Consider the following 62,367-nt stretch of genomic DNA (forward strand, 5'->3'; position numbering starts at 1 on the left):
TTCCTACCCTCTTCTTCTTGGGTCAGCTAGTGCCTGGCCCTGGAGGGCTGCATATAGGCAGGGTTGGGGGAGGGTGGGGGCGGGAGGAGGTGCCTGAGCGCTGTCCTCGGTGCTGGAGGCCTGGTGAGGCATCCACAGTTGAGGAAAAAACAAGCATGTTAGGAGGATGTAAACTTTGAAATCCAGGTGTAGGGGGGCACCCAGGCCCACCAGAATATCTACACATTCTTTCAGAAGAATGTGCAACTGGGCTTCCTCCTTTCAATCCCAGAGAATGAAACAGAAGTTGTCCAATCCCTCAGCCAGCATTGTGGCCATTTGTGGCTGTGGGTGGCTGTGTGGTCATTCACTTAGCTATGAGGGGCTTCTTGAGACCTGACGTGCCACATATGGTTTTGTATGAAGACCATGATTGCCTGTGGCCTCATGGGACACCTCTGATTCCATGTGGCTTCCTGTGACCTCATGTGACCCCACGTGGCAGCCTGTGATCACATGGAGCCTCCTGTGACCTTGGGTGGCCTCAGATCCAATTTTCTCAGAAGGGGAGAGCTGAAGTCTGGGGTACTGGGAGCCTTTGCCAGAGCCTAAATAGATCCTCACCGCCGTCTCTCCTCACTGGCTTGTGGACTTGGCACCCAGATGCTCCCGGTGTCTGCAAACTCGGGTCCTAGTGGGCGTCAGCGTCAGCAGGAACGGGCCCACAGTCATGTGTGTCTCCTAGGACAGGTGACCGCGACCCCTCTGCCACCCAAGCCTGCCCAGCCATAAATGCCAGGGTCGCGCGGGGTAAGGGTCGCGCAGTGGTGGGGTTGGCCTGGCGTCAGGCTCCCGTTCAGGTCGCCCGTGCTCCCCTCTCACGCCGGTTTCCCCAGAACGCCGCCTGGTCCTGACGTTGGGAGGCGGGGGCGGAGAGGGCTGCTCAGCTCTGCGGCCTGGCCCCTCCCCCGCCGGGGGCCTCCGCGGTTCCCACACGGCTGTGAGCGCGGGGGGGCGCTCCAGGCCTGAGCAGGCTGCGGGCTGGTAAGGGGCTCCTGAGCGAAGCGCGCGCCGCGCCCTCCGCTTCTGCCAAGGCTCCGCAGCGGTTCGGGGAGGCGGGGCGCTGCGGAGCCGGGGGGCGGGGGCTAAAAATACCCGGCGGCGGCGGCGGCGGCGCGGCGGCGCGGCTGCTGCTGGGGCTGAGGGGCTGCGGGGCTGCGGCCGGGGAGGCCGTGCCGGGCCAGGCCGGGCCCCGCTGACCGACATGCTGACCTTCTTCCTCGTCTCGGGGGGCTCCCTCTGGCTGTTCGTGGGTAAGTCCCCGTCCTGTCCTCGTCCCTGATCCCAGTCCCTGGCACACTGTGGGGTCTTGGCCCTGGGTGGGGTTGAGCCCCCAGCCCCGGCTGCCCAGCTGTCCATTCAAGGACTCCCCTGGCCGCCCAGGTCACCCCTCCTCAAATTCTGGCGGGCGCCGGACTGGGTTTGAGAAGGTGCTGGACCTGCGGAAATAAGGTGCTTTGCTCTCTGCGACCCCACAACAACCTCCCTCCAGTTCTCGCGCCCCTCACGCCTTATGGCGAAGACCATCCGCTGATCAGACTAGGCCCTGAGCCCACGGTCCCCCAAGGCCAAGTCCAGGAAGAGACCTAGTGCAGCCTTGTCCATCTCCAAGGGCCAGAAACCGACGGTGTTGACCGCCGAGGTCCCGCAGTGTGTCTGCGATGTAGCTAGGACTGACCTGGGGCTTTCTCATCCTGGTCAAGGGGTCTCCTCACGACCCCTCCTTGCCTAACCTTCAGCCAGAGTGCAGGATTTCTGTAAAGCCAGGTTCATCTAGCTCCTCAGCTCCACCCAGGTCTTGTGTCCCCACTGCTGCCAGCCCCCTCCCTCCCCCTCACAGGAGTCAACCCCTCCCCCTGCATCCTCTCAGGAGGCTTTGAGGACCCTTTCTGCATCCCTGCTCAGCACTCTTCCCCCTCCCCACATACACACCTGAGGTCTCACTACAGGCCCATTCATCCGCCAGTTTTGATGCCTGCACCAACCGCTCCCTTGTGAGCCTGGGGTTTCTCCCGGGTGTAATACCACTCCACCGCCCCACCCCCACCCCCATGTGCAGATTCAGCCTGATAATGTGTGTGAAGTGTTGCAACCTTAAACTGGCTTTAAACCAGACCTAGCCCAGAGCTCTATGAATGTTAGTGTTTATTATTATTTCACGTTCAAACAGTAGCATCAGAGGAGGTAATAAGGTTGTTTCTGAGCCGAAGAAAGGAAGGAAGTCAACCCTTTTGACATCCTTATCTGAAACTTTTCCTGTGTTATTTAATATTCACAGCAAATCCTAAGAGGTTGGTGGTGCTATCCCCTTTTTACTGAGGTTCAGAGGTTAATTAACTTGCCCAATGTCACAGGATAATATCTGGCAGACTGAGGTTCTAGCTGAGATTTAACTGATCAATCATTGCTAAGTGCTTGGTGGTATTAGGCCTTAATCTAGAGGGTTGGTGGGCTAGGTAATCACTACGCCTCACCCATTGCCCTGAGTCTGGCCACAGGGACACCTCCCCTGAGCCAGGGAGCAGGTGAGGCCTCTCTAATCCCCTCAGCTCCCTAAGCTCCTTCTGTCTGCTGGTGTTAGAGGACAGGCTGTACAGGGCCACCCTGGGCCTGATGTACTCATCCAGCAGGCAAGGTTAGGGCTAGAGCTGGGGTCAGGTGTAAGGGGCAGGGGCTATGAAAATAGTGATGATGGTGATCATAGTAACTGCCACCATTTATTGTCTGGGTTATGGTCTCAGAGCATTTCCCCAGTGCCAGGACCCTTTGCCGTGCTCTGAGGAGGCCCCCACCCAGCCATAGGTCCACAGGCTCTCTGGAGGCTTGGTCTTCTGTGGTTGCAGGGAGATGTCTGGGGGTTACAGGGCTACATGTAGCAGGAGTCATCAGCAGCCTGTGGGAAAAAGGCCCTCAGTGCAGGGTCCTTGTCTGAAAGTGGGGTTTAGCAGGCACTGACTCAAACTGGCCTTCTGTTCTGCTTTATTGTGGAGCATTTCCCAAAGTGGTCAGGTGCCACCCCAAATAGGGAAACTGCCTCACTGAGGCACTGTACAGAGGCCTCAGAGTGGTCAAGCAGGTGACTCTTGGTGTAGGTAGCAGCTGCTTCCATAGAGGCAAAGCTTCTCGATGCAAACAGGAAATTCCTCAAAGATGCTACACACAGTGTAAGAGTGAGACTGAGACTGGTGTGTGGTGCTCACTGGATGCAACACCCTAGACACACATTGGGGCATTCCCAGATCATGTGTGCACCTTGCTTGGGACTTTGCCTGGATCCTAGCCTTTCTCTGGGGGCAGAGGGGACACCTAGGCTAAGACTGAGAACACATTCTGCCTTGTAATATCCAGGGCCCCATGGTAGGTGCCAGATCCCTTTGGCTCAGCCAGAAACAGGAGAGGACCCCCAAGATGATATCACTCTTTGTAGAGTTCTGTGCTTTTTGCCACCCAGTCTGGTCCTAGGGAGACAAGGGGTGCCCTCAAGGGGCTGCAGGGAGAGAATGATGTGAAGGGTAGGGAGGAGCCCCCTGGAAGAGGAACTGACTCTCTGGGGAGTCAGCCATGTGCTCTGAGCCCTAGGAGAGCAAGGGCTGCATCTGTCCTGTTCCTCGCTGGGCAGGCCAGCACTGATTCCTGGGCCAGCCGAGATCCCACTGTGTGTTGAGTAGTAAACAAGGAAGCAAATTAAAATAGACCTAGCATGAGTCAGATGCTGTGCCTGGCTCAGGAAAACATGGTCTCAGTGCTGTGAGTACTAAGAGGACTATGGGAGCAATGGATTGGTACTTCTGCCTGCCTATATGGTACCCTTGTGCAAAGTAGCAAGGGGAACCCCTCTTAATGGATGAATTTCTAAGAGAGCAGCCCTTCTTCTAGGCTGATGCAGTCCCATACCCTGGTATAGTCTCCAGTCTGCTCAACCATGTACCTGACCATTGGTGACATCTTAGTAGGCTTCTGCAGCATACAGGGGCATTTGTCAGAGAAAGTTAGGTCAAACTCCAGGTGAAGAAATTTCAGGCCAGCAAAGGTGTGCTGGAAGAACTGTGGTGGGCGGTGGGTCTTCAGGGTCTTGTGCCTGGGGAGCCTAGGTTGTGGGAAGGTGAGGGAGTCTGGATAGGAAGGGATTCTGGAGGAAAGAGTTTTATCTAGGGGGCAGAGGAGCCCTCAATTTAGCTACAGTGGCCAGGCTGAGCCTGGAGGAGGAGAGAGGAGGCTGGGAGAGCATTGGGAGGCTGTTGTGATGTTATGGATGAGAATAGGTGTGGCCCAAGGATGGCCCAGTCGAGGCTGGGTTCCAGGAAGGGGAAGGTAGGAGGCCCCAGCTGTGACCCTGGGGGAATGGGGACTGGCCCTGGTGGCAGAGATTGGTGTGGCTGCCATCTGGCTATAGGTGTCCAGGGCAGGCACAGAATTGCGTAGCCTGACTCAGCTCAGCCCCATCAGATCCTCCCCCCATTCTGGGCTCCCATTAGGGTGGAGGACTGGTGTGAGGTCTGGGGCTATCTCAGGGTGCCCAAAAAGGTAGCTAGGACCCCAACAGACAGTGAAGCTCAAGGCAGAACAGCTGGGGGCATGCCTCACAAAATAAAACCTGGACTCGCACATGGTGCACCACCTTGTGGCTTGTGGGAGAATTCTGACTTCAGGGCCTTCTCACCCTCCCCAGCCTGTGGTAGAATATAGGGGTGCTCCCAGTGAGAGTACACCAACACCAGGGGGCAGCAGAACCTGGCCAGTCTGCTTTCCAGCTGGCTTTCCGTCCCTCGTGATTATAAGGGCTCTCTGGTTGACCTTCAGAAGGCCAAATTTGGCTCAGCTACAGCCCCAGATGGGACCTGGGGCTGTCTCATACACACAGCAAGCAGGGTGAGTGAGCATGAGGCTGTGACTTGTTTGCAAAAAAAGGCACAAGTTACAGGCTTTTGTATAACAGAAGCCACATTGTGTATCTATGCAGTGCCTGGCACATAGTAGGCACTCACATATTTATTAAATGAAGTACTGTGTGTGTGTTGGGGGGGCTGTATTTATGGGAGGAAGTATTGTTGCAAGCATGCTGACTTGACTGCTGTTTCCCTGAGCACCTATCACATGTCGAGCATGTTCCACAAGTCCCTAAGCTTCCCTTTCATCTTCCCCACAACCCTGTGGTGCTTGTTTCCCCATGTCATCAACGAGGCACTGACACACTGGGAGGTTCCACAGTGAAGCGACTCCTAAGAGCTGTGAGCCAGCCCACATGCTCAGACTTCCAATCCAGGGAGGGACTGCCAGGCACCATCAGCTGAGGCCTGAGCCCTCCAGCAGGCTCATCAATGGGCACAGGCAAGGGAGCAGTCCTTGGATGGAGGGGGGTTTAAAGAGAGGACACGTGTCCAGTGCCAAAAGCAGAAGCTGGCACACAGGAAAGGGCTCATTAAATGTTAGCTAAAGTTACAACAGCTTGAGCTAGGCCTTCCTTAAAGGAGGTACAGGATCCTGACATGCAGAAAGGGAATAGGGAAAGAAAAGGCAACCCAGGCAGAGGGACCTGTGTGAGGAAATATTGGCAAAGGAATGAACAAGATCTGGGGACAAACCCTGCTTGGCCAGTGAGGTCATCAGGGCTGGGCTCTGCAGGCCCTAGAATGCCAGGCCAGGCAGCATAGACTTTATTCTGTGTGGTGGCTGCATCAAGGACTTATAGCCAAAACTGGGCATGTGGATGGCCAAGGTGACACTATCCCTGTGCTCCACAAGCCACATGCACCCCCTGAAGGCACACGTTCCATTGAACTACAGTCTTTGGCCTCCTCTACTAGGCCTATGATCTCCTTGAGGCAAGGCCAGGGTGTCTCCTCTCTGTGCCCCCAACCCAGGATCGTGCACATGATGTGCATCAGTGTTCATTGCGTAAATGAATGATATGAAGAATTTCCTGAGAATAATTTATTTTAATAATGATGTGTTTTATAAGCTGTTTTCTCACAAGTTGATTAGCAAACAACAGACCTTGAGTCTGCTCCTACTAGGTGCCAGACTCTGTGCCGAGCTGGGGGATGATGCCAATATGGTAGAAGCAGCAGGCGAAAGTAGGTGTGAACTCCTGGCAGGCAGGACCAGGTCAGCCCTCACTGGAGAACACTTAGTGCTGAGAACCTGGAACAGAAGGAGGTGCTCCAGAAGTGTTTGCTGAATGAATGAATGAAGGACCTAACCCACAGCTGCAGGTGACTGGTTTTGTGGAAGATATTTTTCTCTGAGGGTGAGATTCTGTTGTTTCATTAGGGTTCCAAGTTTCCAGTCTCCCAGTAGGGTGGAATCTCTGGCCAAGCAGAACAGAGAGGAGGCCCCAGTCAAGGTCCTCAGCTCACTGAATGGTCTGGTATGATGGCCCCATTCCCTGCCTTGGCCTGGCTAGAGTCCCCACTAACCACCCATTGGGCCCCAGGATTGGCTGGGGGAGGGGAGCGCTGTGGGTGAGACACTCCTTTGGGCCCTTAGGGTTGTCCTTCAGGATGCCCAGGGGCGGTCCCCCATCATGGCTTGGCTGTCCTGGGAGCTCATGTGGGTGTGGTCATTCCCGGGCCTAGCTCCTTGGTGTGGCTTGGGGTCTGTGACAGGCAGAAGTAGAAAGATGGGAAGTAGGTTGTGACAAATTCTAAGCCAAGCTGAGCTATCTATTCTGAGGCCCAACGTATAATCTCAAAGCCTGAAGGATTTCAAATCCCAAGAAGTCCCCCTGTGCCTATTCACCTGGTCTTCCCAGAGACACCTTTCCTCTCCCAACAGCTAGTCTAGGCATTTGTCTGGGGGGCGTCTGTGGAGAGTAGAGAGTAGCTAGCTTCTGATTTGCCATCTGGCCATTCAGCCCTGCATTTTGAGATAGCTGTCTCCTGGGGCTTGAGAGCAGAAAGGCAGGCCAGGGTGGTGCCAGGGAAGGAGCAATCATAATCTCAGTTTTCAGTACCAGGGATAAGCAAATCTGGGTTGGCACCTGTTGGGGCCAGAAACAGACCTAGTGATTGATGGCTATTGGAGGAATGAGAGACAGGACAGGCAGGCCCAGGTTGAGTGGGAAGCTCTGGGACAGAGCCCACTAACCAGCACTGGGAACCTTGCCCCACTCCCAGCACACTGCACGCAACCTGGCCCACCAGTGCAGGAGGTAGATCCCGAGGGACCGAGCAGAACTCTGTCCTGCTACAAAGCCCTGTTTTTCCCTCCTGTGTGTCGATTGTTGTTGGGGCTAAGATTCTCCAGCTGGGCTCCTCCTGACCACTATCCCCTGCACCAGCCTTGGCTATAGACCATTCTGGGCACTGACTGCAGATCCTGCTAAATAGGCAGAAGGGCCACTGGGAGGGACAATGAGATTGGACAGCAAGGCCACACAACAAGGGCAGTCAGAGATGGGGGGAAGGTAGTCAGAGCTGGGACGGAGAGAGCAGCAAAATGGGATATGGGCCAGCAAGTGAGATTGGACAGGGAGGTTGGCCAGAGCCTGGAAGGCGAGGCCCTAGAGGCCAATGAGAGGAAGGCAGTTATCAGCATGGAGAAGGTGACTTGGCTAGGACCCATCCAGGCCTGCAGTGACCCCTTGACTTTGGAAAGGGCAGTACTTCTGTCCCCTCTGCTATGCCCTCTAGAGCTGGGGCTGCATGAAGCTACCTAGACTCCAGGACCCTGCTTAGTGGCTGGAGAACTTCCATGTTAATGGTGACAGTACCTTCCAGCAGATGGGTTAGATGTGGTTCTCTGGGGGACACGCCAACTCACCCATACTCATCTCCCCACCTTGCCTGCAGGCTGCCTCCCCTCAAGCCTGGGGTGGTGGAGAGAAAGGGAGGGCGGGCCTTCCGCTGGCCAGTAGGCTGGTGGGAGATTTGGGTACATGTGTCCTTGACCTCCTTGCCACAGGTCAGACATCAGGGAAGGCTGTGACCTGTGGAGTCCTCTTTTCCATCTGGACTGTGGTGTCCTTTCTCCTCCTCCTCCTCCTCTGCCTCCTGCTTCTCCTCCCCGGGGCAGCTCCGTGAACTCTCACAGAGGCATGCCTGGCCTCTTCGCTTCATGGGCCTACTGTGCGGCCCCAACGAATAGTAGGAAGACCCAAGGAGGGAGGCAGCAGTGGACCGTCATCACAGATGGGCGTTTTCTTTGGGCTGAGTGGCTGTCAAGGCCTGTTTCCCTTGGATTGCAGGAGATCTGCAGAGTATCCACCAACCCTCCTATTGGTTCAGAATCAGTTCCTAAGTGGTTTTGTCCTAGATTTCCTCTCGGGCTAAATGATCATATGTGTGTTTGAGATCGTGCTGTGTCATTGTCTCTTGTGAATGGGAGTCTGTAGCATCCATGCTCTATAGGGTACAAGATTTGTGCTGTGGTTAGTGGACAGCTCCTGGTGACCCTTGGGTGTCAGAAAAGCAGCATTTCTGGCCTCTGAGAGTCTGAACCAAATTGAAATGTGACTTTGTAGTGGTGCCTCTGTGAGGATGGAGTGCAAGCCCTGGAGGGTCCCAGAAGGGAGCGATCGTGCTCACTGGGCTCTGGGTTCCCACAAACACCACCCGCAGCTCGAGGGCACTGGCCAGCAGCACTGTGGGCAGCAGGAGGAGGATTCACTGGCCTCCATTCTTAAAAGTCCTCTCAGTGCACTGCAAGGTCTTCTGTTTACCATCATGTTTTTCTTCCCCTGTCTTTCTCTATGTTTACCATCAACACCATGAGAATTACCAAAGTTCCCTTATACAAAAAAGGTTGCTATCTCAGACCCAGCCATTACTATTTTTGTAAAGGACAATATCAACAGAGCCTCAGAATGGCCAGTCCCACTTCTTGGTCCCCGCCAACCCTAACCTGGCGCAGTGCTTTCCTCAGCGGCCACAGAGGCCTCCGACTTCCTTTGGAAAGATGGTGAGTTCAGTGAGAATCCAAATGATGGGTGCTCTCGGTGGGTCGGCGCGAACAACGTCCAGCAACCTTCTCAGGCCAGCCAGGGCCTCGTTTTGCTTGGTCTGAAAGAGATTTTTGTTTTGCAGTGAGAACAGCCCCAGCCTAGCCAGCAGCAGGAATACAAACCCTTTCATGTGACTGGGCCCAGAGTAGAGAGATACCGGCCTGCCAGCAGCAGGCCCTCCCCTGCTCCTCAGGAGGCAGTCATTTGCATGTCCCCCATTCATCCTGGCCTTGAAAAGGAGGCCCAAGTTCTCAGTGCTCCCCGCCCAGCTGAAGGCTGGGCTGCTTGAGCCTGGCATTAACCCTGTGGACGCCATGGGCTCTCACTGGTGCCTGGAAGGCAGTGAGAGGCTACAGCTGCTGTGTGGCCCTGGCCTCCAGTGGGATGATTCAGGAGGTGGCAGTGTCCTGTTGACAGGTGCAGCCTTCTGCTGAACTGAGTGAAATTAGGATTTGTTTCTTCTTGTGGCATTCAGAAGAGGAACTTTGTCAGAGTGTGGGGAAGCCAGAAAATTAAGCTGTTTATCAAATCTTCCATAAAATTGACCTTTAGCCAAAGGCAAACTCTCTTTTCTCTGTTGATCGTCTGTTTTGTGAAAAAACAATGACACCTGGAATGGTGGGGAAAGGAGCCATGTTGGCTCCTGGCTGCAGCATCAGTAGGGACTGAGGGGTACAGCTTGCCTGGGGCACTTCTGTATCCTAAAACCCCAGGGTACTGGTCACATGAGCTGGTGGGCACCATTAGCTTGTGGCTGTGACTACGAAGGTGTGAAAGGCATGTATATAGTACCAAACACAATCTTTTCCCTTCTCCAGTTAAATGCTCTCCTCCCAGCCTCAGCTTCCTGCCCCAGTCCTCAGTGCCACCAGGCCCCTGCCTCCTTCCAAGAGCCCGACGTCTTACAGGCTCTTCCTGTGACTTATAGACCCACTTCTGTCACTCTGTCCCCTTCTTGAAACACTCCTTGCCATCCTGCTCTGATCCTCTCCTTGCTCCCCCTCCCTGACTGAGGACATGTCTCAGCTTCTGTCTTTTGTGCATTTCTCCCTGAGCAGGGTGCCCCAGGGGATCCTGAGTGAACAAGTGGATGAGTGAATCCCTCTTTTGCACCCCTTGCCCCGATGACTCCAACCATATCTTAACAGGACCCTCCCTACTTCAAAGAGCTTCCCCCTAGCTGGAGCAGGTCACATTCTGTCCCATCTGTACCCTGGTCACCTGCAGTTGAGCTCTGAGAACGTGGCACTGCCAGGAGCAGCCCATGTTCCCTTTACTGAGCTTGAACCTGTAGGGTTTGCAGTATTGGGCCAGTGATGGAAATGGATCACTGCTCCTGAGCTAGGACACTGGCTGTCCTAACGTGGCTGGCTGGGAGGGGAAAGGATCATGTTGCAGCCACAGGATTTGGCTTCCTACACAGTGGGGCTTGGCCAGAAGTTGTCCCTCTGCTCATGTGGTGCTCCTGGCCCTCGCCAGTATCCCTAGGGTTCCGCCCACTGTGCCAGGGCTTGGTGGGGAAGGAAGGACGATGAGGCTGAGGCTCATCCACAGCGTCAGTCCTGGTCATCGTACTCTGTAAATATGTCCAAAGGGACTGCTGCCAGTTTTAGCCTCTGCTGCCCCTCCTTGCTCTGAGAACTTTGTCGGGCCTGATTCATGGTAAGGACAATATTTATCTCAGAGCTTGTGAAAGAGACTGTGTTTCAGTTTGCTCCTGTTCTCAAACCTATTTGTATTTTTAAGTTCCTGAAAGTGTTGTTTGAGCCTGGCTTCCCGGTGCTATCGTCGGGAATGTGGGCCCATGTTCCATAACCAGGACTTAGGGTGAGTGAGATTCTTGAGAGGTGCTGGTGTGAGGATGGCGGGCAGAGGGCAGGGGAGGCTGCTTCCCACACTGAGTGAATTGCTAAAGGGAGGCATGTTCACAGTGAGTTTGGACTAGTTGGGACAGGTGGCCCTGCGCAGTGGTCAGGCACACCCAACCTTAGTTGGGCCTTTCCACATTCAAGAAGCTTAAATGAACCTTCAGAGCTATAATCGGGCTCCTCGGGGAGGCTCGGCGGGTGAGCCTTGTGTAACCGGGTAACCTAGCAACTCACATCACAGCCTGTCTCCCGTGGGGGATGTGCAGTGGGTCTCACCTGGCAATTCCTCAGACAGGGAGGCCCTGGGACCCATCTCTGCCCCAATTGTCTGTGGTTCTGTGACTCTAATTAAAACCCAAGAGGAAGATGGAGAGAAAGCCCCTCTCTCACAGCAGAGACAAGCCTGAATCCCTGTGTGGACAGGTGGATACCGGGCCAAATGTAGGCTGCTGTGTTTGCATCTCTGGAGGTCAGGGTCACACAGGTATGATGGTGAGATTTATGCTTTTCTTAATGTAGTGACTGAGCCACACACTTCCTGGGGCAGAACTGCTGCCATGGCTCCAGGCCCCTGGCACCCTGTGTGGTTTTCCATCAACCAGGACCTTGGTTGTGGCTTCTGGATTTCCTGCTCCAGAAGCTGCCCTGAGAAGCATTAAAGGAGGCTTTTCATCTTATTTAAAGACATCTCTGAAGATATCTAGAGAAAAGTAGAATCTTGCCAAGGAGGAATAAGAAGGGGCTTTGTGGGCCGTAGGTGGGTCCTCAGGTATTTGTGCATTTTCAGGCTTCCTCCAGATGGATTAGGGGAGGTGGGGGCCTGGGGGCCAAGATAGGCTCCTGCCAAGTTCCAGGTGAGGGCTACTGAGGCAGGAAACTCTCCTCATGTCCCCCCGCCCCCGCCCCAGGTGATGGGGTGAGCAGTGGAGGCCATATCAGCCCCAGGGAAAGTGTTGCAAGGCCTGTGGGCTCTGGAGTCACCAGGCAGGTTGTGCAAACAGCGCTCAAGAGTAAGCTCAGAGCACTAGGCCGTGGCCTGGAACAGTCTTGCTGCTGAGGAGGTGGGATGGATTTGGATGGACAGCGGCCCCATCCTGGCAGAGTCGGAAGCCCCAGTTGTGGGTAGGGCCTGGGAGGTGGTGAGCTGGGTCCTGTGGCCTGGACTTGCCTTTTACTCTCTAGCAGTGGCCACCATGTGCCTACTGTGTACCCAGCTGCATGCTGGTCACGGAAGTAGGAATGAAAAAAGGCCAAACCTGATCCCCACCCCCACCCCTCACCCTGTGGAGACAGACCTTGCAGGGGTGAGGCCCTGGGAAGCCCTGGGACCTCAGTGTCCCAGTCTGTCTGCCAGAAGTGCTGAGGGAGTTCAGAGATCAACTTTGATTTCAACAGGCCGGGGTGTGGATTCTGGCTCCAGGATGGCCATGCCCTGGCAAGCCAGGAAAATATCTCCCAGGGCAGGCATGAAGGAGAGGCTGGTGTGCTACCTTGGGATTTTGAGGAGGAGATAAGCCAGTATCTTCTATCTGCTGACCCTGATCCTAGTCCGGAGTGTCCCCACTACCCAGAGCACGTCTCAGCAGATCTTTCATCTGGGACTGTACCCAGTTTCCTTCCTCCTCCCAAGTAGACTGGTTGTGACCTTGTGGGGGTGGGGCATGGAGGCGGAATCTCCGGACATGGGTGTAGGCCTTTCTCAGCACCAGAGATCTGGCATCTCCACTACCCTCCCCAATACTTCCCACCACCCCCACCACTCACGCTGGCTGCAGGTCTCCAGCCAAAGGCTGAGGCCCTGGCCCCTAATCAGTGTCACAGATGGATGTGGCAAGAGGCTTTGTTCTTAGGGAATCCATTTGGCAAACTCCTCTCCAGGGCTAAAGACAGGGTAGGGGTTGGGGGAGAAGCAGAGGGGTGTGAACTGAGGCTCTGGCAACCTGGCAGAATGAGGGTTAAGCCTGGGTTGCTTGACTCTGAGCTGATCTGAGCCAGCCCCGCCCAGTGTGCAGATTGGGGGAGGGGCAGCGGGGGCCCTGAGGGGCCAGCAGCTCCTCATAGAGCTGTTCTGCACTGGGGTCCTGCTAGACCTGCTCCCACAGCCGCCAGGGAGCCTCTGCCACCACTGCTACTGCCTCCACCACCACCCGCTTCTCAGAGCAGGCTGCCGTTGCCATCGGCTATCCCCGGGAGGGCAGCCTTTGGGCAGGGCCTTCACCACTTTTGTGCTTTGATCACGATGTGGTAAGCTCTCTCCCTGAGCCCCACATGCTTTATAAAAGGAGGCTGGTACTAGTGGGACCAGCTCAGCTGCCTTCCCAGTGCCAAGAGCCCACTGGAAAGGTAGGGTGTGAATGCATGTACTTTTACAAGTTGTCTCTGAGCCCTTTGGTTGGCAAAGAGATAGAACAATTGCTTCAGCTAACTACTGTCTTCTGAGCGTTTCTCTTACTACCTGCGTGGCACCGCACACTCTCTCCACAAGCTTGTTTGAGATGAAGCCCAGAGGGGTGAAGTGACTTGTCCAAGGTCATACAGCTTTCAAGAGTCTGAGTCAGGATTTGGACACAGGTCAGTCCAGCACCAGAACTCCCCTTCCAGCTTTTTCCCTAGCTTGTTTGTTGGGGACCTTGAGCGCTGGCAGAAGTTGTGATTTTCTTTTTGAAGCTCTTTACTGGGAGTTGAGGACATTTTCTAATGATCTGGTGGCTTGTTTGTACTTCCCCATCATTTCTGAAGGCCTCAGGTTTGCAGAGACTCAGAACCCCATCACAAGAACCCCACCCCACTCCAGGCTGATACAGAGGGAAGCTGGGGTGATTCTAAGGGGAGGGAAGAATCTGAAGATCATGGAGGGCCTCAGTGCCAGCATGATGGGTTTGGACTTTTGTCCTAAGGTGGTAGGGAGCCAGATAAGGTTTTTGAGCAGTGGCATAATATGGTCACATCTGTATATCATGAAAATAACTTGGGTATCAGTGTAAGCAGGGGTTAGAGCAAGGAGACCTGTGAGGAAGCTGGCGTTGGAGTCTGACTACACTTGGTGGTGGCTGGACCAGGCCAGGGGCTGTGGTTGGGGAGACGAGTGGTGAGGTTTGAGAGATGTTTAGGAGGTAGTCCTGCAGAGCTATCTAGCTGGATTGTGAAGGTCTAGGGTACAAGGTTAGGAGGCTTGGAGGGTTCTTGGAGCCGAGCAATGGGCCCCAAGGCCATCTCCACAGGGACTGTGGCCTGGGGCTCTGCCTCTGCCACCCTGCCACCTTGGAGCCAATATTTTCCCACCAGGGCCCCCCTCCTCCCATTCTCTCCCTTCCTGGGTTTTGAGAGCTATGCTTCTCACCACCCACCTTCCAGCAGAGGAAGTGCCCTGAATCAGCAGAGGACATGGTGAGGTGAGGGACCAGTTCCCCTAGCCTGTGCCACCACTTGGTATTCTGAACTGATCTGTGCTGGAGGAGAAGAAGGCATAGGATATGCCAGAGGAGAAGAGGCTAGTTCATGCTGAGGGCTGGGTCTTCCTGCCAGGTGAATATTTACAAACACTCACAGCCATTCGCTTGGCAACATCAGCACCACTGATCCCCTTGTGTGCTGCTCCCCCACCTCGCCCTCCATGCCCCGTGCTGCTGCAACCAGAAGAGCCTCCTGGGGCGTGGAAGGAGGCAGCCATGGCTGGGACCCCAGGGACCACTGAGCCCCACCCTAGGTTGACAGAGAAGTAGTGGAGGTCAGAGGAGACCAAGGCCCTGTGAAATAACGAGATGAGACCAAGCTCCAGGCCTAGGCTCTGCCCTGCCCCATGCCAAGGATTTGGTGGTGCAGGCTGACTCTGAGGCCCATGTCTTCAGAGGACCTGGATTTGCAGCTCTGCCCTGCAGTGGCTCCCAGGTCTGAAGGGAATCTCAGGGTAAAGGCGAGCAGTCCTGATTCTGTCTAAGAAGATGGGTGAGCCTGGAAGAATGACACCCTCTAGTCACTGCCCAACCAGGGTGGGGTGTAGTCCCAGCCTCAGGGCCAGAGGAGCTGTAGTCACTTCAGATGCCTCCTTAGGGGTGGGCACCTAAGTAGGAGCCTGAGGAGGAGGGGGCAGCCAAGCCCTTTTCCGCCACCCTCCATTGTCCTAGGCAAGTGGGCTTCCTGGAGGAGAAGGACCCAGCCAGGAGAAGATGGAGAGTCCTGGGTGTAAGGCCAGGAGGGAGCCCACCCATAGTGTGTGCATGGCGAAGGAAAAGTGACTGGCCTGCCTGACTGATCACCACGTACAGGCCCTGTACTGTATTGCCCTCTGCCCATTGGAACCTGGGCCTGGGCTCCTCTGAGCAGGTCTGGAGCTGGTTTTCTGTGGGTTCAGCACTACTAGGAAGGAGAGCATGGGTTGTGGGTGTGGATGGTCCAGTGTTGGCAGGGGGTGGGTGATGATACAACACAAGGAATGTCATCTGGGACTTGAGTCCTGGCTTCCCCACTAGCTCACTGTGTACCTGTACATGGCAGGTAACTTCTTCAGTGGAGTCTCTGTGTTCCCACCTTATAACAAGTACATAGAGCTGTTTGAGGATCAAACAGTGCAGTGTGTAGGTAAGGGCTTCCCAGGCACCAGGAATTCAGGAAGTTTAGACAAGTTCTGTTCTTCTCTCTCCTGGGGACTGTGATACTTTGGTGACTACTGATAGCTTGGCACATCTAGGGGGCCAGCCTCACAAACTGGTGGCATTGACCCTTAGACAAGATTTCATGGTCTCAAAACTTTATTTCCTAAATAAAATATTCAGTTCACTAAGCGTTCCATGGTCTCTCTCAACTCCAGCCTTTGCGTGTTTGCTTCCCTCTGCTTGGGTACCCTTTCCTCTTTATCCTTCAGTCTTAGCGTCAATGCCACTTCCTGCCAGAAGCCTGCTCTGACTCTCCCTACCTGAGTTGGTCATCTCCTCTGGCTCCCCATGCCTAATCACAGACCAAACCACACTGCACAACACTACCCACTCCCTCATGTGTCTCTCCCATGGGACTGAGGGCAGGCCCACATCTGGCTTGTGTCAGTGCCCAACACTGAGCTAGGTGAGGGCAGAGTGTGAGGGTCTGCTAGGTGAATGGGTGGGAGGGTGGGTGGACGAATGTGTGGGTGGATAGATGAGTGGATAGATGTCTTGGCTATTCTGGGCTGTGCTCTGTGAAAACCCCAGAATTGCAGCAAATGCCTACTTTCTGCCTCAGCCTAGGACCCATGAGCAACTACCAAGGACCAGTCATTGGTGGTAGTGAGGTATTCTTCCAGGGTTCTTTCTAAATCTTTTGGGACCATATGGCTGAACTCTTAGGGGCTGGGCAGGAGATTCTTAGGCCTTGGCTTCTCAGCCCGTTGAGTCAGTTCAGCCCATTAGAGGAAACGTCAGTCAGCTCAGGGCCTACCCCAAGAGGTGGCTGTATCGGGATTTTCCACTATGTAGTGAGTCATTTATCTGTCTGTGACTTGGTGTCCCCATCTGCAGCTTAGGGAAGTAAATGTCTCAAGGAAGCCATCTGGCCGCTTCCTTGTGGTTTTCCTTTGGTGAATTCACTGGGGTCCATAGCTGGGCCTCTGCTTTGCTGATGCAGACCTTAATTTGATCAATGTGCCAGGAGCAGTTGGTTCCTGTGGGATGACCTCAAAACAGATCCAGCTCAAGGAGGCTGCCGGCAAAACTGGGATTCCGGCTCAGGAACTCAGTGAGAATGATCTGGCTGGCTGGGGGCTCACTTTCTCTGCTCCCCAGGGAGCACCCATAGCCTGTGGGTGGTTGATGAGTGTTCTCAGGACTCAGACAGCCTGTCATGCCATCTGTAGAGCATAAACTCCTGTCGGGCCACAGTGACTGGGCCCAGCCACCTCTGCCCAGTGTTTGGACCTGCCTGGGCTGAGCAGCCTCCTTGGTCTGACAAGCAGACCCCTTAGCCATCTCTTTAGTCCTGGCATGCCTCTAACTATGCTAGACACAGTGCAAGTACATGCCTGAGTGACACTGTCCCCATTTTAAAGATGGGAAAGTGGAGGTCCAGAGGGGTGGGTTATACTCAACCTTGTGTAACTTATAAGTGAAGGAGAAAGGATTTCAACCAAGGAGCGTCACTTGCTTTCTCTCCAATGACTTTGCACATCACTGACCTCATCTCTAGTGTGGTGATGTTATAATTTAGCACAAATACCACTTATTGGGATTTCAGCAGATCTCTCCTCTCTCAAGGGTCAAGCAATTGCTGTCTGGCTCATATCCAGTGGCTGCGGAGTGGCTGCTTTGGGTTTCTCATTGTTTTCCAAGAAGGGAAACCACAGCCATTTTTCCAAAGGTTGAGGGCTGGTGAAGAGGATCCTGTGAATGGCACATGGCAGCCTGGAGCCCACCCAGCCCTCATTAGGCTGGCAGACCTCTAGGTGTCATGTGGTGCTTCTAGCCTCAGGTCCTACTGGGCAGTGACATCAAGAAGGCCCCAGTGGGGGTAAAAGCATCCAACGCCTGGCCTGCCCTCGCTACCCTCCTCAGTCCTGGGCAGAGCAAAGACCCCTGAGCCCAGCTGGCTATATGTCTGCCTCACCAAGACTGCTTCACTTAGTGGCCAGTGGGAGGACATGGTAGCCCCTGGGGTCTGCTCTCTTTGAACCAAGTCAGTCACAGTGCTTTTTATAGAAACAGTCCTACTGCCCCCCTGCCAGGACATCCTCTGTGTCCCCCTGATAGGCCCACTGTGTCCACTCAGGCTGCAGTGGGCAAGCATGGCACCCTGACCACCATACGTGATATCACAGGAGATGCTAGGAGGGCACGCAGCACTTTTCTGAGCCCTTTCTCTCTGAGCCTTGGTTCCTTTCCCTTCCCACCCATTTAATACCTGCTCCCCTCCGCTACCTCCCTTTTCCCCTGGACATTAGCTGATGGGACCCCAGGGAGGACAGCATAGGGCTCAGTTAGTAGTGGGGCTGGCTGTGCCTTTTGGTGCTTGGTCTGTGGCAGTGCAGAGCCACAGTGCACTGTGGTCAGCAGTCGGGGGCCAGGGCAGCAGTGCCAGGACCCCACTCCAGCTACTCTTGGGAACTCTGCTATTCCTCAGAAAGTTGGCCCCAGCATCACCTCTGGCCCTGGCAGGCCTTTGGCTCCAACTTTTCTTCAAGGAGAGCCCATGGTGGGCCAGGGTTTGGGCCAGGGAGGACCCTGCTGTGTGTCACTCACTGGGCCCTTGTCAGATAGGTCATTGCCCTCACATCATGAGGGCTGGAGGTGTCTATCAGGGCTGGTGTGTGGGCTCTGTCCTCTTTCCCTTCTCTGTCTCTCAGGGTCAGGGCCGCAGGTTGGGAGCTTTGAGGTAGAGTGGCAGGAGTCTGCATCCCTTTACTCCCACTCATTTTGGGCACTGTGCTAGGCATCCTGCTGTCCCTCTGTCCTCTCCACACCCTAAGAGCAAAGATAAGCAAATGCTATGACCACACAGGAGAGGCAGAGCACCCAGGTTCTGGGGCTCAGGAGGCATTAACTCCAGAGCTGTCAGAGCATGCCCTGGCCCCTGGAAGATATGGAAGCAGCTGTCAGCTGTGGCCCAGGGCCTCAGCATATGGTTCTCAGGAAAACTGGACCAGATGTCTCTCTGTCAGGTATGACTGCTAAGTCTTCTGGCCTGTCATTGGGAAAAGCGCTTCCAGGTAGCCAGCTTCTAAGATATGCTGTGTCGCACCAGAAGACTGTACACCCCGACTAGCTCAGGGCCTGCCCTCTAGGGTATTTGGCCAGGGCTTGGCCAATGTCAGTGTATCACTTGTGATCCAAGACAGGTGGGAGGACAGACCCAGGACTCCTCCCTAGCCTACCATCAGGTCTCCTTCCTCACCCACTCTTGTTTCCTGCAGAGTTCATCCTCTCGCTTCTTGAGAAGATGCAGACACAGGAGATCCTGAAGATACTGAGGCTGCCTGAGCTGGGTGACTTGGGCCAGTTTTTCCGCAGTCTCTCGGCCACCACCCTCGTGAGTATGGGTGCACTGGCTGCCATCCTCGCCTACTGGTTCACTCACCGACCAAAGGCCTTGCAATCACCATGCAACCTCCTGATGCAGTCAGAGGAAGTGGAGGTGAGCAGAGTGGAAGCAGCTGGGCTGTGGAAAGGAGTGGGCAGAGGACAGGCATCTTGAAGGTAGAAGCCAAACTTGTGGCTTATTTGACCTCACATAGCCCAGAGAATCTCGGTTTCCCTGGTAGCCAGCCAATAAGCCCTGCAGTGACCTTGGGCAGAATCTCCTACCAGATACTCCTTCTGCCTCTCCCAGGAACTGAACACTGGGCAGAGCCTGACCTTGGCCTTGCACTGGACCTCTAGTTTGCCTGCTTCTTGGGTGGGAGGCCTTGGCTCATTGGTGCCTCAGTAGGAGGCCTAAGCAGGTTCTCACGGGGCTGCCAGGTAAATTCCCTCCCATCCCCTCCCTGTGTCCAGCCCTGGCCTGGAGCTGGGACTCAGAACTAAGCCCATCCCAGGGCCCTGCCCTCTCAGAGCATGCAGACTCACAGATAGAGCCACCAAGGGGAAGAAGGTGCAGTGGCCCAGCCTGGACAAGGGGGTTCCAGGCTAAGTCTAGAAGGACCAGTGAGATTTATTTCTTTATTAAGCTTATGGAATTTATTTTGCCTTTTAAAAAATTGCCTTTTTTCTAAACTTTAGTCTATTCATTTTGAATAGATACTATATTCACACAGTTCAAAAGCAACAAAAGGAAGTATACTGAAAAGCTTCCACCTTCTTCCCCTTGCCTTACAGTCCTTCCCAGAGAACCATGTTAACTGTCCATGAGCAAATGTGTGGATATCCACTCCCACTTTTTAAATGATATCATGCTGCATACATGGTTCAGTGTCTTGCTTTTTGCTCCTGATGGTGCATCCTGGCGGTCATAAGCATGGCAGAGTTTTGTCTGGTAGGAGAGGGTGCAGGTCGAGATAGGGCCAAGATCTTCAGGGTATTTTTCCAGCAGAAGGAATGATGTATGCAAAGGCACAGGTATGTGATAATGCACATGGTGGCTTTAGGACATGGTGATTTGTGTGGGGTGGCTGGGTGGTGGAGAGGGGCTGCAGATGGGCTAGCAGAGTGGTGACCAGAATGACCTTTGGTGACCGGCAGCCCTGGGTTTGAAGGATGGCTGTGCTTTTACTAGCCGTATGGTCCTCGTCAGTTTCTTAACTCTCTGAGCCTCAATTTCCTCAATTGCCAAGTGGGTAATAGAGTACCTGCTTCCTCGGGTTGTGGTAAGGATTTGGTGAGATGACGCAGAGAAAGCACTAAGACTAGTTTTTGGTAAGCTTATAATTACAGCTCACCTGGAGAGGCTAGCAAGGACAAAGCCCCATGAACTGGGCAGGGACCCTCGGGGTGGACAGCATGGATTTATTTTGGATTTTCAGTAGGACCAATTTGTGCTGTAGAAGGGTGGCTGTGGCAGGGGCAGGTATGTTCCTGGGAAGGACCTTCAGCCAGTCTTCAAACTAATTCACACTATTATGTGAATGATGACTGGCAGCCAAATGATTCTTAACCGAGTGGCATAGCAGTAACAGATGATGGGATGGGGAACACTTGGGCAGGTGGATCCTGACGCCAGGGGGTAGCCTGACTCCAGCCAACACTCCTCACTCTGTTGTATGAGTGAGTGTGTATGAACTCGAACGGTGGGTGTGTATGAACAGTAACTGAAATTCTGGACATTTTATATATGCTGACCTGGTATGTTGGTGCTATGTGCATATATTGGGGGAGACCAGTATACTGGGCCTGTGTGTGTAAGCCAATTATGTTTGAGTGTGGATGCGTGCAGGTTGAGTGTGTACAAGCCATGGGTATGTGAACATGTGTAGAGGTTGTGTGTGTACACTCCAGGTGTGTATAGACCATGCGTGTGTGTGCAGACAGAGCACGTTCCAGCCCCACCTATGTGGCCTGGGTGTGCATCCAGGCTGTGTACAGCCTGGTGCCCTCTCCTGACACCCCTGCCTGCCTCAGCCAGCTTCTCTGGCCTGTGCTTGGCTCATAGGACAGTGGTGGGGCCCGGCGATCCGTGATTGGGGATGGCCCTCAGCTGCTCACCCATTACTACGATGACGCCAGGACCATGTACCAGGTGTTCCGCCGTGGGCTTAGCATCTCAGGTGAGAGGGGCCGTGGAGGTGTGGAGGGGCTGTGGCAGGAGTTGAGCCAGGTGCAAGGGTGGGGGTGGGCCAGCGTGGCACCAGAGTGGTGCCAGGTTCAGAGGAAAGAAGCCACTCTTGGCCCTCCTCCCACCCAATCAGAGAAGTAGCTGCATTATGTGGCCAAAGGCTGACCTCAGCTCTGTTCCAGCCCTTAGGACAGCCTGACCTGAAGCCCTCCCTTAGTGCATACTCTATAGCTCTCCTTGGCAGCCCCTGGTGAGCCTCCAGTTGCCAGGCCACTGGCTGCCATGGTCTGAACCTGGACCTCTGAGATGTCTAGGTGACCTAGGGTATGGGGCAAAGGGAGGTGGTCACAGAGAGACAACCTACCACCTCTGCCCAGTAGGCCCCAGGTCTCCATGTCCTCTTGGGGCTGATCACACTGGTCATGGTGGGAATTGGCACTGTATCGGTCTCTGTTCCTGGGCCTCCCTGATCCCTAAAGAGATGCCATGCTTGTGTACTTTAGCCCTTCTTGGGCTTCAGCAGGTTAAGCAGCTGGGGGGCAGTTCACTTGGCCCATGGACCACCCCACAGTATAGAATGTCCATCCAGGTGTCCAGCAGGCAGGTGCAGGTGGCACCCCCACCCTGCCCTCCTCCCTGGCACAAGGCCTGCTTATCTCTCTGCAGGGAATGGACCCTGTCTTGGCTTCAGAAAGCCCAAGCAGCCTTATCAGTGGCTTTCCTACCAGGAGGTGAGTGACAGAGGACAGACCCCACCCTGTCTGCCCACGCAGACCTGGCACTTTGGGGGCTTGTGGGCACCCTGCTGGGTCTCAGAGGGTCATTTTTTCCTTGCCTGGCCTGCCTGCCAAACTCCTGGTAGCAACCTTGCAGGGCTTCCAGCATACCTGGGTAGGGAGTCGGGGAGGTCTCTCAGACCTGTAGGAATCCCACCTGGGGGCCTCCTGCTCCTGCTGAAGAGTCCTTGCTTTCCCATCACTTCCTCGTGTCTGTGTGCAGGTGGCCGACAGGGCTGAATTTCTAGGGTCCGGACTTCTCCACCACAATTGTAAAGCATGTACAGATCAGTTTATAGGCGTTTTTGCACAAAATCGGCCAGAGGTGAGCATCTGCCTTGACTGGTTTTGGAGGTATCAGTGGAGTAGGGGGTTGGGTACCATAGAACAGCTCTGCTCCCACTTTGTAAGGCCTGGGACAAGAGGAAAAATGGAGGTCCTTGGTCCATGCCACCCCCTACTCCCTTGGCTTTGCCCCTAGTCGGGAATGGATATCCCAGCCAAGCTCCATCCACACCCCACCCAGCCCCACAAACAGCTGCTCCCTGAGCCGTGGGGAAGGAAAGACCTGAGAAAGAAGCCTATGCAAGCCCTGGAAGTGGGTATGGGGCTGTATAGGGTCCCAGAATTCCCTGGGGCAAGCATGGTCTAGAAGGCTGTGGGTGAACAGGCACAACTGGGTAGCCTCATGGATTCCTTGCCACATGCAGAGAGCCAGAACAGAGCCCTCTTGGCACAGGACCCAGAGCAAGGACCCTGGTTGCCTGGGCCTAAGGGCAGTACAGCCTTCCTAACTGCTCTGTGCTCCCCTTCCCCTGACCCGTGTATCTCCACAGTGGATCATCGCGGAGCTTGCCTGCTACACATATTCTATGGTGGTGGTCCCACTCTATGACACCCTGGGCCCTGGGGCTATCCGCTACATCATCAACACAGGTGAGCCCACCACTGCCTCCTCCTGCCACTGGCAGCCAACCCCCAGACCCCCACCTCTCAAGTTATGCTGATTGTCTGACACTAATAAGCACTTTGCTTCCACTCTCAGAGAAGGCTAGGGGCTTCCACTTTGGCCTGAGTCTGGCAGGCTGTCCCCAGTTGGACTCCACCTAATGGCTCCTACCACAGGGCCTAGCTGCCAAGAAGGAGCCTCTGCACCAGCTCCCACACAGGCTTCCAACCCTCTGTGGTTTACTGCAGCTTGGGGCAGATGCTGGGGGTGGTGAATATCTCAAGCAGACCTGGGATGATGGGGGCTGAGCCAGGAACAAAGGAGTGCTTGGAATCTGCTCCAAGAGATTCCCTGACCTTCTGCCCTTGGCTCTACCGAGGCTCCATGCACTTTCCTCTGTACACAACACACAGCCCACATGGCCTGTCTTACGTATTTATTTGCACACAAGATTTGGCACACCTAACCGATGGTTCCACTACCCAGCACATGCTGCCCATAGTCACAGCCTGTGCTTGCACAGCCTGACTCTCCTTGATGGTCCCTGCAGCCGACATCAGCAGCGTGATCGTTGATAAACCTCAGAAGGCTGTGCTTCTGCTAGAGCATGTGGAGAGGCAGGAGACTCCAGGGCTCAAGCTGATCATCCTCATGGAACCGTTCGAGGAAGCTCTGAAAGACAGAGGGCAGGAGTGCGGGGTGGTCATTAAGTCCATGCAGACTGTGGAGGTGAGGATCTGCTTCTGGGCTATTTGCTGGGCCACAGCTGATTGGCCACTGAGCCAGAGCTGCTGGTTATCTCCCTTCTCATACCCTAGGGTGGATGTCTTGGGCCGTCAGGATGTGTCAGGGTTAAGACAGGGCAGGCTTCACAAGGGCTAGTGGTGGGTGGTGGGGTTGGTGCCCATAGGCATCCTCTAGGTGACAGGCTCAGTTGGCTGGCACAGTTAGTGACATAGGCACCAAGAGGTAGACGGTGGTGCCAGCCTGCCCCAGAGCTCATCACATAGCCTTTGGAGCCTCCTCATTTCCAGCCAGCTGTCAGCCTGTCTGAGCCTAAGGACTGTAGACATGAGGTCCAGGAGTCTTAGAGAGGTTTGTGCCAATGTGTCCCAGACCTCCAACAGGCAGCAGAACCAATTTTTCTGTGCATGGTCTCCCCAGAGATGTCAGATTGGTGGCAGCTTGTGGCCTGCTGGAATGGCACAGAACAGCCTGGCCTCCAGGGCCTCAGGCCCTGCTCAATAGCAACTGAGCCCCACTATGCCTTACTGGATCTAGGCCCCTCCAGTTCTCCTCCTGCCTCCCTGTCTGCTCCTAACTGTAGCCATAATGCCTGTGCACTTGCACCCCTGCATGGATTTAGAGCCATACCTATGCTAGCAACCCTCATTGCCCCTCCAACCCTGACCACTTATTGGGAAGCCCAGGCTGCCCAGCCATTCTATCCTGAGCATGTGTCCAGGTGTACCATGGGCACCTCAAGCCATCTCCCCCATTGTGCATGTGCACAGTGCCTAGGCTCTCCCTGGGCCTCAGGCCCCCTGTCTGTAATGTGCGGGGTGGCCTAGGCCTGGATGTGTGTCTGAGGAGAGGCCACTGAGGTGGTGTCCCCACATGAGCCATGTCTGGGCAGGGAATCCTGAACTCTGGGCCTGGCAAAGGAGCAAGGTATACTGTGCTGAGTTTATTTTGATTTTTTTTTTTTTGATTGATGAGAACTTTTGAACATTTAAAAACAGTATTTTCCTCTTCCAGGACTGTGGCCAACGGAATCATCACATTCCTATGGTAAGCTTATCTGCCAGCAGATCTTTATTGAGCAAGGTAGCATGCAGGGCCTGTCCTCACAGACCCCCTCACTGTGTGCAGGGGCTGGGTAGAGAGGCCAGGGCAGCATATCCATGTTAATGAGCAATTCAGGAAATGCCCACTCGGCGCACCCAGGATTTCTGTGGCATCTGGACCTGGAGAGGACCTGCGACAGGAATCAGACGTTTGGGAGGGAGAAAAAGGGGCACCCAATCCTGGCCACCCTTGGTTCTCCAGTAACTTTTTTTGGGGGAAATCTTATTTTTTCCCCTTGAACATAGTGAACTTTCCAGAGGGTGGGATGGACAGAACCAGAAGTAGACCCCAGGGCCAAGTGGCCTTGTGGCATCTGTTATCTTTGTTCATCTTTGCTTTGTGAACCTTTCTGTGTGTCGTCCCCAAGTGATACTGCCTGGGGTCGAGTCACCAGTGAGGATCCCTTTCCCCCGGGGCAGGGCATGTGGGGGTTTTCAGCTTGCTAACAAGGCCTCTTGCCTCCAGCCTTTCCTCCAGCTCAGCCCTTCCCACTCCCCTCACCACCCCCATGGCTTTCTCATACACAGGCCTGAGCAGTCACATCCCTGCTTCACAGGGCCCTTCGTGGGTAGCCCTTGGTGTGTGCCCACCTCCCACACACTGTGCCCCAGCCTTAGATAACTGCTCTTTGATCCCTCAGCATCCCCTTGTCTCTTGTGCCTCTGCCTGTACCCGGGCTAATTCCTCTCCCAGAATGCGCACCCTCACTTCATCTGGAGACATCTTGCTTGTCCTTTGATCTCAACTCTTGTCATCTCCTCTGGGAAGCCATCTTTTACATGCAAGCAGACGTGGTTGGGCTCCTCCCGATGACTTAAGGACTATGTGCTCAGTGCTAGGGCAAGGACCTGATGCAGAACAATCTTGGTGACACAGTGGGCAGCTCAGTTCCTGAGCTATACCTTCTGTTCCCAAGCTTAACCCCAGACATTTGAGAGAAAGTGGGAAAGAAGGAGGGAACTGGGTCACATCCACTAGAAAGGTAAGGTCTTTGTTAGAGGCCTAGATGTGGCCACTGCAGCCCAATCCAATCTAGAATTCAACTCAGACTCCAGTGGGGGAGGCAGGAGGACTAGGTGTGAGGATGGTGGGACAGATTGATGTCCCTGCCCCCATTAGGTTTCCTCAGCTTCTTTTCCCCTTTCCTGGGGACTTGGCTGCCCACGTTGCTGACTGCAGCACACAGGGGCACACACATGTGCCAACACATACCCACACCCACATACAGTGCACACACATGGAGGGAGTGCACAGAGGGCTGGCTGGTGGAGGGGCCCAGGGATCTTGGGGCCTGGCTGACCACACCGGGTCTCTTTAACACACGCCTCTTCTCACCTCTGCAGCCCCCAAAGCCCAGTGACCTCTGCATTGTGTGTTTCACGAGTGGCACGACAGGTAAGCAGAGGCACCCAGATCACCAGCCAGGGCCACCTGCACCCTTCCTTGGCAACCTTGGTGAGGTGACTGCAGGGGTCTCTGGTGCCCTCTGTGGGGTGGGCTGAGACTTGTCCTGTGCCTGACTCCAAATGTTGGGTCCCCCCTGCTGCTCCCAGTGCCTAGAACAAGGCAGCAGGGGTGGCTGGATGCAGATGGACAGTGTGGACTGGGAGGTCCAGAGTGGGGGCTTGCCACTTCCTGGAGCTGGGGCCGGAGGTGGGCTAGGCAGCTGGGTCATGTCATTCCTCTGTGAAAAGTCACTCTTACCCCTCTGCCTTCTGCCCCTGCCTGGCCTTTGTGTCAGGGACTGGGGAAGGAGTGTGGGGTTTGGCATCTGAGAGCCTGATTTCAGTCCCACCTCTAGCACTTGCTGGGGGGCTACAAGCCAGTCACTTAGCCTCTCTACCACCACTGTCTCAGATTTCTCACCTGTGGCGAGGGTGGTTAAGGGTGCCAAGTAGGAGATGGGTTGGAGTGTGAAAGGGCAGCACAGATGCTCTGCAGGCTGGGGCTGGTAAGCCATGGGCAAGACTGTCAGGAAGAGAACAAGCAGAAATAAGGCACTCCATGCCTGGTGCTGACAGAGGTGCACACGCATCAGCATTGGCAGGAACAGCCAAAGAAGGCTTCCTGGGGGAGGCAGAATGCACATGACGACCGTGGCCACAGGCACAGCACTTCGCAGTCTGCAGTGCCCTGTTCACCCTCTCACTGCATCATGGGAGCCTTAGCACAGTCTGTGAGGCAGGCAGGCATGGGGACTGTCCAAGGGGATACCGCCAGCAAGTGGAAGCAGAGGACTGTGCCCTGCTCTCCCAGCTCCCAGCCCAGTACTCTTTCCATCGCTGCCTCTCCATCTCATCTGACGACTTGAGAAGTCACTTGCCCCGAATGGGCAAGAAGTTTCCAGCCTTCTTTTTCTAGACCGAGGACTGGGCCACCTTGAAGTTATCTCTTGGTGGGCAGTGAGCTGGGGCTCCACACACCTTCCACAGACGTAGCCTCTAAGGCATTTGGCAGATGCTTGACTAGCCTCACAGGAAGGACTATTCATGTGAGTGGATCATGGTAAACGGCTTTATTGAATTAAGGTGGATTTTTGCCATTAACTCAAGTGGGTTTAAGGACTTCCACCACACTCTGCTAAACACTATCAAAAAAGAAGTGACACAGGCCTCACTCTCCAGGAGCTGCCATCCAGAGCCAACCTAGAATTCAAAAATGCCCTTCAGATTGGTGTTACTTTATGTCATGAGTTTCAAACTTGAAATTTTGGTGACATGTCCATCCACCCTGGGTTGGGGAGCAGGTCACTACTGTGGCCTTTAGCTTTGGACCCTCGCCGTCCAAGAGTACCCTCAGGCTTTTAACGAGTCACTTGGTCAGATGCTGACCCTCTATCTGGAAAAGAATTTCACAATGCAGAGATGTGCTGTTGCCCAGCTGGAGAGAGCAGGCCTCATGTCCAATGCTTTTCCAGACTATGGAATCACGATCGAAAGCGGAGCCTTCCTGCCCAAGCTCTGTGTGGTGGAAGCGGGATGTATGGAGCCTGGGAAACAGATTGTGATTTAGTGCCCAAGCCTCCCACTCCAGAAGTATGGCTGGTGCCAGGGCAGAGCTGGGGGAGCGAGCAGGCCTCTTGCCGGATGTCACCCTGCCTGGTGACACACTTGGATTTCCTTGGTGTCAGCCTGTGCTATGCCTCTGGTAGTCAGCCTCTTGTCAAGTGTGTCAGCCATGTGTGTCCTCACCATCAACCTCAAATACACCTTCTCTTCCATGCTGAGTGTCCTGGCTCCCAGCTTCATCAAGAGCCATGTTGTTCTTTCAATGGGGAAAGATGGAAAATATGCTCTGAACCTGACATTTTGCTTATGATTCTGGTGGAATCATTCTGGGAAGATTTTCTTCTTGGCATGTGATGGGAACATCTGTGGAGATTCCCAGAATAAGCCAATGCTTCAGAGCCCCTGGTCAGGCTAAGAAGGCCGAGGAGGAGGTGAGAACTTGGGGTTTGTCTGTACTCAGGGATGGCTAACGGGTGGGTATGTGGTTGGCTGTTCACTTCACAATAACTATTAGCTAAACTGGAATGTGAACTTCACCCAAAAAAAGATAATTTGTAGTTGTAATATAGTCCAATTTGGGAAATTGGGCCCCACGAATGACAGTTAAGATGTTCCCTAAGAGATATACCTTCTCTTCCCAGAGAAGAAAATACAGTGGTTTTTTAAAACATATCCTTTTCAGTCTATGTGTTTTTAGCATTCTTCTTCCAATTTATGTAGCTGCATTAATTTAGCTCATTTATTGAGCATCCACTATGCATCAAACCTAGTGTTGGGGGCTGAGGACACAGGGGTGGACAAGACACAGCCCTGCCCTCATGAGCTCACAGCTCATGTCATCAGGCAGTTCAAGACAATGCAGTCACTGCCTCGAGGGTCTGCATCCCAGGGTGCATGGAGCACTTGACCACCAAGAGGTCAGAACAGCAGGGCAGAAAGGATTCCCAGAGCATGTCATTTTGCAGAGTCCTGAAGGATTGGCAGCTGAAGGAGAAGAGGGGGAAGGGCATTCTCAGCAGAGGGAACAGCATGTGCAGAGGACTGGTGGCAGGAAAGAAATTGTTTCTTTAAGGGAGAGTTGAGTGAGGAAAAGAGAGGTCTGGGAGCATGGCCTGGGAACACTGGGAGAAGGGATGATAGGGGTAGGAGTTTCAAATGGAGGCTGAGCAGGAGCAGCCAAAGAGGCTGGAGGAGAATAGAATCTGTCAGCCTTGTCTGGTGGCTAAGTTTTACTCATAGGATGCCGCCAGAGAACACCTGCTGGTGCTCTTGGCAAAGGCTAAACATGGGGTGGGGACTGGAAGCAGAGGCTGATTGTGGTGGACTGAGGAGTGAATGGGAGGTGAGGATGTCAGTTCAGCAAGTGTGGACAATTCTTTCAAGAAGCTTGGCCATGACACCAAAAGGCACACTCCATAATTTTTTAGCAGCACTATTTGAATAGTCAAAATCTGGAAACAGCTCAAATGCCTGTGCACAATAGAATGGTATGCCTACAATATATTATACCTCAATGTTGTGCGAAAGAAACCAGGCACAAAAGATTGTATGAATTCTTTTATATAAAATTGCAAAACACAATAAACTATTCTATGGTTTTATTTTTTGTTGTTGAGGAAGATTGGTCCTGAGCTAACATCTGTTGCCAATCTTCCTCTTTTTGCTTGAGGAAGATTGTCCCTGAGCTAACATCTGTGCCCATCTTCCTCTGTTTTGTATATGGGATGCCACCACAGGATGGCTTGATGAGTGATGTGTAATTCCACACCCGGTATCCGAACCCACGAACCCCGGGCCGCCGAAGTAGAGTGCGCGAACTTAACCACTACACCACTACCCCTGTTCTATGGTTTTAAGAGTCAGGATAGTGGGGCCCTGGAATGCTGGTGATGTTCTATTTCTTGATCTGGGTGCTCGTTGCACGGGTAAATTCACTTTGAAAAAAAATCTATTGAGCTGTACACTTATTTGGACACTTTTCCATATGTATGTTGTGCTGCAAAGGAAAGTTTATTAAAAAAAAGATCAGCTGTGAAGGAATGACAGCAAGAGTGGCTTGTAACTTGGGGTTGAGGGAGGGTGAAGTTTTTGTTGTTTTCCTGGAAATACCTGAAAGTGTTTCTTATAGTTGAGAAGGAGCCTCTAGAGATAGAGGAGAGGGAGGTGATGCTCAGTGGAGCAAGGCCCCCAAAGCTTTGATTTGAGAGAGGAGACTTCCAAGTACCAGGAAAGAGATGTGCCCTGCTAGGGAGAAGAAGGGAGGAAGAGAGGTTTCTGGGAGGCCAGGAAAATGTGGGGAGCCCTCTTCTGTGGAGGAAGAGTCAGGGTCCTGGCTTGAGAGTGAGAGGAGTCATGAGTAGACCGGAATCTAAGGGGGCACAGTGTGACAGTTTCTGTGAAGAGAACCCCTCTGGACTGGAGGCCGTTGAGCCTCAGGGGTCACAGTGTGGGAGGAGTGGAAAAGGTGAGCAGCTGGATTGGCTTGGTGGGGTTATCAGAGTTGTGTGCTCAACAGGAAGCCTGGGAGCTGAAGCACTTGGCAGGAGAGTGGCTGAAGTGGCTGAGGGACACCAGAGTCCAGGTTGGGAGGGAGGGATGAAAGGAAAGGTAGGCTGGGGAGGGTCACATGTCTGGAGTCCTATGAAAGGGTCTCAGCATGAGGGAGCTGGCCGGGTCAGTTCTTAGTGGTGGCAGTGGGGCTGGGAGGCTGAGGAGCATGTGGAGGCCACTGGAGTGGGGGCATCTCTTCTATTCCAATTGAGGGTGCCCAGGAAAGCCCAGTCATCTGCAGTCATTTAGCTGAGCATGTACAGGCCCCATCAGCCCTACAGCTGTGGCTACTCAGAGGTAGGCTCTCTGGGGAAAATGCTTCCCTTGACCTATTCATTTTGCACCATTTGATTCAAGACTTGTGTGATCATAGGCGTAAAATTACATCTCGGCACTCCTGCTGTGCGGCTTTAGGAGAATTTCTTAACCTCTCTTAAGCCTCAATTTCCTTGGATATTAAATGAATACATCTAATACCTGTATCATGGGGTTGTTTCAAGAAATAACTGAGCTATCATAGATGAAATACCTATCACAGTGCCCCCATTAGTGGGTGTTCAGTAATTGGCTGCTATTATAGTTATTATTTGTAGTCCTACTAGCCCTCAAGTCTGATTTTTTAAAAACTGGTGGATATGGGGTTGATGAAAGTAAGACTCAATCCTAAAGATGACAGGAGCCTTTAGCAGGGAGAGAACACTCTATCTGTGTTATAAAACTTCCAGAGCACTTATGTCACCAGTATCCTTTGTAATCCACCTTGTGTGAAAGTGGAAACAAGCAGCCAGAGGAGGCCCCAGCCAGAGGGCCCAGCACTGCTCCCAACCCCCGCTCCCACCCCTGCAGGAGAGACCTCAGGCGCAGCTTCACTCCACAGCTGCTCTCACTTGGAGTCAATGTCCATCCAGGGCAGGTCTTCACCCAGTGAAATACCTCTCATATCAGCCATGGGTGGCCTACCCAGGAACACCAGCTGAAGCCAAAATGCCATTTGCAGAACCTGAAACTAGGAGAATTTTTTCCTTCAGCAGATGGAAAGAAAATGAAATACAAGGATGACCAGCTTATGCGTAGAAGGTGGGAAATGGACAGTAGGTCTCATACTGCTGAGACGTTGGGGCCTGGGTGGGAGCACCTCCCACTGATGTGGCACCAGAAAAGGAGAGAACCAGAGGAAATGTCGATTCCGCAACACTGCACATAGATCTAGCTAGGAATGCTTTGCCTGTTCCTCCATGTGAGCAACTTGGAAAATTTTCCATATCATGTTTAAAAGAAGTGCTGCCAGAGGTAAGTGCTTGTCCTGAACCAGAGAAGCAAGCAGAGCCTTTCCAAAGGCTCGCCTCTCACCTCCCAAGTTGGACCTTGCAGTCTTCTCCCGGGATTTGTTGTCAACGTTCACTTCTCCTTTTCCTTTGGGACCATATCTAGACATGACTTGAGGAAACAATTTGAACATTTCTGGGAATATTTAAAAATTCTTTAACTCAGAAGTTTATAAAATTTCGTTCATATACACAATTTGCTTTGTTTACACAAAACATTTGCTTCTAAAAGGTGTAAACTTTTCTTATCATGTTGGAAAGGGAGAGGGCTTGTCTAACTAAGCAGAATTGAATAACTACTACTGTTTTATGTGTTTGGGCCTGAACTGAATGGAGGCTTTAGAAATTTTTCATCAATGAAGACAACTTTCTCTTGAGATTATCAAACCATCCACCCTGAGGTTGTATTAGGCATGAGCAAGTTGGCCAGTCTAGCAGATCTAAAGCTTTGTAGCACAGGACCATATTTTGTGACGGTTTTGATTTCATGCCTAGTATTTTGGGGATGTTCCTTAGAAACTTCCAAAACTTGAGAATCCACAGGTGAAAATTTCCAGGTGATGCTCTCAGAATGATTTGTTTGCCCAAGGACTCTGTGAGATTTGTATCTAGGAGACAACTCAGGGAAATTTCTTAATGTGGGCCTGGGTTTAAGGAAAGATGCTGGGATGAAAGAAGGATCAGCAGAGGTAAAAGAGATCCCATGGATCTTCTTCTTTTCAAAAGGAAGATATTTTAACATCTATCTATTAGAAAATGTAACTTTTAAAATCCTGTGTCCCCAAAATCACCTCTGTGATTTGCAATATGGGTGTAAGTGCTCTGGCACGTGTTTAAAACCCTGCCTGCCGCACATCTTGGTCAGACAGAGATGGTGCCATTACTGATGCTCTTGTCTCTGACAAATGGGTTACCAGTAAGTTGAGCAAACAGGCCTCATTGGGTATAATTACGAGAGCAACTTTATTTTTGTCTCCATCTGTTCCTTTAAACTTGCTCAGTGGGGGTAGTTATTTTTTCTGCCCTGGCATAAAAAGTTAGGCGTCTCATGCCTTTTCTGGTCACCCTCAGGTAATAAAAACTCCCATGGTTATTGTAAGTCACAAACACAGTCTTCATTCAGAATTACAAGTGTCAGTCTGTCTCATTGTGCCTTCTCCCCTCCCCAGCTTGGGCTGGCTGCAGGCTGGGTGGGGAAGATGTGGTCCTCCTTTCCTCTCTTCCTCTGTTGTTTCTCCTCCTCCTCCAGTCTGCTAATGAAAGTTTCTGCCCTCTCCCACCAGGCAGAAGTGGGGAGGGAGAGTAAGTAAGTGGGAAAGGGAAGTTGGGAGATGATTTGGGGCAAACATTTAAAACTCGCTCTTTGTTTCATGGACACTTTCAGGAGTTCTCTTGATGTAGGCCGAGCCCTTGCTTTGGTTGTCTGCTCCCTACTCCACTTCAGCTTCTGCCTCTGCTGTGCACTTTATAGCTTTCCCCTAATGGGGGGGAGGGGTCTCTTTGCTCTGGAAAACTGGCCTTTTGGGCAAGATTCCTTTTTAACCCACCATTCCCACCACCACCCCCTCAGACTGATGTTCCTTGTGCAGATTCCATATCCAGTCCCTGGGATTTATTATTTTTTGGCAGCTACAGGCTTCTTTACCTTTCTCATTGGGTCCCCTCACTGCAGTGAACGCAATCAGGCTCTGAAGCAATCCCCTTAGGGTCTAGGTTAGCTTGGGTTTCAGGTTGGGGTTGAGAGGCCCCCTCATTCCTCCCCTTTTAATGGGCTATAGAACTCAGCATAGCTCTCTCCAAAGAAATCCTTCTCACAAATTCTCAATCTCGCTTATTGAGGTGAAATTCACATAGCATAAAATTAACCATTTTAAAGTGCACAATTGGATGGCATTTAGTACAATACTCTCTTAATCTCTACTCAGCCCTTTTATTACCTCTTTCTAGAGGAGGGTTGCAAAGATAACATATTGGTTTATTTGATATTTTCTGGGTAAATTCTGCATGTGTTCTGGCCTCTCGCTTTTGGAGTTTCACAGCTATTGTATCTGCTGCCTCAGTGGAAACTTCTAATTTAACATCTTTTGTATATGGATTATATCCTTAGATCATATAGAAGCCCTATGAGGTTGGTATCATTGTCCCTATTTTATAGGTAAGGAAAATGAGAGAGGAGAAATGGCTTGCCCATGTTATGCTAGCTATGAGAGGCAAGGTCAGGATTTGAGCCCAGTCAGATCTGCCCAGCAGCAGCAGCAGTTTTGCATCCACTCTGACATGAAATAGTGGCCAAGATGGCCTCTCTCTCTACCTGGTCTCTGGCCTCTGAGTCGTCCTGGCAGTCCCAGGCTTCCTCACAAGCAGTAGTGAAAGGTCGTGCCAAAACAAAGCAACATCGTCTGTGTCCCATCTCTGCCGATAAGCAGGCGGGAGGGGCTGCTTCAACTCTGTACCTCCACCCCGGCCTGAGCCTGGGGCCTTCCCACGTGCTAGATGCAGCAAGGAAGTCCTCTGCCAGCAGAGTTGGCTGCTGGATTCCAGACGCTAGACCTGCTCAGGCCCAGAGAACAGCACAGGGTACTGGGTGTATGGGAGGAGACTGGGGGCCCAAGAGCCTGTGCTCCCTGAGGAAGGCAGGAGAGGGTAAGGGGCAGGCCACAAGTAGTAAACCCCTCAGGTCTCGAGGCAGTCCACCTGTGCAGCTGTATCACCTGCCTTCCGATCCCAAGATGCTGGGAGCCTCATAGTGGGCTTCAAATGTCTACAGGATGAAGGTCCCGAATGTCTACAGGATGAAGGTCCCGCCAGAGGCTTGGCTGGACAGCCCTGGATGTCTGGGACTGCCAACTCAGGTGCTGTTCTCAAGGAGTGACCCTTGAGCTTCCAACTAATTTGGCTTCTTGCTTTCTCTTTTCAGGGAACCCAAAAGGGGCAATGCTCACCCATGGAAACGTGGTGGCTGATTTCTCAGGCTTTCTGAAAGTGACAGAGGTGAATAAAGTAGACTCACTAATGCAGGTGTCTCTTGAGGACACCCTCCGGCCTCAGAGGCTTTTCGTGTTTGTTTTCTTTTTATTTTCCTGGTATAATCTGAACTGCCTTTCATAGGCAGGAGTTTCCATTCTCATTAAAGCAACCCCATTTTTATAGACCTTTTTAACCCCAAACACTGAAATGATCCATACCTGAAATATATTCAGTTGATTTCTGAATGCTCAGATCCCAGAAAGAAAAACCTGTAAACCTGGTTTTCATTTTTCACTTCAAAAATTGAGATATCTGTGGTTTCGTGTGTACCTTTATTTAGAAAGTAGTCCTTAATAACTTACTTTTCAAGTAGGTCAGGGTTTAATTCAGTTGTTTTGTGTTTAAGGACTACTAGAGTCTGAGAAACTGCGGCAACTGCTAATTTATAAGGCTGTAATTAAAAAGGTAAATCAGAAATCAAAAAAGCTTGATATATTGGCCTGACAAAAGCATGTTAGCAATTTATAACCAGCTAAAAAAGAAGGACCTTTTCCCACAAGTGGTGAGTATCCAAATGCCCTATAGTTTCCTTAAGGAGAAAGGCATGTACCTTTTCATATAAGTTATGCTTTTTCTCCACTGTGGAGAAAATCACTATCCACATTCATGCCAGAAGGCATTATGGAGCATGTGCCCCAAACAGTTATATATTTTGGTAGAAAATAGTGAAAGACTGTAGGTGAGCCCAGGTCAGGAGCCATAAGCCAGATTCCCAGGGCTTGTCCAAATGTGTCCAAAAGCCAGCCCAGGAGTATGAAGGCCTCTGCAAAAAGGCTGAGAGCAGGGAAGTCCAGCAAAGGAGAGCTCTCGAAGGCACGGCCTGTCTTGTCCCTGAGCCCAGGCCTTGTGCAGGCGCCCCTGGCCGGAGTAGCCCCTGCCCTGAGGTCAGTTCCATCTGTGAGATGTGGGCTGGAGGGGCGCAGCAGGCCTGCCTCTCAGCCATGGCTTGTGAGACCTGGTTCAGCCATCTGGGACTTGGTCTTGCCCCCAGCTCTGTCCAGGGCTCGTACCTTAGCCACAGTTGGTGTAGATTTAGGGTTCTCTGGGTCCCTTTCTCTGTAAGAAGGACTAGGAAGTGCTGACAAGCCGAGACCCTCTGAATCGCAGCGGACTGACTGCAGTGAGGTGCAGGCCTCCCGAGAGGAGACTTCCCTGCGGAGCTGGGCTCTGCTGGTTTATGTGTGCTTCATTTGGCTCTTTGCTTCTGCAGATAACCTAGACCCACTGGCGCTGCGACCTAACACTCCGCTTCCTATGCTGCCTGTCTCTCTGTCTCTTTCTTTTCTTTCTGCACCTTTCTTCCTCCTCTCTCTCTTTTGTTTCTCTCTCTCATCTCACCTCTCTCTCTGTCCTCCCACCCACCTCCCCATTTCCCTTCCCCCTCTTCCTGTTTGCCCCTCCAGGACCATTTCTCTTTATTGTTTTATGACTCTCTTGTCGTCTTCCTGTCAGTGTTTTCTTTCCTTTCTGTCTCCCATGCCCGGCACCTGCAGAAAGTGATCTTTCCGAGACAGGACGATGTGCTCATCTCCTTCCTGCCTCTGGCTCACATGTTTGAGAGAGTAATCCAGGTAAGACGCCCGCCTGACTGACCGGGCCTTGCCTGGGCTCCTTCTGTTCTCTTACAGAGTCAGTGGGCTCCCACTCGTGCGGATGTGCACATTTCCTATTTGCCTTTAGCACACATGTTTGAGCGAATGGTGCAGGTAAGGCCCTGGCCCCAGGGAGGCAGAGTCTGTGCCCAGAACCCAGAACCCCAGCAGGCTGTCACTTGTCACTGGCATGAAGTAGCACTAAACTGCCCTGTCCTCTGAAGGTACCTCAGGGGTCAGAGGACCTTGACCACCCCACCCTGTCCCTCCTGAGAGCATTGCTCCAGGGAAGATCCCAGGCCGGCCTTGTCTTACCCGTGTACACGCCTCGGCTAAGAGAGGCCCCAGCTGATGCATCTGCTCAGAGCATTGCAGCTTTGCAGAAGTGCTTTACTCTTCTAGCTCTGGGCATTTTGGCTCCATATATGGCGAAATGCTTATATTCCATAACATCCATAACTCACGAACTCCTAAAAAAGAAAACAAGACACAAAAGTTGGGGAGTCAAACTGTCATGGCCCCTCAGGCTGTCAGTGGTACTGGCATCATGAATGGCCCTGAGACAGGCCTTGTAGGGGCGCAGAGAGAACGGAGGGGGGTGTCCACATGACGTCGTGGGCACAAAGAATTCTCCATGTGTGTCACTCAAGGGATCAGCCTGTGAATAAACTGGATCTTCTAAGCCTCTCCCATTTTGCCTGGGGGGAGATCTGGTATTTTAGGGTATGCTTTCCAGCTTTCCAGACCTGGATTAGAATGCCAGCAATTACTGTGAACTGGTTTTGTGACTCTGGGCAAGCCCCTTTACCTCTCTGGCCTTTGCATTCCTCACCTATAAAATGGAGACTAGAAGTACTATCTCTTCTATAGGGTTGCTATGAGCATTAAAGAAAGGAACATATATTAGGCCCCTGGCATACTCTTAGTCCCGTTAGCAACCAGCCAGGCTCCCCCCTTAGCCTCCCAGAGCCAACATTAGCAGCGTCTCCAGTACTCATGGGTATTGCACACCCTTCAGAGTTGGTGAACTGTCCCTGGGAAAATCCACAGACTCTCTGAGACCTGGAGCAGACCCATTGATAGGGTGTAGTATAGCTCAGAGACCTGAGTCCCCAGGGAGGCCCCTGTCCAGAGTTTGGGAGTGAGCATGAGGGGCAGGCACCAGTGAGACTGGCTGCTCTGGCATCTCCCAAAGGCTCAGGATTCCACCCTGTCTCCTGCTGCTTCATTCCGTGCCTGAGTGCAAGTTAGTGGGAAGGTGGTGAGTTGGGGGGGGGGGGGGCGTTGTCACCTCAGATGGCATTCTTCAGTGTCCCGACAGACCTGGGTTAAGGGGTCATGGGTGCCCTCCATGTAAGGCAGAACTTTGGACAGCTCTGGACTGCAGCCAAGAATGACCGCCCTGAGGGACTCCTCCCTTCTTGTCCTTTCCCTCCAGTCTGTCGTCTACTGCCACGGAGGGCGCGTCGGCTTCTTCCAGGGAGACATCCGCCTCCTCTCGGATGACATGAAGGCTCTATGCCCCACCATCTTCCCTGTGGTCCCACGACTGCTGAATCGGATGTATGACAAGGTGAGCCCTGCAGGGAGTCTCTGGCCACTCTGAGGAGCTGCATATCTGCTTGTACGAGCAGGATCTGGAGCCCCATGAAGGCTTTCCACACCTCCAACCCTCAGGTCCTAGAAGTTGCCTCTTCTCTTGTATTCCCTAACTCTCATCCTTCCTTCTCTTGTTTTCTTCCTATTCTCCAAAACCCTGGTTGGGGAGATTTTTTTTCAGGAACTCCTATCCCCACAACGTGCCCGGACCTTGGTAGTGTTAACCTTTAGCTGGATGTCACACAATCAGTGACCTCCTACAGGAGCAAAATAGAGCATGGCTTCCCTGCTGGCCGGTCTGGGCCTTCTTCCTGAGGGATATGTCTAGAGTTGGGACGTGCAGACCCGACAGCTGTTTCCAACTTCTGTTCCTTAGATCTTCAGCCAGGCAGACACACCATTAAAGCGCTGGTTCCTGGAGTTTGCAGCAAAGCGTAAACAGGCTGAGGTCCGGAGTGGAATCATCAGGAATGACAGTATCTGGGATGAACTCTTCTTTAATAAGATTCAGGTAAGAAAATGAACAAGTGATTCAATGGGTGACCTTACAGAAGAATTAGAGAAGTTCATCCCAGTGGCCTGAATCTTATAAAATAATAACTCATTTGCTAATGAAATCAAAGCTTAAACTACCACTGAAATTTTAAAGGACTCGTTTTTGTTCTTTAGAGCTGTGTTATATTTGCCAAAAGTCAGCCAGCAAGAAGGACTCCTGAAAAGTAGATCCCTTGACCTCCAGAGGCATCAGGGCAACTTTGCCCTTGAGTGGTCATGTCTACCAAGGAGCTCCTGGGGCCTGAAGATTCTCTTGCCCCTCCCTGTAGCCCTGGCCATAGTGGCTTTCCAGCAGCTCTAGGTTCTAGCCAGATGACCAAGAATCTTCTTTTCTGTTCATGTTTCCTGTCCCTTCAACTTCTCCCAAACCAGGCCAGTCATAAATTACTCATTTCTGTATCCTCACTAAAGTTTTCAAGCTATGCATTACTCAAGGAATTGGTAGTTAATTAGTAGCATTGCTCATTTTTTTCTTACTATTCTATTTTTAGCTATGAAAATTAATATTTAACCTCTCTTGGCTCAACTTACAGAAACAAAGTGTTTAAAGAATTCTTTGTCCTCTACAGTGCATAGTAAATAGAGCATAGTATTGATTTATAAATGAAAAAGGCTATGCCATTAAGATGGAAGTGGGAAGAAATTGTCCTAAGTACTTGTTTTGGATGCTGGCAAATGATGGGAGAGCCAGCTATGTATTTTAAGGAAGAAAGAACGAAAATTATAGAATACCACACAGGTTAATGGCACTCATCTCTAAAGACATAAAAGAGTTGACCATATGGTGCGTCGAGTTGCAAAGCTGATTGGATTGATTCATTTGGAAGAAGAAGGGACTTCCTTAGCTCATGTGTTATACAGCCTCAGGCCTTCTCTCTGATCCCTATCCTAGGGTCCAGGTAGGGGACAGTTGTTGAATGTTGAATGGATGAGGCCCAGATGGGCTAGATGCCCACTCTGGCAGCACAAAGTTCAGCAGGTTCTTCTCTCTTTCCACAGGCCAGTCTTGGTGGGTGTGTGCGGATGATTGTTACTGGAGCAGCTCCCGCATCACCAACAGTCCTAGGATTCCTCCGGGCGGCTCTGGGCTGCCAGGTATTGCCATTATGTGGCCTTCCCTGGGAGCAACGGGATGTGTGTTAGGGCAGGAAACCCATTATACTGTCTACTCCAAAGAAAAAGATCCTGGAGGCAAGATTTTAGTGGAATAAAAGCTCCCTCTTCTGAAGACGTAAAAAGCCCAGAGCCAATGAAAGCCAGGATGAAATTGTGACATTCTGGAAAGCCCAGGTGTATCCACTCTGGGAAAAAGGATCAGATAAACTATATATGAATCATCAATGTGCTGGAGAACCTGTACCACACCTGTAACAGCATGTCTGCATTTTCCAGCCTGCAAAATATCTCCCAACCCAGAAAAGGAGCACAAGGGAGGGGGATGAAAGTCCATTTGTGTGTTTTTATTTGATTCAGTAGGTTTTGTTATCTCTAAAACATCCATTCCTTACATTTATCCATTCAATTAATATTTAAGTTCCTACATATGCAGGGTATAGTAACATGATTGTGACTGATGGGTTTTAAGTAAAGTAAGCACATATATTTCATAAATGTGCATGCTTAAATTTCTATACTTTAGAAGGCTTGGGCTTCTTACACTGTCCTTTTATTCTACACCAACATGGTCTGACCACTCCTAAAGGCAGACTCTCCACATGGCGTATTCCTGCGAGCACACGGGGCTCTGGAGGAGAATATCTTACAGAGACAGAATAAAACGTATAGTAGATTTAAAAATATTTGTCTTTAATACATATTCTCCAAATGAAAAATAGAGTTAGTGGTTGAAAATAGGTCATAAGTCTTTACCCCAAACCACATAACCTTATCTAACTGTCTGTGGTAACAGAGTAGCCACACCTGTTGTCTATGTTCGGCTTCACCAGGAATTACCTACCTCCAGAGCACCTCCCCTGCCACCATCCCCAGCATGGAGTGGCCTGATGCTCAGTGGGAGTTTAGCTGCCTGGAAAGGGCGGCAGGGGGGTATAAGCCTGCAGTGTGGTTTCCGTGTTTTGCTTGAAGGTTTATGAAGGTTATGGCCAAACTGAGTGCACAGCTGGATGTACCTTCACTACACCCGGGGATTGGACCTCAGGTAGGATGGACTGGAGATTGGGGAACGGTTCACAGGGCACTGCTGAGTTCAAACAGCAGGCTCTAAAACTTCCTCATGGAAAGTAAATTTACATGGGCGCTTAGGAAAAAAGCAACATAAACAGAAGTAAAACACTGATGGTGGTTATGTCTGGGTTGTGGCATCATGGATCTATTGTTCTCTTTGTTACATATTTTTGTATTTTCCTACTATTTTTTTAATTTTTCTATTTCTTTTATAGATAAATAGAAGTCATGTTAGAAAAAAAAAAAAGCAGTAGATCACAAAATACAGCTCCAGGTGGAAAAATGCTTATAATATCAGTAAAAATCAATATATTGGATTTTATAGATCCTAATAGCACACAGCCTTGCTTATAGTCATTTTAGAATGAAAGAAGCAGGCTATGAATTGGATATGATTTAGGAAGGAAAGGCAAGTTCATAGTGGCCGGAGCACTTTTTCTTAAAGGGCCATTTCTGAGACCCTTTGGGAACTATGGTCTCCTGTGATGTTAATGCCTAGAAGGTAGCAGCAACCTCAGGAAGTAGCAACTCCTATCCACACCCTCATTCTGAAGAGACTCATCTTTTAGGGCAAGTAGGAAGCAGTGGGTAGCCTATGTATTGTCCATCACCAAATTTAGACCAGACACTGGAAGAATCTGAAAACCATTCAGCAAAAGAATTCTTCAGGATACCAACTTCCTCTGTGAGCCTAGGGCCACTCTTCCTGCTTAAGTTTGCTCAGCTACAAACTGGAAAACTTAGGATGATGTGCAAGTAAAAGAAATATGCTAAGTAATGCAATACTATTTTCAGAACACCTTGAGGTAGTCAGCAGAAACATGATAGGTGGATTCTAAATTGAAATCATATTTGGCCAAGGCAAGTTAAGAAGCCTTTTTTTCTGAGTTTTCTCTCTTTAAACTCTAAGTTAATAAAGCCTATTTTGTAACATTCTTTGATCTCTCTACCACTGGCAAATCTACTACAAGGACTGTCTTTTGAGGTTGTGGTTCACTAACTTTTTTCTTATTGCTGCCAACATATTTACTGATCATTCTCACATGTTCTTTTCCTTTTGGACAGTTTCTTCCCTCTTATGTCATCCTCTGCATTTTCTTACGTAAGACTTTTGAGGTTTTGCCTTTTAATTCATCCTTACCATAAAAACTTGCAAAGGCTATTGAGTATGAGAGGATAGATGTCTTTGTACAATATTATAAAGGATTTGGCAGCCTCTCATTTAAAAGAGAAACCAAAGAGTCACAGCTTCATTTATCATTTATGTGGTTCACTTTTCTTTCAGAACTTTGGCCAGCACCTGATTAAAAATCCTCCACCTTGCCAGTGAATTCTGTAACAACCACAAAAATTACTAGAAAATGACTTAGATGTAATTTCGTGTTTGGAGTATGTAAGACCAAGAAAATCTGACGTCTTATTTTTCAGGGGCAAGTTACCTTGTCCTTGTTTTCCATTCCTTTGTTACTCAAAGTGTAGTGTGTGGACCAGAAGCTTCAGCATCACCTGGGTGCCTATGAGAAATGTAGAATCTCAGGCCTCATCCCAGACCTACTGAATCAGAATCTACACTTTAACAAGATTTGTAGATGATTACTATGCACATTAATCAATAGTCTGGTGACTAGAGGAAAAGCAATGATGACTATATTTTATGATCTCCAAACTGAGACATGTGATCTGACAATGGGGAAAATATTTTAATATGGGGACTATTATAAAAAATCCTGCCTGCATGGTTGGTGTGGGTATGAGCCCCTCCACGGACCCTGTGCAGGTTGATGCTGGGCCAGGTGCACCTGTCTAGCTCTTAAATGTAGAACAAAGGCCCAGCAGAGGTTGGCCTCTCCTTTCCAGAACTTTGTTTTATTGTCAGCAGTTGCCTATGACGAATGCCCATGTTAAGGTGCATTGCTTTCTATCCATAATTCCCCACTTTGACCACTTGGGGGGTTTTACGTGGCATGGAGCATCTTCATTGCTGAAATTGATCTGAACACTGACAAATGCCATATTACTCTGGTGTTCTAGGGCACGTAGGGGCACCTCTGCCCTGCAATCATATCAAGCTCATCGATGTCGAGGAACTGAACTACTGGACGTGCAAAGGAGAGGGAGAGGTAATCTTAAGCATTTAGCCATTCATATCTGTGGATGCTGCATGTAGTGAGCAAAAGAAAAAAAAAACAATGGAAACGGAATTATTTTCCTTTTACCCTATGTGTAAAATCACCTTAAATTACTGATTGATTTGATTCAACTGAATTCACATTCCCACTCCTGTTTATGAAGCAATCAACCGCCAACGCTGGGAGTGGGCTGCTCTAAGTTAAGATTTGGAATTCCCAAACTTTTATTTTTGTTTTGCAGGGGAAGACTCGCCCTAAGCTAATATCTGTTGCCAATCTTCATCATTTTTCTTCCTTTTTCCCTCACAAAGCCCCAGTACATAGTTGTGTATAGTTATAAATTCTTCTAGTTCTTCTATGTGAGCCCACGCCACAGCATGGCTACTGAAAGACGCGTGGTGTGATTCCATGCCCTGGAACCGAACCTGCACCGCCAAAGTGGAGTGCACTGAACTTTAACCGCTAGGCCATCATGGCTGGCTCCCAAACTTTTTTAAAAATCCATTTTTTTTCTTGCCTGGTATGGCCTGCTACTGTGTATCTATCCCAGCAGAAACATGACCAGTTGTAAATAGGCCAGATGGCATAGATAGAGCTAGCCTATACTTGTTCATTTTGTGGGAGTGGGTAGGAAAGCTGACTGTCTGGTCATGAAGCAGGGGGCTCAAGCATCTCTGGTAGAACCAGCCAGCCATCAGTATCTGATGAGACCCCATCCAGTGCCACAAAGCAGTATATGCTAAAGGCCAGGGGGTTCCTAGGAAGGAGAGATGGCAGAGGGAGGCCTGGGGTAGCCAGGGCAGAGAGAAAGGATGGCCAGGACGCTGCTTGAGAGAAGGCAGGAGACAGTTCAGACAGCTGGTGGCTGTTCCTGTCCTTTATTTCCATCACTGCAATTTCCACAGTGGGTTTCCTGAGGGATAGCGTATAGTATTCTACACGTCTGATGACAGCCTCACATCAGGAGTCTTTATGCTGTGGGCTGACAGAAACCCATGTTTGTCCCTACAGATATGTGTGAGAGGACCAAATGTGTTCAAAGGTTACTTGAAAGATCCTGACAGGACAAAGGAGGCCCTGGACAGCGACGGCTGGCTTCACACTGGAGACATTGGGAAATGGCTGCCGGTGCGTATGTCTGGAACTGTGGAGCTCCAAACATTTTAGTGTTGGGAGGGGTATAATCTGATTCACGCCTGAGGCAGGGGTCTTCTCCATATCTTCCCTGACAATTAGTCGTTCAGGAACACCTCCAGGGATTGGAAGGTTATTCTTTGCCTTGCCCCCAAAGCTTCATCCTCCACATTCCTGATGAAGGTGATAGGGATCTTTGTGGGAGGGTAGGGCTGGGTTTAATAGGTTAACCATTAAACCTATACTTAATGGTTTCCAGAAAGAGATCTGACAGTGCTGTGGAGTCTAATGGGTGGAGTAGAAGGAGCAGGGGGTTCATAGATCTGAGAGATCTGAGAAAGGCAGGGCCTGGGAGCCCATGGATGCTAGCTCCCAGCTGAGGGATGGCACTGAGCAGTGGGAAAAGCTTGGAGCTGGATTAGAGGAGCCTCTGGCTCTGCCAGAGGTTGCGCTTGTGACCTTGAGCAAAGCCTCACCCATCTGGGGCTCCATAGTGACTCACTTGTAGAATAAGAGTGCGAGGCTATGTGGCATTCTTTGCCTCTGGCCCCCAACTTTTAGCCAAAACCAGTTATTGTGCCTTATTCTCTCATCTGTAAAATGGGGACAATAACATTGCTTTACCTCTATGGTTATTGTTGTGAGGAATAAATGAGATTATATCTATAAAGCACTTAGCACAAAGCCTGGCCCATAGGAGATGCTTAGATGAAAGCTATGAACAGAAAAAGGCTCTGTCACTGAAACTGAGATCCCTCACCTGAAGCAGCCCACCCCAGGGACCTCTCCATGTCTCTGGGAAGTTGCTAAGGTTTTGAGCGGACGTTCTGAGATGCTGAGTTATCGGGCATGTGAATGACATTGAGCCCTCCAGGGGTCTTCTGGGTGGGCGAGCTGATTTGCCCCTGCTTGGATCTGTGTGCTTCCCTTTGATAAACCCTTTTTCCTGCAGCAGACAAGTATGTATCCCTGGTGAGTGTCCTGGGCCAGGAACTCTGCTCAGGGGAGAGGTGTGTCTTTAGACAGTTCCCAACCCAATGTGATGGGGATGAGCTGAGGGCCATGCTCACCTGGAGAGAGGCAGAGGAGGACTGGCGCCTTCTGGATCTGAGTCTCAGGATATGAGTCATGTTCCAAGGGGAGAGGAGAGAGTGGGAAGGATAGTCAGGGCGGGAGTCATAGCACATGCTGAGTGAGAGACACTAGAGGTGTGAGGCAAGCAGCTCCATCTGAGGCCCACAGGTGTGGAGAAGGGAGGCTGGAGAAGCAGCAGGGCCCTGGACACCAGCAGAGGGTGGACTGTCCCATCAGCTAAGGAAGTTTAGACTTCAGGGCCCCTCACTTGTATAGACCCCTTCCAAGGCACTTCCTTTTATATTATTTTTCTTAAAGAGGGCCCTCAAAATTGGAAAAAGCTTGAAGCCCCACAAAACCTTAAATCTGCTGCTGATGCCCTGTAACTTGGGTGAAACCACTCACCTTTCAGAGTGTTGGAATTAATTCATGTGAAGCACCTAGTATTGTGCTTGAACTCAGAGCCCAAGAGAACAGGCAAGCAGTCTGTGGGAGTTCTTTTTTTTTTTTTAACTTTTATTATTTTGAAATAGTATTAGATAGATCACAGAAAAGGTATAAGCTTCTGATCCAGAAAGACCTGATTCAAATCCCAGTTCTCCTACCTCCTAGCTGTGTGGCTTTGGAGGAGTTACTAACTTCTCACTTTTATCATCTATGAAATGGAGGTGATGATACCCAGCTCATGGTGCTTTGCCATGAGGACCAAAGAAGCCAGTGTACAGAAAGCATGTGATGTCCAGCCTGGGTTTTGAGCAAAATGGGGCCTGCTTGTTTTTCTCTTCTAGAGAAATTGCTCTGGTTCTGCTGGATCGAACAGATGGAGCAGGGACAGAGTGTATGCAGAAGTCCAGTCAGGAAGTGATTTTGAAGGGAGGAGGAGGTGGATGTGAGAGGGATTTATGACTGAGGATGGATGAGCCTGACTGCTAGAAGTCCCAGAAGAGGCAATTAGCAAGGCCATCTCCAGATCTGGGGCTTGGGCACTGGGACAGGCTTGAGAAGGACAGTGATGAGCTTCTTTGGGGGCACGCTGCATCCTGCTGGGCAAACCGCCTGGTTTCTGAAGCATTCAGAGGACAGTTAAGTGCTGGGTCTGGAGCTCAGTGAAGAGGTCTGGCTGGAAGCTCAGACAGATGTGGGAGTGGCCAATGAAGAGGTAAATGGCGTTTACCTCAAGGAGCATTGTCAGTGTAGGTGAGGAAAGTGCAACATTCAAAGGTTGAGCCAAAGGAGAGAGACCCACCTAAACATCTCAGAAACAAAAAGGTCGAGGTGAGTCAGGGAGGCGAGTGGAGGTCCTGGAGGCCAGGGACACAGGCACTCACTGACCAAGGGGTGACCTGCCTGCTGCAGTGGTCCTGGAGGGGTGAGGACTCCTAATGCCATCTAGCTCATCAGGTAGCAGTCACTGGAGGCCTCTGCCAGAGCTGTGCTATATGCTGGGAGATGGAGAGACCACTCTTTGGGAGTGGAGACAGTAGCTGGAGCGAGAGGCCTAATCATGATTTAAGGAGCAAATCTGAAGATGCTGGTGAAAAAAGGGATGGCAGCTAGAGCAAGGGCCTGGGGGAGAAGGGAGCCCTGATGGGAAGGCAAGTGGGCCCTCTGAGGCAGAGGGCACCTGTTGCTGGGCACAAGGGTGGCAGGGGTGGGAGGGGGGTGTGCGTGGGGTAAATGCTGAGGGGAAAGGACAGTGGGCACTCAGGGCCCACCAGAGCTTGGGAGCTATCAACCTGTGGTGCACGGTTGTTCCTTCCAGCCGCACAGTGGCTCCATAAGAGCAGAGACGTCAGAGCGAGGAGCAGATGCAGGTGGGGTCTGCAGGGTGGGACAGGGCAGGAGTGAGGGGCTGTGGCACTAAGGAGTAGGGGTTCAGGCTTGGGAATGCTACCTTTTTATGAAGCTGTTTGTCTAACTCCACAGGCAGGAACTCTTAAAATTATTGATCGGAAAAAGCACATATTTAAACTTGCTCAGGGAGAATACGTTGCACCCGAGAAGATTGAGAACATCTACATCCGGAGTGAGCCTGTGGCGCAAATCTATGTCCATGGGGACAGCTTAAAGGTGATGCCTCTATGCTTCAGTCTTCCCAAGCATACTAGGCCTGCTGAAAAATCTAGAGTTATCTTGGAATAATTTCCTAAGTATTTGATATTTGATTAAAGTGGTAAACATTAATTTCCAACCAGACACCGGTATTCTCCTACATATTAGATCATGAGAGAAAATTCCTTTTTAAAGGAGAAATCTTAATTGCTTATAGTTAGGTAAATTGCAATTAGGTAAATAAGTTGCTTGAAATAGTAGTAATGAACATTCCCACTGCTTTTAACTTATATTCGACCTACTTCCAAGAGGAGTTTTGAGGTAAGATGCAAGATCTAGGGTTTCTACTGTTTTGATTTTAAAATATTCAAATGAACATTACAGATAAATGGGGACAGTATTGCAAATAATGGTACTGATGATAATATAGCTTATTAGGATTAAATTATTTGGAGAGAATTTATATTTATTCTTTCAACATCATTTAGATTTGAAGTCAGAAAGATCACTGTGAATATATTCTATGCTGTTATTGGACTTATAAATTAAATATTAAATTATTTCTGAAAAAATCCTTTAAAAAATTAAAATAGAGTTCCTCATGAATGAGGACCATATTAATGAAACAATTTCAAAATGGTCTGGAAATCCTGAGGAACATATGGTCACAGAGTTGTTTGATTAGCATCCTAAAGAGGTACTTAAGATTGGCATGAGAATCAACGGTACATATCGGCCCAACTTTACTGATTCTTAATCTCCTTAAGCTTATTCTTTATTAATCTTTTTACAAAGATTATATCTTTGTAAAGATATATATATCTTTACATATATATATGTAATATATCAGAAAATATATAATATATCAGGAATATATTATATATCAGAAAATATATAATATATCAGGAATATATTATATATCAGAAAATAAACAATCAAGAATGTGTAATACATTAGTAGGAATGTTTCATAACATCAGCATGAACTTATTTTTAGGAAAGGGTGGAGTCTGAGAATACCAAGAGATTATTTTTAATCCTGGGCCACAAATAACCACTCTAAAAGCTTTGTCATTCATGACTGTGTTTTTCTTTGGTGGGAAATACAGGCCTTTTTGGTGGGCATTGTTGTGCCCGACCCTGAAGTCATGCCCTTCTGGGCCCAGAAGAGAGGAATTGAAGGGACGTATGTAGAGCTCTGCACAAATAAGGTCAGTACCTTGGAGCTGTTCCCTGAAAGGTTGCTGGGCCTTTTATGACACTGCATAATGAGAGGAGAGAAAAACAGTAGACCTGAGAAATTTGAACACATAGGGAAATTTCTAACATTATTTTATAGATGGTGGGAATCATAAGCCAAAGGTTTGTCTTTTTTGTAGTTGTTGAAGGAACTCATATTTCTTCTTAGAAAGTTTGATAAACTATTGAATTTTAGAGCCAGGAGACGTAACAGAAAGCTTGTCCAGCCCTGTTGTTTTACAGCTTGGAGGAGAGTCCAGAGAGAGAGGTGATTTGCCCCGGGCCCCACAACTGGTTAACAGCAGTGTCAGATGTGAGCACAGGCCTTCTGACTCATTGACCATGCTCTTTCCAAATGTGAGGTGGATTTTTTATCTACCGGGCTTAGGGAGACAGTCATAGAATTGAAAAAGTAACAGTTTTTCCTACTTAGAGCATTAGCCACTCACACCTTCCAGAAACCTTCTCATGGCACATGTAGGGTTTTGTGGAGGAGGATGTGGCTCAACATCAGCTCTTTCCAATCCATGGTCCATTCTCAGCAGCAGCCCTGGACCCTAGCACTCCCACTGGGCCTTGGGCTCTTCTGAGGGTGACAGGACCCCCAGGACTCACTAGGCTGACTAGAGGGTAACTTAAAAAAATCCAATGGTCCCTTAGCCTATTCATGGTCACTCCTTTGGCCATGCCCAGCATTTACTTGCTTGAGGAGAGGTGGTGACTGGCATGCTGCCAGGGAGTGTCAGCCCCATTTGGGGGGCAAGGAGATGTGTCAGCACAATCGCCAATTGCACTTTGCTCAAAACTCATTGTTTCCTCTACCTCCATTTCAAAATGTGTTTTTGCTTTGTAATCTTACCTGTATGGTTCAATTCAGGAGCTGAAGAAAGCCATTTTGGAAGATATGGTGAAGTTGGGAAAAGAAAGTGGACTCTATTCTTTTGAACAGGTAACTATTATCTTCCCATACTTGTTACAGCCCTTTACGCAGTGATGAAAATTAAATCACCCCACAGTAACTCTGACCTAGATTCTCCACCCTCCATGCTGTGGCCCACAGGCAGGATGCGTACCAACGGACCCCTGAAGGGGCTGTTCCAAGCTGACTTTGCAACAGCCTGTGTTCTGAACTAAAATAGGTCGTATGTCAAGTGTGACTGGGCTCTTTGTCCTCATAGTCACAAGCTGAAATATTACCCTAGCCATCACTAGTAGATCATGTGTACATGGTCTGTCTCCAAGCTGCCTGCAATAATCAAGCCAGAGTCCTGTCTTATTTTTATTTTTATGGGGACTGTCTTCTTGGCTGCAGTAGGCAAGCTGACTTGCTAGGACACTGGAAAGATTGGGCTCCTCGGGCCAGTGATCTGTCAGCCCAGCATGCCCTCTACAAAGAGAAGGGAACAGAATATGTTGGGAGAGGGGACACAGCAGTCCTCTAAGACTTTTGTCTTTGCAAGTTTGGGGTTCTTACTGTAACTGAATTCATAAGCATACTTGTTCCTACTTACATATACCATTTATACATCCTCTTTAGTCAAAAATTCAAACAGAAAAATTCTTCAAGCAGAAAAATATACTGATTTTTTCAGTTTCCTTGTACGTATTTAATATAAATGTTTTTCATAAAATTTTGTTGCTCCAATAGGGTCCACAAATAATAGTATTAGGGATCTGCAAGTTTCTGAGAATTTTAAATTTTATATGTTCATTTTGATGATAACCTAACAACATTTTAAACCAGTTTTAAATATAAACCTCTTGTATAAAAAACATTTCTACAGATTAAGATTTAATTTTTTGAGTTTCAAACTGAAGAAATCTAAACGTAGTTTCAGGGTCTGAGAAAACTGTTTTTCTTTTGAAATAGATCTTTACATTAATCCAGTTTGAGAAACATTGCTTTACCCTTATCTCTCAGCACGTTTTAGGCCAAAGAAGGCCTAGATAAATACATTCTTATATTAAAAAGTTATAAAATCTGAGGCATTCAGGCAATTTATATTTATCTTTCTGAATGAAAGGTCAATTCTGGCACAATAATTATTTAAATTTCTAAATTTGCTGGAACTGGCTTCATTGCCCTTTCATTAAGAGGAGCTGTGTGACTGGATCATATGTGATCATGTAGAGCAGGGGCCACAAATGGGTGGGCCAAGACCTGACTGGTCTGGCCTATATGCTGATCTGAATGGCTAGCAGTAAGGGCGCTGGGGATGCCTGGGCCTAGAGACGCAATTGCCTAAGCCAATTAGTTTCTTTGTGCATTCCCAAGGCCTGCACGCCCCCTGCTGGTGTTGGGATGCATGACCTTTAGTGCTCCACAGGGCATGTGGAAAAGCATACCATCTAGATTCCTCTTCACAGAAAAGACTACCAACTCTTTAGATTGTGCTTAAAAGGGACATTTGGTTAGGTTTCTAGTGTTAACCATTGCTCTAATTGGAGCTTTTACTGAGAGAAGATGTATTCTTGACTTTCCACGTGCCTTAAGCAGAGTTTCTGCTCTAATAATCTGCCCTCACCATAGTAACCTCAAATACAGAGAAGTCATGTGGCAGCCCAAAGGCCTGAGTTTTATTGCCAAGGCTGTCACCTCTTCATTTTCTCTGTTCTCATTCTCCTCTTTATTAGTCTGTGGCATCCTCCCCGTCACTGCCAGTGTGTGCCCTCAGCTGACCAGAGAGCAAAAACCAGGCCTTGTGCCTGGGGAGGGTGTGTGCTGCTTCCAGTTGTGTTCCAAAGCTCAACATAAATTATTTGAATTAATCCATAACCCAGTGTCAGCTTGTCCTTTTCCCTTTTCCTCAAAATTGAATAATCAATTAAGGCTTAACTCTAATTTTTAAAAAACCACATACACACAAATAAATCTCCAAGCCCAAGGCTTGACTCATTCAACAAAAGTTTTAGGAGTTCAGGCTTACTGGGGTGGGTTGATCTGAATTAAACTTTGAATTAGATTAAAATTTAATGTAATTTAGTTTCCAGAAACAGGCAATTCCTAGAACTGTTGTTAATTTATGGAGCTCTTTGGATAAAATATATCTTTGGAAGATATATTTTAATGAGTAGATAGGAAGCATTTAAAATAACTGTATCAATAATTAAAATATGTAAGTACCTGGGAAGTATTTGAGCATACTTAACTGTGATTTGACAATTTTCTTGACACTTAGATGCCTCATTAGTTTGCATAGGCAATACAAAGTAAACTTGGACACTTGATAGATTTTTTTCAAATTCTGACCAGTGAAGCCCTCACTAAAATATTTTATTGTATTTCTTGTCATTGAAATGAATACTTACCTACCCAATTTGCCTTTAAATCAGAAATGAATTGAGTATTTCCCTAATTAAATTTTTTTTCCCTTTATCTCTTCTGTCCTAATTATTCAGTTTATTATCTACAAGCAATATTGTGTTAAAGTGTTTCATTGAGTAATACCATTGAAAAACTTAAAATACTATGTTTCTTCAAAATTATGAAAAGTGTGCTGTGCTTGAGTTGGCATAAATTGACACTTTTGAGGTATTTTATTCCAATACAATATTTAAATGTTATAGTATTTATAAATTAACAACAACAAAAAAAACCTAGCATCACTTTTTAGTGACAAGAATGTAGTTTCAAGAAAGGAAGCTAACATTAAGCATCTCCTTCCTTTTTTCCTCAACACAAACCTTGCTTATTAACAATTGGAAAACAGATTTCATGGTGTGTTGGCATAACGAGAGAATAAAGATTCTCATTTCCTTTTTTCACAATTCAACAGTTTTGTTCTATGAGAAAATATATCATTATTTATAGAAAATGAAAATTGGTTTTATCATTGTCTCACTTCTGAAAAAACTATGGGTTTGGGACCCACAGTTAAGGTTAGTGTTAGTTAAACAACTGGTTTGACCCATTTTTTTCCACTTACTGACTAGACTTTTAGTCACTCCAGCAGTTTGTATAGGTATTTTCATAGAGGAATTTAAATAGACCCAGGGCTGTAGGTCAGACCGGAGCAGGGACCGGCAAGCCTGGCAGCAGAGCCGCTCTGATCTGCTCACCAAGGGGCTGAAAGGTAAGCTGAGTGCCATGTTGCTTGGCTTCCTGCAGGGCTATCTTTCATGATATTTCCTCTCCTCAGGCAGAGACTATGTTGTAGAGAGCCACACTGAACTACAGATGCCCCAGTCAGCCCTTTAGGCTTGCTGCAGCTAGTTAGTAGATGTAGTCCTTTCTTCCTCAGATCATGTTTTCTTTTACGTTCAACTTACCATCTAAATAGCCTTATGTAGCTCTTCCTATGAAATTCATCTTCCCTGTACTGTATAGTTTGTAGCTTCTGCTTGTCAAAGTGCTGGATTTTCAAAGGTGTTCGCCCCAAGTCCCTGTACTGAACATAGACTCTTGTCCCAAGTATACAGTGTTCTCCACATGCTGTTAGGAATGCAGATGAGCTTAAAGCCAGGCTGCAACGACACTGTAGAAATTATATCTTGGCGTTTGCATCTCCTTTTAAAATTATATTATTAATTTCATTTACAAAAGAAGGTGGATAGATGGTTTGCACTTACTAAAAGTCTTTATGTGATACTGTTTCTATCAGAAGAGAACTTTTTAAAAAAACGTTAAGGATATCAGCACTGTCAATTTTTCAGTTTTTCATTTTATGACAGTAAACATGAATTAGTAAGTTAAATCTCTGTATCTAGGATTACGTTTGATTTACATTGTGTTCATGTTTTCTTCAAATTAACTAGTTTTGTTGTCAAATGGTGATTTCCAAACTTGTTTAAGCAGCAGAACTTAGATGACATCTTATATGAAAGTCGATTGTGCACAAAACATAAGAACAGTGCTGCTCTGCTGGATTTGGGGCTTGGGCCAGAGCCTGCCTCTCTTCCACCCCACCCTCCTTCCCCCATCAACCAACCACCTCACTTCATCCCTCCCCCACTTCACCTCCACACACCTCTGCCTCTCCCCACCTCATCCCACCCCTACCTATCCACACCCCACCTCTGCACCATCTCCACCTCCACACCACCCCCAGCAGTGGTCTCTGCAGAACCCCTAGTTCTCAGTGCTCTCGGGTCTGAAAACGTCTCCCTTGGGGCTTGTTTCGAGTGAATTTTTGGGTTCCGTAGGATGGTTTATGTTTGATAAAAACAAATTAGGAAAAAAGTATATTCCAGAGGTACAAAAAATGGCAGCCCTATTCCTTACCAAATCCTTGCTTCTTTGAATATCAAGAATACTGAGTTTTCAAAGAAAATACTTTTTATAAGAACCTTAACTAGTTTTGAAACATTTGATAATACCCCTTTTTAGCTAAGAGCCTCAGATTTCCAGCTATTTATATTAGATACCCAAGTAGAAATCTTTCAATATGTGAAGTAAAGTTGACACAGCTATCTATAATGCTAGCTCTAGTTTTAGCCTAAAGTCCCCTCCTGCCCTCCCCACAACATGAATCCTTGAAAATGCTATTCTTTTTATAGAAAAAGTGAACTCTTCATTTGAACAAATTTCTAAGAGACAAAGATGAATCTGATTTATTAATGCTGTGCTCCTTTGAAAATTTTCACATTTTTAAATTACAAGCATAGGTTTAAAAAATGCTAGAATTTGTTAGACTTGTTCTTGGAAGCTTTTTAAGAAGTTGGAAGTATAGCTGTTTTAGGGGTCTTCTTTGTATATGCCTTTGATCTGAAAAATTGGTGAATGTAATGGAGAGTATTCTGAGCAAAGAATTCTTTGCCATCTCAAAATACCCACCAGCCAGGACACTAGACTGTTAGCATCAGCGATTTTGAAAACAATCATTGATATATTGAATTTTTGCAACTATTCACATACAGTGATTTTTTTCTAATTTTTTTATTGTGGTAAAATACATATAACATAAAATTTACCATCTTAACCATTTTTAAGTGAACAGTTAGTGGTATTAGATACATCTGTAATGTTGTATAACCATCACCACCATCCATCTCCATAACTCTTTTCCTCTTGTAAAACTGAAACTCTGTACCCATTAAACAATAACTCCCAATTTCTCCCCTCCCCCTAGCCTCTGGCAACCACCATTTTACTTTCTGTCTATGACTCTGACTAAGTACTTCATATAAGTAGAATCATACAGTATTTGTCTTTTTGTGACTGGCTTATTTCACTTAGCATAATGTCCTCAAGGTTCATCATCCATGTTGCAGCATGTGTCAGAATTTCCTTCCTTTTGAAGGCTGAATAATATTCCATTGTATATATATATACCACATTATGTTTATCCATTCATCTGTCAATGGACATGTGAGTTGCTTGCATGTTTTAGCTATTGTAAATAATGCTGCTATGAACATGGACAAATATCTATTCGAGATCCTGCTTTCAATTCTTTTGGATATATACCCAGAAGTGTAATTGCCTGGTCATATGGTAATTCTATTTTTAATTTTTTCAGGAACTGCCATACTGTTTTCCACAGTGGCTGTACCATTTTACATTCCTAGCAACAGTGCACAAGGGTTCCAATTTCTCTATATCTTCACCAACACTTGTTATTTTCTGTTTTTTGGTTAATAGCCATCCTAATGAGTCTGAGGTGGTACACACACTGATTTTTTAAATAAGTCATTTCCTGATTGTGTCTATTGATTTTATTAACAGTTCTCATATGACAATAGCGTCTGACACAGTGACCTCCCACTCTTGTTCTCCTGGCTTTTGTAACCCATACTCCAGTTTCTTTCTACTCAAGTCACTCCTTCTGTGTCTCAAGCCCATGCTGCATCTCTACAGCTATATACTACATACTAATATGTACTACATACTAATACTGATATATCCAATGTCCAAAGACCACGTGGGTGTCTTAGAAGCATTTCAAACTTAACATGAATACTTGATTTTCCCACCTCCAAAGAATCTTTCTGTTCCTTCTGCAGTTTTTCTGCTCAAGCAGAGACCTTGTTAACTTATCATCTCTCTTTCTTTACCATTTACCCAAACCAATTGTAAGTCCTGTCCTCAAATCCATTTCTACTCCACAGCCAACTTTATAGCCCAAATCACCATCAATCTTGCATCCTGGCTAGGCTTCCAGCTTCCACTTTTACCTTACTTCAATCCATTCTTAACAGAGTAATCTTTCCAAAGAGCCATTCTGGTTCTGTCTCTCACTGCTTAAAAACTGTTTAAAGAATCATGTCCAAACTCCCTACCTTGGCATATTCATCCTTTATAGTTTGGTCCTGGTCTATCTCTCTGGCCCCATCTCTTTCTTCTTCTTTTGTACCATATGCTTCAGCCTATACTTGTAATGCCCTAAATGTGCTTTGGCACATGTAGCCTCTGCGTAGAGCACCCTTCTCTCCTCAGACCATATAACAGCCACAGCCCCTTCCCCTTGCTATCTTCATCTGGCTAAAGCCTACTTATCCTTCAGAATTCAACTTGGGCATCTTTTTTCAATGAATCCTGCCCAAGCCTGGGTTAGGTGCTATATCAGAAATGCATTCAGGGCCGGCCCCGTGGCTTAGCGGTTAAGTGCGCGCGCTCTGATGCTGGCGGCCCGGGTTCGGATCCTGGGAGCGCCCCGAGGCAACACTTCTCCGTCCAACGCGAGGCCGAGTCCCACGTACAGCAACTAGAAGGATGTGAACCTATGACGTACAACTATCTACTGGGGCTTTGGGGGGAAAAAACTGAATAAATAATAAAAAAAAAAAAAATCTTTAAAAAAAAAAAAAAAAAAGAAATGCATTCAGCTCTAACAGAAAACCTACAGTGTCTTAAACACATAGGGTGTGTTTTGTGTTGTTTCTCACATAAGAAGTCCAAAGATATCCAGTCCAAGGCAGGTACAGGTCCTCAAAGACCTAAGCTCTGCTCTGCCTCTTTCTCCATTCTTAGTATGTTAGCTTATCACCTAATGGTCACAAGGTAGCTGCTACAGCTTTGGACATTGTCCATATTCAAGGAAGGAAAAAAGGAGAGTGGGTTGGGGGGCCAGCCTAGTGGCGTGGTGGTTAGGTTCACCTGCTCCGCTTCAGTGGCCTGGGGTTCGCGGGTTCGGATCCCAGGTGCGGACCTACACACCATTCATCAAGCCATGCTGTGGCGGTGTCCCATATACAAAATAGAGGAAGACTGGCACAGATGTTAGCTTAGGGCCAATCTTCCTCACCAAAAACAAACAAACAAAAGGAATGTGGGTAGAGAGAGCTATATCTGAACTTTTTATTAGGAAAGCAAAAACTTACTCTTCTCACTAGCCAAAAATGGATCTCATGGCTAGCTCTTAGTTGCGAGGAAAGCTGGAAAATCAGGAAACAGGATTGTCATGACTGGCATAGACCGTTTTGGCCCCAAACCAAATCAGGGTTCTGTTAGCATGGAAGAAGTAGGGAGTGGGCACTGGGAAAGCAACTGACTCTGCCTGCCAAAGGTGACCCTCCCTGTGCTTGTCCCTATAGTAGCAGTATCATACTGTAGCATCTCTTATTAGATTGTAAGCTCCACGTGGGCAGGGACTATCTTGTTCTTATTTATATCCCTGGTGCCTAACACAATTCCTGACACATAGTAGTTGCTCAATAAATATCAATTACACAAAATAACAAATGAATGTATATGTGTATTTAACATATATATTTTGAATTAATTTTTAAAAGTCTATATTATAGCAATTCTATTATATTTTATATATATCTAATATATATATTTCAGCAAAAAAGTCTATACACAGCTATTATAACCCTGTTTGCTATTTAATGATATGGGTCTATTATCTCAACAAAATCACTGAATTTAGACCCAGTTGTTAGTCAGGATACAATTTCTTAGAGACAGTGTCACTCCAGGATTCAGCTCAAGCCCAGATCATAAAATTCTTATAGAACCGACAGTGACCCTTTCAGCTGGAGCCCGATGTGGGAAGGGCCTCCCTGGGCCCTCGTAGATTTGTTCATCTATCTCTCTGGCTCCCCATTCAGCCTTGCAAAGAGACTTTGTATGAGGAGGCCTGGTATCTCCTTCATGAAACTAGATAATGTGAACACTAAGTCTGATCCCTCCATGCCTCCTTCCAATAGATGTGATAAAATTCCATGGCAGAACATTTTTTTTAATGTAGACTCATCATGTCCCCCCCTAGACTTTATGTTCCTCCTGTGAATGGCACCACCACCCATGCAGCCATCCAAGCCAGAAACCTAAGAGTCCTTAAGGCTGCCTCCCTTTTTACTACATCTTGCCTATTTATCTCTGAATCGTTCTTAGAACCGCTTACTTGTCTCTGTCTCTACCACTGCCCTATGTGTAGGCCCTTATCTTCTCTCCCATGGACTGGCCAGATCCTTCTGACTGGTGTCCCTGCTTCCAATCTTAATGTTCTTAAAAACCATTTTCAAATTTCTCTTGGAAAGATCGTTCTAACATGTGTATTCAGCTATGTCACTGCCCTGTATAAAAACCTTCAGTGCCTTCCTATTGTCTTCAGCATAAAGTTTGAGCTCCTCTGTAAACTGTCCCATCTACCACTTCAGCTTCCTCTTTCACCCCCTTTACCTCCTACTTTATGTAACTACGACAAGAAACCACTTGGATTTCCTTTCTCACACTGCCATTTCTCACTCCCATAGCTTTGTTCTTGGAGTTGCCTCTTCCTAGAATGCCCTTTTTCATCCACCTCTCCTCCTTTGCTGGTTAACTGTTATTCATTCTTTAACACTCACCTGATTTGGGGAGTCGTCCCTGACTGCTCCTCCCTTCCCCTACCGTAGCTGAGTTAGGTGAGCTTTATCCTATGCATACCATACTAACAACTGCCCAGTGTGTCTGCTCTACTGGATGCAAACATGCACTCCCTGATGGCAGAGGCACTCATGATTCCCATTTGTATCCTTAGTGCCTGACACAGAGTAAGCAACCAGTTCATTTCTGTTGACTGACTAAATGAAGGAGTGGGAAGGAAACGAGGTGGCTTTCAGATACATCAAATAGGCTGAAATGTTATTAACATAATTTTGACAGTGTTTTTCTATCAATATATCTATTCCCATATGCCCATTTACTTTTATCATGTATGCTATAAATGCTGTGTTATATTCCTGATAAAGATGTATTCTGCATTTGGTTTTTAGGTTAAAGCCATTCACATCCACTCTGACATGTTCTCAGTTCAAAATGGCTTGCTGACACCAACACTAAAGGCTAAGAGACCTGAGCTGAGAGAATACTTCAGAAAACAAATAGAAGAGCTTTACTCAATCTCCATGTGAAGTTCAAGGAAAGTCCTTCTCAGTACAATGGACTGGATAGCAATATTATAGTTACTTTTGCAAGTAATGAGCCAGAATGATGTAAATGAAAATAAGCTTGTGACTTTATGACTGAGCCTTTTCCTGTTCCAAGAGGTCTTTAACAATATTTTCTCTATCATCACTGAGTACACTTTATTTTCATTGAAGTGATATTGTAGCGAGCTGCTAAAAATATCGCAAACGGCAATGTAAAAATCAAGACTTTTCTCAAGAACTGTGTACCACTAAAAGTAATATATTCTCAATGTTCACAGAACTCCTATTAAACATAAAGGAAAACATAACTGATATATTGTACTTAATTATTTGTTGAATAGTAACCAGATACAGCAAATATCTAGGCAATGTGGACTACCTCATTCAATAACTGATTGTCAAAATCACAATTAAATCAGACTTAAAAAATCAATACTAGGTGTACAGAATCATGCTAAAACAAAACATAACTCACATTCTATGTAACTTCAGATTCTTTAAACATGACCATCCTTATTGATGTGAAAAGTTTTCTCATGAATTTTTACTTTGTTCATGAAAAATGCAAAATCAGATATTCTTAAAACAAATGTTATATTTATATAACATTTTACAAAGATTTTTCAATACATTTTCTCATTTATTAAGCTCATTAAAATATTCAGGAACTACAAAAAAAAGTGTATGTAAAACTACTTCAAGGAGAGTATGTGTATATTCATGGACTTCTTACCACAATGAATTCTATAAGATGTCTGTTGACTCCACAATGACTGGACCTTTGGGGAAGACTTCGGAGAAGAAACCCAGAATTATTTCTCAGGGTGGCAGCAATTAATGTACCGAATGTTCCTTGCTGGGTTCTTCCAGTCTTCCATTCTCAATATGTCCATCCCAGGCCTGGGAAACCCAATGTGGCTATAATTCTGAACAATTTCACTTTCTCTCAGTAAGACAGGATGTGGGGAGGTGGGGATGTTATTTCCAAATGAAATAATTTTTCAACAACATAATTTTGAAGAACCTCTTCAAAATGCCCCTAGAAAACTTTTTAAGTCCATCATAGATACATATCTCCTTAGGGCATAATTCCATTCATAAAATTTTTAAATGCTTCTATGCTCAACCATGAAAACCTCCTCTCTCGCATTATATTTAGACATTTCTTACACTTGGGTGCCAATTTTTTCATATAATTAAAGCCTAGCTTAGACAGCAATTAAGTTCCAAGCTACAGACTGTGTATCTGTAGAAGGAACTTCTGTAGAGACAGGACTCCAAAAAGCAGAGATGGGGGCAGTGTTCACAGTTCAGAAGCCCCTTTCCCCTGGGGCAAATCTAAACTATAAATAAATGCTATTGGATAAAAACTGCATAATCACACAGGCCTACTCGATGAGTCTGCATCAGTGATTATGCATTTATATTTCAGTCTTGGCGCAAGTGGACCACAGCTCATTTGATGTACTTATCCAATCTTTTACAAATTCCTTTGGTGTATTTTCTCTGCAGACCCACTATTTGCACTTATAAATTTGACTTCTAGTGACTGAGCTAGTTCTATGCACATTAATTTTTAAAGGCATCTCTGAATAAACAAATACTAAAAATGTCCAAGGCCACATCTATATAGCATTATTTTTTATATTTAATATATATTTGACTAATTAAAAGAGAAAATCATTACCTGAATTAGATATTCATACTGTTTTAAAGGCAAGTAGCTTCATATCTCGAAGAAAATGAAGCTGTTTCCCATTGTCCTTCCATTCAACTAAAATTTCATAGTTGGCTTTGTTTCCAAAAGGATTTTGGACAATGTAATATGAGCAAATAATTTAAAACTTATTTTGATCTATTTATACCTCATAGTAGTTAGATATGATTGATTATGGACAACTTAAGATTTCTTTTTCTCACTTTAAAGATCTTATGTTTCTACTAGCCTTCCTTATCTGTGTGAAAATCATCACACTTGGGTCAAAAAATAGGTTATTGCAGATGTGCTGAGAAAAGTAAACAGTGGGCCCTAAATATATTGCATGTATATTTATCTATTCTTCTGTTTAATTCCACTAAATTTTTTAATAAAGGAGAAATGAAACAATATGTGTTAACAGAAAAATTCTCCTTGCTTCAGATTTCCCAACTTTATTTTAGGGGGAAAAAGTCTGTATTTCTCTTCAACCAATACAGAAAAAGGCTATGTACTTAAGACGTTCACATTCATAGTGGACATCAAATACGATTTAAGTCTAGAGGTGTAACAGAGATCAATTCCTTAAGCATAAACATGTTCTTAAGTGTTTGGCCTTTTATCTGTTTCTCATTTAAATGTGTTAGTAATTCTCACATTTTACAAACTAATCTTGTTGTGAATATTATAAACTAGAATATGCGCCAATTTTTTTTCCTTTGCCATAAAAAACATCTATATTGTATTCTGATTCCCCTCCTGGTAAGAGAGGAAACTCGGACAAGGTGTGGCATGTAGGCCTAGCGCCACGTATTAGGAACTCACAGACTTAGAAGTCCAAGGAATAAACATACCATGTCTCTCTCACATGAGCAAGCCAACCTTTCATTCTAAATTTAGGTAAAACTGCAAGCATGAGAAAAATAGAACTTTCTATTGCAATTTTTATAGTCAGATAATGTTTTAGCAACTTGAAGTCAGCCAGCACTTAATTTGATTGTATTACCCATCAAAGAACCAATAATCTTTTATTTTTATGCAGTGAAGAAAATGAATTATTCTTTATTTTCCAAATGCATAAAGCACAAATGTGATATAGTTATTTAGAATACAAAATACTATGAAATGAATGTAAAGAATGGGAAAATATATTTTTGCATGAAAACAGACTACTTACAAACTTGCTTAATATCTCAGGAAAAAAAAGAATGAATAATCATACATAAAATTGATAACTATATGTTGAGTTAAGTTGCTATATTTTATTGCTTGTTTTTATTTTAAGGAAACATAGAGATGAAAAGAAAACAACGATCTTGGTAGTCTGAATTTTTCCTCCAGTAGGCTGCACAGTCCTTTCTGTGAATCTCTAATTAACTACAGTAAGAATGGGATTAGCATTCAAGTGAGGACAAAGCCCTAAGTGAGCAACTCTTCAGTTAGCACACTGGCATGGTTATAACGCAGAGGCAATAGACAAAAACCTAGAATACAAACATTTCTAAACCTGGCTCCAAACAGAAAAGGTTTTTGTGAGGTGACAAACATTCATTTGACTAATTATCTTAATTTTCCTTAAATCACTGCAACAATTGCAAGGGGGAGAAATGGATAATTTTTGAAGAATTGCTTATTCTACTTTCAATTTTTAAAAATTGAGAAGATTAAAATATTACTTTTTAAATATACATAAAAGTATCTTAACTGTAATTATATTTTTAGTTGCTTTGTTATAATAGCATGCATATCAAATATAAAATGCATTCATGAAAACTTTTGTAAAAAATAAAGATTTTTTGTTTCTCAAAGTTGCTTATAATTGCTATTTTATATATTTATATATCATAATCCCCTGATGTTAGTATATTTGGTAATCATTGATCATAGTGCTTATGGTAAACATGGTATCACGCTATATCACTAGTCAGCATACTCTATATCCTCTGTAAGGGTTCCAAAACTCCAAAGACTTATGGGCCCCCCAGAGAGCCTCTCCTTTGCTTTGCACATTTGCTATTATCAAATGTGTCCTGGATTTAAATGCATCCTGGATTTAAGTCATTTTTATACTTTTAAAAGAACAAATAACTGTATTCAAATTTTCCATCATGTTGGGCCTTAAATGGTATTTCTATAATGTCTTTTACCCATGTACAAGTTAACAGATACACTTTTTTAAAATGGTACATTCTGCAAAGTCTAAGTTATGCAGGTTCTGCCTTCTCTGCATATTTGCTATTATCCACTCCTCTATATTCTCACAGCTATTAGTGTAGTTGGGGCCACTCTCATCTCTTGTCTGGAATATTACGGTGCTTTC

The 62,367-nt window shown here is 47.9% G+C and overlaps 1 protein-coding gene across 3 annotated transcripts; it reads left to right on the plus strand.

Moving 5' to 3' along the window:
* The first annotated feature begins 1,208 nt into the window (after positions 1 to 1,208).
* Positions 1,209 to 60,211, plus strand: ACSL6 (acyl-CoA synthetase long chain family member 6). 3 transcript variants are annotated; one of them, XM_014796277.2, is made up of 21 exons: positions 1,209 to 1,292; positions 18,722 to 18,942; positions 20,893 to 21,007; positions 21,682 to 21,746; positions 22,015 to 22,116; positions 22,628 to 22,727; positions 23,291 to 23,469; positions 24,499 to 24,531; positions 25,932 to 25,983; positions 34,389 to 34,462; positions 35,992 to 36,069; positions 37,529 to 37,663; positions 38,066 to 38,200; positions 39,244 to 39,339; positions 40,330 to 40,402; positions 42,460 to 42,548; positions 43,569 to 43,685; positions 46,692 to 46,835; positions 47,926 to 48,027; positions 48,933 to 49,004; positions 58,196 to 60,211. In XM_014796277.2, the coding sequence occupies exons 1-21, from the start codon at positions 1,244 to 1,246 to the stop codon at positions 58,331 to 58,333; spliced, it is 2,169 nt and encodes a 722-aa protein (XP_014651763.1). In that variant the 5' UTR covers positions 1,209 to 1,243; the 3' UTR covers positions 58,334 to 60,211. The 3 variants fall into 3 exon arrangements, with proteins under 3 accessions (XP_014651763.1, XP_014651769.1, XP_087285973.1); XM_014796283.2 differs by lacking the exon at positions 35,992 to 36,069 and adding an exon at positions 36,127 to 36,204; XM_087429847.1 differs by lacking the exons at positions 1,209 to 1,292; positions 35,992 to 36,069 and adding exons at positions 10,537 to 10,642; positions 36,127 to 36,204.
* The last annotated feature ends 2,156 nt before the right edge of the window (positions 60,212 to 62,367 follow it).

This window comes from Ceratotherium simum, chromosome 4 (genome assembly GCF_057802395.1).
Source record: "Ceratotherium simum simum isolate JZ-2026a chromosome 4, ASM5780239v1, whole genome shotgun sequence".
NCBI classification, from domain to species: domain Eukaryota; kingdom Metazoa; phylum Chordata; class Mammalia; order Perissodactyla; family Rhinocerotidae; genus Ceratotherium; species Ceratotherium simum.

Coding starts and splice junctions, on each gene's coding strand:
- ACSL6 (XM_014796277.2), top strand. CDS start 1,244: ATGCTGACCTTCTTCCTCGTCTCGGGGGGCTCCCTCTGGCTGTTCGTG. Junction 24,532..25,931: donor GGAATCATCACATTCCTATG/GTAAGCTTATCT, acceptor TCACCTCTGCAG/CCCCCAAAGCCCAGTGACCT. Junction 40,403..42,459: donor ACCCGGGGATTGGACCTCAG/GTAGGATGGACT, acceptor CTGGTGTTCTAG/GGCACGTAGGGGCACCTCTG.